Genomic DNA, 72,089 nt, shown 5'->3' with positions numbered 1-72,089 from the left:
ATTGTATATCATCGTTGTTTGCGTCTACAACCAATATTTATTTGGATTCCCTTTGCATATTTATTCTTTAAGCACATTGATCACTTTATACAACTGTTGCACTTTATTCACTGTACTAGTTCTTATGATCATCTTGTTTTATATTTATCATACATAGCAATTTGCATTTTATGAATTTCCACATGAGATTTTTATATACAATTTTATCCTTATGAGGTAGTTCTACACTATTACACCTATCTCTATACTACTTATTTGCTCAGGATAAGCAATTCAGTGGTAGCAGCAACCCTATATATATATATATATATATATATATATATATATATTTACCATTCTTATTTATTGTGATAGCGCGAGAGTTTTAACACATTCTATGATTTCTTCCTCATGTTACTAGTCATGTATCATAAGGGAATCACTTTTATCCAGATAAATACTCTAAGTACAATTGTTTGCATTTGAAGAAAGTGCTAAGTTACACTTTGTTAGTTTAACTAACAATTTTTTGTTAACCACTTGACCTCCAGAAAGGTTCAACCCCTTCAGGACCAGGCTATTTTTTTTGCGATACGGCACTGCGTTATTTTAACTGACAATTGCACTGTGGTGCGACGCTGTACCCAAATAAAATTTGTGTCCTTTTTTTCCCCACAAATAGAACTTTCATTTAGTGGTATTTGATCACCGACAAAAAAGAAAAAAAATTACAATTTTGACAACAACAATATTTTTTACTTTCTGCTATAAAGCATATTATTATTGTTATATAACAAAAGTTATAGCATCTAGAAACTATGGGATATTCTAATTTTATTTTTATTTAGTTATTTATTTTTTTACTATTAATGGTGGTGATCAGCGACTTATAGCAGGACTGCAATATTTTAGCAGACAAATCGGACCCCTAACTGACCGTTTTGACACTTTTGGGCACCAGTGACACTAAGACAGTGATCAGTGCTAAAAAAAAATGTACTGTCACAGTGCTAATCACACTGGCTGGGAAGGAGTTAACATCAGGGGCAATCCAAGGGTTAACTGTGTGCCTAGTATGTGCTTACTCACTGTGGGGGAGGTGCTTTGACAAGGGGAAGGCAAAGATCTATGTTCCTGCTTTGAAGAAACACAGGATCAATGCCTTCCCTTCTGACAGAAGGAAAATCTGCCTTGTTTACATAGGCAGATTGTCATTCTGTCTGTGTCCTGTGTAATCTGCGGGTGCTGGCGGACATTGAGTCCGCAGTACCTGCTGTGTGTGCAAGCGCACGCCCCAGACCAGGAAGTGTTAGGTCAGTGCTGTATCTTGGCCTAGGCCAACAAGGCCCAGGCCTAGGGCAGCACTTTGCAGGGGGAAGCAAAAAAAGCTGATGGGGCTGCACTGGTATACTGCTCTGATGGGCACTGATATGTTGCACTGATGGGCACTAATAGACTGCACTGATGGCCACTGATGAGGCAGGACTGATAAGCTGCACTGAAAAGGCAGCACTGATATGATGCACTGATAGGCTGCACTAATGGGCACTGAGAGGCTGCACTGGTGGCCACTGATGGGGCTGTACTGATGGCCACTGATAAGGCCGCACTGATATGCTGCACTGATGAGGCTGCACTGATGAGCACCGATAAGGCTGATGAAGCTGAGCTTATGGGAACTGATGAGGCTGCACTGATGGGCACTGATAGACTGTGGTTTTGGTCTGTGTTTTACAGATGACAGGGAGGGTCATAAACAGGAAAGGGTGTGGCCTTTACAGGAAGGGGTGGGTCATATTTAAATTAGGGGTGCCCAAGTTTAGTCAGCCTAGGGCAGCACAAAACCTAAATACACCACTGTGTTAGGTCACGTACTAGGTATGTGATCTGGCACAGATTGGCCGCCACAGTAAATGTACGGTGGGCGGTCCGCAAGTGGTTAAAGAGTGTTAAGGATGATGTGGAACGATTGCACATTTACAGTGGATTAAAGGCAAACTGTGGGGTTGATTTACTAAAACTGGAGAGTGCAAAATGTGGTGCAGCTGTACATGGTAGCCAATCATCTTTTAACTTCATCTTGTTCAATTAAGCTTTGACAAAAAAAAAAAAAAAGGAAGCTGGTTTTTGTGCAGAGCTGCACCAGATTTTGCACTCACCAGTTTTAGTAAATGAACACCTATAACTAGAAATAAATTTTATTTTAAAGATTTATTCTCAAGTTTATAATTTTAGTTTCTACATATACATGATACTACTGTTTTTATCTTAAAAAAATAAAAATAAATATATATATATATATATATATATATATATATATATATATATATATATATATATATATATATATATAGCACACTCCTCGGTAGGTGCTAAGAAAAGTATATGTGTGGCCCTGTCTGCTTATCAGGGGGGCCTGATCAGTTAGTTAGGCTGTCACATGTTTCCAGGTGTGGTCTGGGGAGTCTCCCCACTGTATCCAATGAGGGCTCTTGTTGGACAGTGGAGGAGACCTGGCCAATAGCGCACCAGGGTTTATAGCTGTCCCAGTGTGTGGAGTTCGCCACAATTCACCCTGGGATTGGGTATAAACCTGGAGGGAGCATGTGACAGAGCATCTTTGGTGGGAAGCAGAGTCCCAGGAAGAGGCTGACGGCTGTCTCTCCTCCTGTCAGAGCGAGTGAAGGTGTTCTGGGCAGTCGGCCTGAAGGACCGGAGGTTGAGCTGGGCTGCAGAAAGGGATCCAGAGTGTTGCGGACCAAGTGGAGCTGCTGGGCAGGAGTTTCCAGGAAAAACAGTGTTTTGAGTACTCAAAATCTGCCCGGGGGTCTGCCTAGGAGAGGGGGCCACTCCAGAAGGTCAAAGGGATCCAGGATCCAGCTAACCGGTAGCTGTGGCATAGAAAGGGGGTGCAAATTGTTAAGCCCTGAAGATAAGGGAGCGAAAGGGGGGTGCCAGTGTGCCCTGAAGCGTTCAGCAGTGCAGCAAAAGTGTACAAGTAGCTACCTCAGGAAAGAGTGCCTAAGCCAGCTAAGAGAGGATTTCTTTAGTTGAAGCTCAGTTACAAGAATAGTTCAGCATTAACCGGCAGCCGGCCAGCGTTAACCAGCGACAAGTCAGCGTTGGCAGGCATTCAGCCAACGTCAAGCCATCGTTAAACAGTACTTCTTAAGTGTCTCTGCCAAATTGTGCATAGTTGAGTTAAAGGAGTATCCCACTCATCCCTTCTCCCATCTAAGTTCCTAAATAAATCAAAAACCCAAAGATACTGGACTGGTCATTGTCTCAGTGCTCACACTTGGAGAACATGCTTAAATGTGCTGTTGTTGTGAGCGGTAACCCAAGGGGACCCCATATCCAGCAAAACGGCTGGGAATTGTGTTACATATATATATCTATATACAAACCCAATTCCAAAAAAGTTGGGAAACTGTACAAATTGTGAATAAAAACAGAATGCAATGATGTGGACGTTTTAAATTTCAATATTTTATTCAGAATAAATCATAGATGACATATCAAATGTTAAACTGAGAAAATGTTTCATTTTAACCGCTTGCCGACCGCCGCAAATAGATTTACTGCGGCGGTCAGCCCCTGCCAGGCAGAGTGACGTTAATTAACGTCACTAGCCTGGGAGGGTCTGGGGAGCGAGCGTGCGCCCGCAGAGGCGCGCTCCCTCTCCCGCGCGGTCACGGACCCCCCCGCGCTTGTGACTGGCGGACCCGATGTCCGCCGGTCACTCGGCGATCGGCGGGGATGAGGGAGAAAGTCAGGCGGCTTGTGTAAACAAGCCACCTGTCATTCTCCTCGGTGTAAAGACACTGATCACACGGATCTACTATGTAGATCCGTTGATCAGTGTCCTTACAGCTCAAGCCACAGCCAATCACAGTAGAAAGCACGCCCCTAGGGACACACACAGCCCCTCCCTCCCAAATAAAGTTAACCCCTTCACTACCAGTGTATTTTTACAGTAACAGTGCATATATATAGCACTGATTACTGTAGAAATGTCACTGGTAACCCCAAAAGTGTCAAAAATGTCAGTCAAGAGTCCGATCTGTCCGCCGCAATGACGCAGTACCGCAAAAAAATCGCAGATCGCCGCCATTACGCGTTAAAAAAAAAACATCAAAAATGACAAAAATCTTTCCCTTTGTTAGTAAACGCGATAACTTCTGCGCAAACCAATAAAAATACGCTTTTTGCAATTTTTTTTACCAAACATAGGTAGGATAAAACAAATTGGCCGAAAATGTTAAAAAATTTAGATTTTTACATTTTTTTTTGGGGAATTTCATATAAAAAAATGTGAAAAATATTGCTATTTTTGCAAAATTTACGCTCTTTTTTTGTTTATAGCGCAAAAAAGTAAAAATCGCACAGGTGATCAAATACCACCAAAAGAAAGCTCTGTTTGTGGGAAAAAAAGGACGTCAAATCCGTTTAGGTACAGCGTCGCACGACCGCGCAATTGTCCGTTAAATTCACGCAGTGCCAAATCGCAAAATACCCCCTGGTCTTTTAGCAGGAAAATCCTCCGCGGGCTTAAGTGGTTAAGGGAAAAATAAGTTGATTTTAAATTTCATGGCATCAACACATCTCAAAAAAGTTGGGACGAGGCCATGTTTACCAATGTGTGGCATCCCCTCTTCTTTTTATAACAGTCTGCAAATGTCTGGGGACTGAGGAGACAAGTTGCTCAAGTTTAGGAATAGGAATGTTGTCCCATTCTTGTCTAATACAGGCTTCTAGTTGATCAACTGTCTTAGGTCTTCTTTGTCACATCTTCCTCTTTATGATGCGCTAAATGTTTTCTATGGGTGAAAGATCTGGACTACAGGCTGGCCATTTCAGTACCTGGATCCTCCTTCTACGCAGCTATGATTTTTTATTTGATGCAGTATGTGGTCTGGCATTGTCATGTTGGAAAATGCAAGGTCTTCCTTGAAAGAGATGACGTCTGGATGGGAGCATATGTTGTTCTAGAACTTGGATATACCTTTCAGCATTGATGGTGCCTTTCCAGATGTGTAAGCTGCCCGTGCCACACACACCCATGTAACCCCTCACCATCAGATATGCAGGCTTCTGAACTGAGCGCTGATAACAACTTGGGTTGTCCTTGTCCTCTTTAGTCCGGGTGACATGGCATCCCAGTTTTCCAAAAAGAACTTCAAATTTTGATTTGTCTGACCACAGAACAGTTTTCCACTTTGCCACAGTCCATTTTAAATGAGCCTTGGCCCAGAGAAAACGCCTGCGCCTCTGGATCATGTTTAGATATGGCTTCTTTTTTGGCCAATAGAGTTTTAGCTGGCAACGGCGAATGGCACGGTGGATTGTGTTCACCGACAATGTTTTCTGGAAGTATTCCTGAGCCCACGTTGTGATTTCTATTACAGTAGCATTCCTTTATCTGATGCAGTGCCGTCTAAGGGCCCGAAGATCACGGACATCCAGTATGGTTTTCCGGCCTTGACCCTTACGCACAGAGATTGTTCCAGATTCTCTGAATCTTTGGATGATATTATGCACTGTAGATGATGATAACTTCAAACTCTTTGCAATTTTGCTCTGAGAAACTCCTTTCTGATATTGCTCCACTATTTTTCGCCACATCATTGGGGGAATTGATGATCCTCTGCCCATTTTGACTTCTGAGGATCACTGCCACTCTGAGGGGCTCTTTTTATACCCAATCATGTTGCCAATTGACCTAATAAGTTGCAAATTGGTCCTCCTATTGCTACCGCTCCCAAATTTTTTGGAATGTGTAGCTCTCACGAAATCCAAAATGAGCCAATATTTGACATGACATTTAAAAATGTCTCACTTTCAACATTTGATATGTTATCTATATTATATTGTGAATAAAATATAAGTTTATGAGATTTGTAAATTAGTCCATTCTTTTTTTACTCACAATTTGTACAGTGTCCCAACTGTTTTGGAATTGGGTTTGTATATATATATATATATATATATATATATATATATATATATATATATATATATATATATATTCTATATATATATATGGAACTGAAAGTGAAGCACCACTGATTAGAATTGAGAGCCACTCTCCCAGTGTAATCTTCGGGCTGAGGTATTATATTTTGACAGTCAGGCCCCTCCGCTGGCTTCTTTCAGACAGACTCTGTCACATAGTACATGTATACTATTTGTATACTATTATAACATTTGTCTTTATGCATGTTTATCTAAATATATGACAACCAAAATACAAAAGTAAAATTAAAAAGAACACTGTTAGGGGCTACAATACTCACCTTCATTCTAGCACTGACATCTCCCCAGTACTTTTTTGCCACAAAAGGCCCTCAGTCTTCCTAGTTGAATGACAGCATCACTCAACAGGGAGGATACAGGGATCACGGACATGCCTCCTGAAAAAGGGTCCCCACAGCATTCTGTACTCTTTGTAGTGATACAGAGAGCAGCACTACCATCATGGCTTCAATGCTGCTTTTTACATCACAGTGGACTGCCTAATAAAACAATGGATGGCTGAACACTGGTGTATTGCAAATTACTCCTTTTTTAAATCTTAAAATATGGTATACAGAAGTTGAAATGAGGTCTGAATTATCTCCTGTGTCCCATGTTTTAATATTTAATCCTGGAATATGCCAGACAGTATCTTGAACTGGGCCTAGTTGCAGCAGGCAAATGTGGACCAACCTGGTGCAAAACACACACACTCTTTATTATTATTATTATACAGGATTTATATAGCACCAGCAGCTTGGAAAGCACTTTGTAACAATAGAGCTAGCAGTACAGTTAAAATACAATTACTTACAAGAGGGATCAGAGGGCCCTGCTCATTAGAGCTTACAATCTAAGAGGGAGGGTCAAGTGATACAAAAGGTAATAACTGTGGGATGAGCTGATGAAGAAAATGAAAGTACGATTGTTAGGTGGAGGCAGGATAGGCTTCTTTGAAGAGAAAGGTTTTTAGGGTTCACCTAAAAGTGGATAGAGATGGAGATAGTCGGACAGATTGGGGTAAGGAAATCCAAAGGGTGAAGTTGCTCTGGAGACGTCCTGGAGGTGAGTATAGTAGGAGGTGACCAGAGAGCTAGAGAGCAGGAGGCCTTTGGAGGAATAAAGAGAACGATTAGGTTGGTATTTTGAGACTAGGCTAGTAATGTAGCTGGGGGCTGAGTTGTGATTGGCTTTGTAAGTTATTGTTAATATTTTAAATGTAATTCATTGGGTGGCAGCCAATGAGGGGGGAGTGGCAGAGAGGGGTAGCAGAAGCTGCGTAATTTGTACGGTGGATGAGTCTGGCAGCAGCATTCATGATGGACTGAAGGGGAAATAACCTATTTAAAGGTAAGCCAATGAGGAGGGAGTTGCAGTAATCAAGGTGACAGATAACCAGGGAGTGAATCAAGAGCTTTGTGGTTTCATTGGTTAGGAAGGGACGTATTTTGACAATGTTGCGGAGGTTGAGGTGGCAAGCTTTGGAAAGTGATTTAATGTAAAGGAGAGTTCAGAGTTCAGGATATCACCTAGCACCCTGGCATGTGGGGATGGGTTGATGGTTGTGCCATTGCTCTTGACAGAGAAGTCAGGGGAATGGGCACGTGGCGGAGGAAATATTATGAGCTTGGTCTTGGACAGGTTGAGTTTGAGGAAGTGGTGTGACATCCAGACTGATATGTCGAATAGTAAATTTGTGATGCGTGAGGAGACTGACGGAGAGATATACTGTGTGTATATATATATATATATATTTTTTTTTTAAAAAAAACTTATAAAATACATACAGGGGAATTGTGGGGGAGCCCAGAATTTAGCTTTAAAATAATAATTACACATTCGGCTTGGCACAAGGATGGACAGCTCCACATTCTTGAATTTCAGTAATGGCTTCTGTACTTCAATAGAACACAGACCACTTCTACAGAGATATTACACCATTGGGTTCAATACCAGAATAACACCTTTCATAATATCACTTATGAATTAAATGTTATCACTTTCAGTATACCATGGTCATTTTTTCTGCAAAATCATTCTTTGGTTTTCATCCTCATTATATACTTTCAGAAAATGTGACCCATGTCACACAAATGCCTTCTTGTATTATTTAAGCGTGTTGTCATATTATCATAGCATAATGTGAAATAAATATAGAAATATAGAAATAGGGATTAATCTGCCTGGATAGCTTTGGCCTATGCATTTATTATTGTTTGGTAATTAAAGATTCATTATACAACGATTCCTGGATAAATGCTTTGTAATCCCAGCTCAGTAGCTCTCCTTTCATAGTGTTTAGTGTGCTGAGACCTTTGTTTTATCTTCAGTAATGCCTACTGAATCCATGTTTATCTCTTTATCTCTCAGAATACTTCTTTTGTCAGTTGTAGGGAACATGGCTGTGATTTTAATGACAACTACTGTTTAACCTTTTGAGGATTCCAGAAACCTTCTGTCACCAAGCCCAGAGGCTTCTGAACCATGCAGGAAGAGGGTTGTCACATTTCACATTTCAGAGGTCTTATTAGTAACATTAAGTTTGAGTTTTCTACCTTGATAATAAGAAGCATATTTATATGGAAGATAAGGAAAATTTCACATTTTATCTGTAAAATTACTCTCTTTCACTGGAGTGTTTCTACTGATGCATTTGGGGCATGTTTATTCTCAGATTATAAATGGTTAATTAACAGGAGTTAAAATCCTATCAATAAAATACCAGTATGTTTTTGGGTTGCGCTGCAAAAAAAAAAAAAAAAAAAAAGAAAGAAAAAAAACATGAAATTGTCATGCACAGTAAATGGTAATTAACATGTGCAGTATTTTAGTAGATTTTTATTTAGTTGACTTCCATTAATACTATTTACACTATCACCAGTATTCTGCTATTCAATCTTAGGCCTCCTATGAGTGTAATTTCCTTTCATTTTGACATTCTATCGTGTAAATTATTACTGTACATCAATGTACAGATCAACTGTACATTATTAGGAACAGTTAAAGTGTAAAAGAAAAAATATTAAAAATAGCAAAATATTAGCTTGTCTACTTGTTCCAGCAGTGTTATTCTTTTTCAAATTTTTTATTAAAATGTCCTGTTTTTTTCTCGAGTGTTGGACCTAGGGTGGCAACATTCCCTGAACAGCTCCCAAAACTGGAGCAGCATTGTTAACCTAAGATGTGCTCTCTGTGTGGATGCTAAGCTGACACAAGGGCACACATGGGATCATGGGACATCAAAATTGTTGGTGCAGAAACCCTAAAGTAGTACACTGGACAGGCATGTCACTGGACTTCTAAAGATAAAAAATCGCATTGAGCAATTAAAAACAAAAAATGTCCACACACCAGCTTGGAAAAGTTTGTAGAAGAATAGGAAAATGCTTTGAAAAATGTAATTTTTCTAAAAAGTGGAACTGAACTCAAAAAGTGAAGATTTGCTACATTATAAGGAACATTTATAAATCTTAGCTGTATCCTTAAAAATGTATTTTTTTCTTGGGATCCTCCTATAAATACTCCCTGGTATGAAAGTGTGCCTAGGCACTCCTCTGCCTATAGGAGTTCTGCAGTGTGTTATCCAACTCTGACAGCTAGTCACAGGGGATTTGGATTGAGATTTGGTAATGTCAATACTGTGCTGCTCACTTTTCTTCTTGCTGCAGGTATTTACATGGGGAAGAAAAGCCCTACTTCCACCAAGATGACTGATTCCATACAGAGACACAATGCAGAGCAAGACACAGTAAGCCAGTAATGGGAAAAGATCACCTGCAGGAAGACCAAAGGTAATAGTGGTAACTAGCTCTATGTCCTCATCATGCATTTTTTGGAGCAAAGCTTCCAGAGTTCAGTTCCATAATAATGAAGAAAAGAATGTGCCAAGTACAGTAAGTGAAGAGCACAGCAATACTAGTGATTGGCCGATATCGGTTTTTCGTTGCCGATACTGATATTTTGGCGATTGCATATCTGTATCGGCCGATATTGGCCGATATTTTCACACATTTAAAATTTTGCAAAATAAACACAAATTTCAACATAAATCTGTTACTGAACAGGTAAATCTTTATTTATTAACATTTTTAACATTACGAGCTCATTCTTCACTCCTTAACTGCATAAAACTGATAGGAAAACTTCAATTGCAGGGACATTTACATTTCACATCACCTGATTGTGCATTATAAAGTGCTGCAGTAGTGAACTCACTCATTGCAATAATTTTTATTCACTACTGCAGTGCAGTCAGGGCAAAACTGCTAGAAAAAAACCTAGGCAACAGCTACACAGTGGATTGGACTGGAGTCAGTGGAGGACTACCTCTGCAGTATGGCACTCACTGGAACTTCTAGTGCAGTCAGTGCAGTGCAAAACTGCTAGAAAAAAAGCAAGGCAACAGCTACACATGTCAAAGTGGATTGGACTGGAGTCAGTGGAGGACTACCTCTGCAGTATTGTACTCACTGTAACTACTGCAGTCAGTGCAAAACTGCTAGAAAAAAAGCAAGGCAACAGCTACACATGTCATTGGACTGGAATCAGTGGACTACCGCTGCAGTTGTGCACTCACTCACTGCAATAATTTAAAATCACTACTGCACTACTGCAGTAGTGATTTAATTTTTTTGCAGCAGTGAGTGGCACTTTACTGCAACAGTAGTCCACTGGCACTGACTCCAATCCACTGTCTAGTTTTTTTTCTAGCAGTTTTGCACTGACTGCAGCGCAGCGCAGTCAGTGCAAAACTGCTAGAAAAAATAGCTAGACAAAAGCTAGATAGTGGATTGGAGTTAAGTTAAGTAGAACAATATTATGTGCATAAAGCATAACATTTCAGCATGTTCACTAGTTAAACATGTTCTTTTCTTTTCATAAATTGCTGCCACTTCACTAAAAAAAAGCTCACTTGGTACTGAGGAAGGAGGAGCAGAAAGGCATGAGAAGCAAGTCTTTTGTAGTGTGCCTCATTTTCTTTCCACCACTGAAGAGAATCACTTCTTCTGTCATTTACTGGTTCCTTCAAATAGAGATGAAATTCATCATCCAGGCTCATTATTGCCGATTCTGATGAATCCTCCACATGAGGCCCCAATAAAATGCTGAACATTGCATCTATTTGACCACAAATAATTTTCTCTTCTGTCCATTGTCTTTTGGGACATTTTTCTCCTGCATCCTGCTCTTCCACATCAGAAACCTTCTCTTTTTGACTTTTCTTTTCATCAGGAGGAACCTCCTGCACCTTCTGTTGAATATCTTCTGTCAGCCATTGTTTTGCCTTGGCCAATACATCATCAGAAGAGAAAGCATGGTTCTTGTATTGAGGATCCAAAAGACATGCAAGCACAACATTTTTATTCTCCTCATGCTTCTCAAACCTTTTGGCGAGGGTTGCCCCTCATGGCCTGCCTACATCCTTTGATGCCACGTGTGTTGGGTCCTTCATTCTGTTGAAGAAGCATCTTCAGGACACTCACACATGGAATCACAGAGGAAACAGAGGAGTCGTAATGACTCACCTTCAGTGTCACTTCCTCAATGGGTAAGAGCATCTCCATAATGTTGGCTACTATGTCCCACTGATCTGCAGTAGGACAAGAATGTCCTCCAAGTCTATATTCACCAGAATATATAATGAGAGCTCGCTTCTGCTCCAGCATCCTTTGTAACATGTGTAGCACTGAGTTCCATCGTGTTGGAACAGCCTGTATCAGGTTGTTTTTGGGTAGGCCAAGGTCTTCCTGAATGCACCTTAGTCGCTGCTTGGCAAGAACAGAATGGTGGAAATGGCCTGCGCACTTCTGCAGCAAGCTAATAATGTCCAGCAAAGCTTTCTGGTTTGACAGACCATCATTTACCGCCAGTTGGAGGGTGTGTGCCATGCAACTGAGGTCTGACACTTTAACCATGTTCGCTCCACTGTCTCGCAGCACAAGCATCACTCGGTCTTTGGTGATTCCCCATTCTTCTAGCATGCATAGAAACATTTCTCTACTGTAATCCCCAGTGTGGGATCCTTGAATCACTTTTGTATTCAACACCAAATGCATTCTTGTCCATCCGCTGTCAATGAAGTGGCATGTAAGACTCATTAGTGATTCTGTTTGTCCTGACCAGCAATCATTCGTGAATGAGAGTGAGTTGCCAGCATTCTCTGGTTGCAGCATAGTCTTTACTTTGTCAACAACCTTTTGGTGAATCTTTTGCAGCATTTCAGTTCGATAAAAGTTGTCACCCTTCAGTGTGTACCTTGGCTCAAGCATGGACAGCAACCACTTAAATCCAGAGTCAGACACTATTGTAAATGGCTGGGCATCATCTCTGTGATTACTCACATTTGGGAACTTTCATCAGATTTTTGCCACCTGATTTCTTTCCTGAAACATATCTGTTATTGTTGCCTGGGATAGTGATGTTTCACCTTGTGATTAATTTTGTTTTTTTCTGTCCTGCATTTTACAATTCAACATGATGAACTCTTAGATGGGCCCAAAGATTAGACATATTTTTGGTTTTTGCAGTTGTTGATTCCATGCTTATATTGTTTTTGCAAGTGTTGCGCAGTGCTGCTGATTTTCCTAGAGATGGGGAAGAGAAATAGTCCCAGACCACACTTTTGATTTTTCTATCTCCATCCATCTCCATTGAAATAAGAAAGATACTAATATAGGCTTAACCAAAATGGCTGGCTGGCACTCTGTGGTTGCTGGCTGGCACCCTGTGGTGGGTGGCTGTCTGGCTGGCACCCTGTGGTGGGTGGCTGGATGGCATTCTGTGGTGGGTGGCTGGCTGGCACCCTGTGGTGGGTGGCTGGATGGCATTCTGTGGTGGGTGGCTGCCTGGCTGGCACCCTGTGGTGGGTGGCTGGCTGGCACCCTATGGTGGGTGTCTGGCTGGCACCCTTTGGTGGCTGTCTGGCAGTAGCGCCCTGTGGTGGCTGGCTGGGTACCTTTGATGGCTGGCTGGCTGGCACCGGGTGGGTGTCTGGCTGTCACCCGTTGGTGGCTGGCTGGCTCCCTTTGGCTGCTGGCTGGCTGGCAGTGGCACCCTGTGGTGGCTGGCTGGCAACCTTTGATGGCTGGCTGGCACCCTTTGGTGGCTGGCTGGCTGGCACTGGGTGGGTGGGTGTTTGGCTGTCAACCTTTGGTGGCTGGCTGGCACCCTTTGGTGGCTGGCTGGCTGTCTGGCACCCTGTGTGGTGGCTGGCTGGCACATACAGGCCCAGGGCCTGTGGCTGGCTAGCTGGTACAGTCAGGAGTCAGGACTCAGGCAGGGACTGTGGCTGGCTGGCTGGTTCACAGCAGGGGTGTGGGACTGGATGGCTGCACTGGGCACTGGTGGCACTGGGCAGCTGTGGGTGTTGGGTGGCTGTGTTACAGAATGTGTGTCAGACTGTGACTGGTCACTGTGCTTTTGAAGAACTACTAGATCACTCACTGTAGATCGCTCACTGTCCCCCAACCGACCGACATGCAGCATGCAAACTCCAGTGTGGCCGCGGCGGGTAAAACACTGTAACGAGGCTTAGGGAGGAGGCCTAAGAGCTGCCCAGTGCGCGGAGGGGCGTGGTGTAACATACGCGATGACGTCACAAAAATATTGGCAATATTGGTAATCCAAAGGCCGATTCCAATATATCGGGGGAAAGTGCATATCGGTGTTGCCAATAATCGGTCGATCTCTACAATATATACCTGCACAGATTAAAAAGTGCAACTTACAATACAATACTTACAATATTTAGCATTTCATAAATACAACTCAGGAAATGGATGAAGCCATCCATATATACTGGAGATTGTAGTACATAAACTTAATATGCTTAAAGGGTACCTCCACTTTTGTGGGGAAACAAATAGCAAATAAAAATATATAAAATATATATATATATATATATATATATATATATTGCAATGCAATATGGCTACCTGGAGGCGTTCACTTTACAGAATGTATACAGAACGCCTCCCAGAAACATAATTTCCTGCTTGTGTGATTGGCTCACTGATTTTCCCTCATTTCCCTCAATAGTTTTATAAATAAATATTTATTTTATTTTTTTTCACAAAAAAAGTGTTTTAAAGTAATAAAAAGTAATAAAAACAGGCAACATTTGAACATACAGTGTTTGTAGATATACATAACTAATAACAGCATAATATTGGTTGGACAAAAGATACAGTATTACTGTAACAGAAGAAGAAACATATCAGTATCTAATGTCAAAAATCAAGTAATTGAGCATTTCTTATTGTGATACCACTGGGCGGTAAATTTGTTTTAAACATTAAGAAATGTGTGTTGAGTCGTTGGGAAACTTAATGTTTCAAAAGCTATAATCAATAAATGGATGAACATCTTAAACTACCAACTCAAGAGGTGAGTGAGTAGTGACAAACCCAGAAAGGAAAGGAAAGAGAATATATAGGAAGAAAGATATAGAGAAAGGACTTATAGGTAGGGGTGGGGGAAGGTGGGAGGATGGGGGGGTATGGAGAGGAGGAGGGATACGGGGCTTCATGTCCCCGGTGTGGGGCCCCGTTTCAAGGGACTCAGTAATGTTTCTTACAACATAGAATAAAATAAGTTTTGATATGTCGTGTTTAATTGGAATTAGTTGTTAAATTTTAAGGAGTGGTATTCCTGTGAAACCGAGAAGAACAGCCAGTTGGACCATAGCTTACGGAATGACTCATTCCTTTCCAATTTAATAGCAGCTGTTTTTTCCATTTCGTATATTTGGTCCATTTTTGTAATCCAGTCCTTGATAAGCGGTGTATTTATGGAATTCCATTGCAATGGAATTAGGCTTTTAGCCGTGTTTAACAAATGACGTACTAGAGAGAGCTTATATCGTTTATAAGAAAATGGGTTTATATGTAGCAGGAAAGTAGGAGCGTCAAACTCAAGATTGATCCCTGTTATGTGTTTAATCCAGTAAGCAAGGGCATGACCACCAGATGTCTCATCTCCAACAAGAGTCTGAAAGCCTCGGGAACCAGGATTTAAGTTTGACTGGGGTTCTCTACCACTGTGTTCTGATCTTAAATGCAGTCTCTTGTAGTTTAGTGCTAAGTGAACATTTATGCGAGAAGACACAGGACCTCCGCCATTGTGCTTTAGAAAATTTTTTGCCTAAGTCCTTCTCCCAAATATTTTTAAATGGACCTGGTGAATCCATAGAGATGACGCTTAACCACTTATAGGCTAAAGAGGTAACTTTCCTCATCGGAGCCTGGAGTATGCAGCATTTTTCGAAGTTTGTGAGTTCTCTTAAAAGGAGGGACTTGTTTTTGCAATTTTGGAGGAAGTCGTGTAGCTGCACATAGTTCCAATGTGTCAGGGGGTGACTAGTAGAGCATCTATCCTTCAGCTGGTTAAAATGCAGGAATTTGGAGTTATGGAAGCAGTTTGACGCTAATGTGGGTGTTGGTGTTCCTTTCACTAATCTGATAAATGTCCTATTTTGCAATCCTGGTGGAAAATCATATGGTGAGAGTAGTGTTTATCAGGGGGTGAGTTTTGATTTCTGCTGGATACGTGGAGTGGTTGGACCAGAGTAGGAAATGCGAGTCATATCTAGACTAGGGATGATCGAACGGTTCGGGTCGACCATCGGTTCGACATCGAACATTGGGTGTTCGAAATTCGGCCGAATTCCGAACTTTTTGCAGTAAAAGTTCAGAATTCAGGTCACCAGAACCGCCCAAAATGCAATGGAACAGGAAGTGGGCTTTAAAAGCCCGTGATTGGCCCAGAGATGTCAGTAAAAGCCAATGAGGGGGCAGGAGTCTGCTAGGAACGTGATTGGAGTGACTACGGGGACCAGAGGCCAATCAGGAGTGAATACGCCCCCCAGTATATAACATAGCCCCGCCTAACCTCTAGCACTGTAATACAGAGGCTTTGGAAGAGCATTTGTGTTTCTCCTGCTGTGTTAAACAACATTTGCTGCATAGCCGATTGCTTGTAACGCTCCGAATCAGCAGAAGAGCATTCAGCTTACAGAAAGATTGTCAGTGTAGTTAGAAATACAGCGATTGTGCTGTCTGAGTTAGAAAAAAAATAATAATTTAAAGGGACAGTGTCAGTTAGAAATTATCTTCTGCAGTATGGAGCTGTTCTTTTAGTGTGAGGAAAGGGATATGCAGTGTAGTTAGGGTACTATATACCACTATAGTTAGATTCAATAATCTAGTTTTTGTAGGGATAGTTTTAAGTGTCAGGGTTACGTCTAGTGAGCACGTTGCACTGCTGATATATCTACAGCAGGAATACATGCTTGCTAGTCAGCTATTGTGCAAAATACATTTCAGCGATACACACATCTGCTGTATTTAGCGACAACTTTGAGTCGCATAGCAGTGTGCGTCTTGCAGGTGATTTTCACATCGTACAGTTGATAAAGCCTCAGTGACAACTTAACGGCTGTTCTTGTTGTAAGCGTTAAGTCCACTGCAAAAGGCTTTGCTACTCTGCGTCACGCACATCTGCTGTATTTAGCGACAACTTTGGGTCGCATAGCAGTGTGCGTCTTGCAGGTGATTTTCACATCGCACAGTTGATAAAGCCTCAGTGACAAGTTAACCCCTGTTCTTGTTGTAAGCATTAAGTCCACTGCTAATCTTGTTCCCAGTGCACTGCATTATGTCCCCATCATACACATTGGCTGTGCAGTTGATTAGGAGCAAAAGAAAGGCGCGTTTAAGCAAAAAAGTCATTTTTGAAGGTTTGGCATGCTATAATTCTGGTTCTGGACATGCTACAGAGCTGAAACTTCACAGGTACACTTTGTAGACCCTCCAGACACTAAATCCAAAGAATTCTCATTTTTTTTTTTTTTTTTTTTTTTTTTATAATCTTTTCAATCATTGGTTCTCTATCAAAAACAACAATTTTTAAGAACTTTTTTCTTTGCCTGATTCATAGTCCCTGGGGCATGACCCAGAACCCTAGGCACTTTTTAGGGGCATTTATTAGGTTTTAGGGCTTCAAAATGGTGTTTTTGATTCCAGAAGTTCGGGTCCCATTGATTTCAATGGAGTCCGGGAATCCGAACCGAACTTTCGGGAAATTCGGGTGTTCTGGTCGAACCGAACTTTTCAAAAGTTCGATCATCCCTAATCTAGACCAATGTCTTTCAATATTGACCCAGTCTTTGGAAGAACTATGACAATGCCAGTCAATTATCCTCGTGAGATGCGTGGCAAAATAATATTTTTGGAAATTCGGAATCCCCATGCCCCCATCTTCTTTGTTTCGTTGGAGGTATTGAAAATTAATTCTTGGGTGTTTATTTGCCCAAATGAATTATCTTTGCATAGTGGTGAGTTTGTGAAAAAAGGAAGCAGGGATGTGTATTGGAAGGGCATGGAAAAGATACAGTAGTCTGGGTAGCACCGCCATCTTAACTATAGCTGCCCTTCCAAACCACGAAAATTTGCCTCTGTCCCATCTTTTTAGATCACCGGCTAGTGTTTTTAATAGTGGAAGAAAGTTGGTTTTGAACAGTGTATCAAGGTTCGAGGTAAGTCTGATGCCTAAATATTTTAAGGAGGTTCATTCCCATCTGTAGGGGCAGTTAGATTTAGTCAGATTTATAATGTGGGATGGGAGGGTCAAATTTATGGCTTCAGATTTAAAATTATTTATTTTAAAGTTGGAGAGGTATCTGAAATATTTGAATTGTTTATTTAAGTTGGGGATTGAAATGTGTGGTTGTGCAATGTAGAAAAGTAAATTGTCAGCATACACTGAAACTTTTAACTCTTTATGGTGGATTTTAATACCTTGGATAGAGGGATCTAGGTTGATGGATCTAATGAGCGGCTCTAAGGTAAGGATAAATAAAAGGGGGGAAAGGGGACAGCCTTGTCTTGTACCGTTATGTAATTCTAGCGGATCAGAAAAGACCCCGTTTACCCTCACTTTGGCTTGGGGCTTTGAGTACAGTGCCTGAATCCAGGACATCATGTTCAGGCCGAAGCCAATGTGGTCGCAAAAAGGAAGTCCCAGGCCACACGGTCGAAGACAACAGAAGGTCCTCAAAACCAGTCGACTTTGCTCCATGAATTAGATTTAAAGATTTGATGACGTTGTCCCTGGCTTCTCTCCTGGGCATGAACCCGACTTGGTCAGGGCCAATAATTTTATCCTAGAAGGGTGTAATTCTGTCTGCCAGATTTTTCGCCAGAATTTTAAGGTCTGTGTTCAGCAATGAAATTGACCTGTAGCTGGAACAAACACCAGTATCTTTATCTGGTTTGGGTATCACTGTTATGTGAGCCATTAAAAAATATTTAAATATAATTATTTATGACACTTTATTTATGACACATGATTTTTTTAATTTTTTTATTAAGCATGTTTATATTACGTTTATGCATTACATCATTTATTTATTTGATAGGCGCTGCATATATTTTGTGGTTTGTCTGGAATTGACATATATTGGTTCCTTGCTAGCTGCCCTAGCTGCCCTATATATATTTTTATCAATAGCGTAGACTGTTTTTTACTTGATTTTGCATATAGAGGTTGATACTGCTAAACTTTCACCTTATCATTACATATCAACCAACATTAAAGGATATCTGAACCTCAAAACAAGGATTTTAATTATTGTATATATATAAATATGTAAATATTTTAAATATTGCAGTATTTAATTGCAATATTTATATATTACATGTAAATATTTTAAATATTGCAGCATACCACTTAGATGTATTGGCTGCATTAGTTGTCTTCTTTCCAGGATATGGTAATTTTTCCGCAGGTACAGAAAATATATGTTTATCTTGCCAGAATTCCGATGTCCTTGTAACTTCCTGTGCATTGAATTGTTATATCAAAGAATTTTTTTTCTGTGAATTACCAAAGAATGCCTCTTTACGTGATGTAGATGAGGAGCAGAGTAGAGGCTGTTAGTCCAAATCAAGAGAAAGAGAGCAGCTTAGTGGCAACCAGAGGCGGCTGGTGCTCCATGGGCCGCACACCACCCCCCCCCTCATTGCCGGCTCACTTACATTAGAGTGCTAAAGATGCCCTAGAACACTCCTGCCTGGCCCCATTAGAAGCCTCCCATCATCTTCATCTCCGGCGGCGGCTTCCCCTGGCAGTGACGGTGGCGGCTTCCCTGGCGTCTCCTCCCTCCTCCTCCTCATTGGCCAATAGCATGGCCTCACCTTTTGGCCAATCGTGAAACGGGTCTCCTGACTCACTTCCTGATTGGCCAGGAGGAGGATCTGTGTGACAATAGCGAATTTTCATTTGCTATTGTGACACAACTGGGTGGGCTCGGGCGCAGTGCTCTGCGCCCCCAGCCCACCTTTTTTTTAGCCTGTGATAACCTCTGGCTCTAATCACATGGTTAAAAAAAAATCCCCATTGAACTCCATGCGTCCGGCGCCCCGCATGTAGATAAGGGTGCCAGATGCATGTATAGGGGGGCGGCGCCCCTGCGCCCCATATACACCAGCCGCCACTGGTGGCAACCATGGCTCCATCCATAGATACAGGGCAGAGAGTAAGTGTAGTCACTGAAAGATAGGAAGTGTTTTTTGCAGGAATATAAAAAAAAAGCCTGAAAGAAGGCACCTCATCTAATGCCGTGTCAGGCTTCATTAAATGAATTGAAAAATAAATAAAGTGAACTTAAACATTGTAAAAGGAAAATGCCTGATTTACCCATTTAGCTAGTAGAGAAAGTAATCTTTAGGACCCATTCACACCTGACACAGCTCACTACAGCGCTCATTCTTTCTAGGCATATTGTATATTGCATATTGTGGCATATACAGAAAATTGTAACATTTGTGGTGAGTTTAAGAAACGGAATGGAATAGTTTTTCATATTGTAGACAATAGGCAATTCGGGATAAATTGGGTTTTTACGGTGCCAGTACACAAAAAGGAGAATTCAATCTATCATTAAAAATTATTTTATTAGTACAAAATATAAAAAAATATAAAAAATTTACTTTTGATTCATTTTCTTGATGCATAAGATGTTATTTTTTCTACTAATGTTTTTTGCTACTTCTTATGAAATAATTGTTGACCGTTTGATTGTTTAGTTTGCCACTTATGTCTTTCCCTCAACCGACTTTCAATGGTGCTTGCCCTGTTTGTAAAGGTTCTCTGTTGGGATGAATGGTAAGAATTCTCTGTGTGTTATCCTAACACGTAAGTTTACTTAAATGACCACTAGATGGCTTTTTTTTTGTAATTTCATAGTTGTAAAAGGTATGGATGGGATACTAGACAGATGCTCGGGACATCGGCGGTCAGTTTGTCAGCAGAGTCATATCACTGTCTGCCTCCCTGTCCGGCCGATGTCCTGTTATCTGTCCACGTTGTTATGCTGGCAGAACCAATTGCCCTATACCTCAGATGGCTATGGGGATCTTTTTCCCACTCTGCTTGTCTTCTGGGATTTTTTAAGCTAGGCAGATGGTCATATTCAGCGTCCTCGCCTCCACAGGCAGCATTGGAGGCCTGGGAGGTGGGGGGAGATACAAATAGAGCCAGGCAGTGACGATATTCAGCGTTGTGGTGTTCTGGGGTGAGGATTCCTACTGATGCTGTTGTTTACTTAGACACTAGGTAAGACCTATATATACCCTAATTTGCCATAGTCTGTTATTTGTTTTACCACTTCCAATTAAAAATCAGATTTTTGGCCGATCTTTGCCCCTTTTCTTATAGACTCTTGAAGGTTTATTTGGTTATTTAAAGGACCTTACCACTCCATGAGGTTATAGACCTACTACTGGGACTGCTATAAGCTTTAATAATCGTCTCACCATTCCAGTCCAAAACTAAAATCTTGTTCCTTATTGATGGGTATGTACTGTCATCCTCTATTTTGACATGCATTTATTAAATAATAAAATCCTTTGTCTTCTATAACATCATTTCGATTTGCATCCTCTCTCGGGTGTTACCATTCCTGGCTTATCTCTCCCTATGGTATGCTGATATCTTTCCCAATTCACCTTGAGTCAATTTCCTTGTGTCTCAAATATCTTTGCTAATTAACCCATTCCACGCTCCTTATCTGTTTCTATGTTCGTAGGACCTATATTCCTGCCAGAGGACCTATCAGTGAAAGCATTGTTTGATATGTATGGCCTGAGAACTTAGATTCAGATGTGAGGGTTTCTTTTGTATTTATTTGTGATTAATGATAAATATCTTTTTCTTGTAGTGTTTTCATGTGCAGTCCATAATTTAACTCCTGAAGAAGCTAAATGATAGCGAAACATGTGGAGCGAAATGGATTAACTGTATAGCACATGTAGAACAACTCCTTTTTTATTAATGTTTTTATATTTTGTACTGATAAATGTATTTGTAATGATACATTGAATTCTCCTTTTTGTGTACTGGCACCCTAAAAACCCCATTTATCCTGAAGTGCCTATTGTCTACAATTTATAAGGGGTGTAGTACCTATAGCTATTTGGTACTCAGCAATGTATTCTAATATATAGTATTTCATATTCTCTCTTGTATTCTGTGAAGATGAGTTACTTCACAGTACATTCAGCTAGAGAGGTTAGTAAACGTTTGAGCTAAAGCTCCAAAGTCCTGAGGCAGAAGAATCTGGACTTACTTATGACGGAATTACAAAAGCATACACACAAACTTACTTTATTTGGTAATGTCATAACATTTTCAGACCTCAAAAGTCTACGTTGTTTTCATTTGCCTATTTAAAATTTCTTTGAGCATTATGTATAGAATATAATGATCTCTTGCCAATTAAATCAATTCACTGGGGTTAATTTATTAAAGGAGTAACATCAAGGCCAGATTTCCGTCAGTGGAGCCTGTAGGCACACAACATATGGCCCCCTAAGCCCTCTACTACATAGTTACATGGTTAGGATGAAAAAAGACAATGCTATGAAATTCAACCAAGCATAAAATGATTAAAAATAAATCAAAAAACCTGCATGTTCAGAACACAAAACCCATGGGTGTTCAATAGAAAGGTAAAAAACCCTTATAAAGCATATTCCATGCTCCAACATGCTGATCTTCTCAAGCAATTGGATATTCCCTGGATCAACAATTGACATTGTTAATCCTTATAAATAATAATAGCCCATTATATTCTGTGCATTTAGAAACACATCCAGCTTTTTTTTTTAAACAATCTACTGAGATGGCTAGAACTAATTTCTGAGGATGTCTATTCCACATTTCACAGCTTTCACAATACATTCTGCATTTTCACAGTAAATCAGAGGGGTTAATTTCCTAAAGGCAAACAAATGGTGCACCTTGTAAAGTGCAGTTGCACTCTGCAAGAGCAGTTGCTCCAGAGCTTAGTAAATGAGGGGAAGCTCTGCTAACTTCCATCATCCTATCATGTGCAAGCAAAAGTGCTGTTTTTATTTTTCCTTGCATGTGATGTGCATGTGGGTATTCTTTACAATATGATACCTTACCTTATTCACTAAGCTCTGCGCTTTGCAAAGTGCACAGTCTATTTACCTTTAGTAAATCAACCCCAAAGAGTCCCAGGGACACTTTATGAACGCAAGTTACTCACTAGGGGGAGAACCTCTGGGGAAATCTAGGATGGAAAAGGACCTGGGGGTTATAGTAGATAACAAGCTCAGCAATGGCACGTAATGCCAATCTGCTGCAAACAGAGCCAACAAAATAAGGGGATTCATTCCAGAGATAAAACAATAATTCTCCCACTCTACAAGACTCTGGCCGCATCTGGAGTATGCCGTCCAGTTCTGGGTACCGGTCCTCAGGAAGGATGTGCTGGAACTGGAGAGAGTCCAGAGAAGGGCAACAAAGCTGAAAAAGGTACTGGAGGACTTCAGCTATGAGGAAAGACTAGAAGCATTGAACTTATTCTTTGGAGAAGAGATATCAATGTACAAATACCGTACTGGCGACCCTAGCATAGGGAACAAACTTTTCAGCAAAAGGAAATTTAAAAAGACACACGGCCATTCACTAAAATTAGAAGAGAAGCTGGTAAACCCTAAACTGCATAAAGGGTTCCTTACTGTCAGAGCGGTAAGGAATGTGGAATTCTCTTCCACAAGCAGTGGTATCAGTAGGGAGCATCAATAGTTCAAAAACCTATTGGATGGTCACCTTAATGACCACAACATACAGGGGTATACAATGTACTATTGACATAAACACTACACACATCACACACATCATAGGTTGAACTGGATGGACTGGTGTCTTTTTTCAGCCTCACAAATTATGTAACTATGTAGCTATGTAACTTTCTTTTCAATTTGATTGGTCCTATCCTGGTTTTAAATATTGTGACAACTTGTAAATAAACTTATATGTGGTAATTTTTTTTCATCCAATAATGGGGGGGGGGATGTGCAGATGGTGACTATACAGGCATACACTTTTCTTAGTTTCTGCCACCTTTAGGCACATGCCTACTGTACCTAACACTAAACAGAATTTTAACTTAATCCAATGAAACTGTGTTCACTTCAATCATTCAACTAAAATCCCTATGTTTTTACATTTTTCCTGCACATGATTGGGTAGTCAAAGTGATACAGCTTCACCAGTGAACGTGTTCTACTGCCAGGAAAATGTATGAATCCTATCCTTGCTGTGCTTGAAAAACATTTCATTAAGTTAAGTAGTTCTCTGTATAACCTGACTCTTGTTGAGTGCATCATTTAGTCTACCAAGATGATGTGATTGTCAAAACATAAATTTTTATTGAGTTCCATTCTCCCAATAACAGCAAATATATCCAGAGCTGCATGCTCAGAACGTGTCAGCTAGATGCAAAGAATTCATATGGTACACTCGAAAAAATAAATATGCTTTTTATGAAGAATAATCCACCATGACATATTTCCTAAATTGGATTTTTAATATTCACCTTAAATGAACAGAAAAAAAGCTGCTTTAATATGAGGGCACTAGGGACAGACCATTTTTTCTTTTTTTTTTACCAAATAATGGAAGTTTCCAAATAATTTTATGGAAATGAAGCACACATGGCAGCTGTGTATGTGAAATACTGCTTACTCTTTTCTAGCAGTATATATATATATATATATATATATATATATATATATATATATATATATCAAAGGTAACTTTCACTACACATTTACTGCAGATAAATACTGGTAATTTAGCACACATCCACCAGGTAGAAACATCTGCAGTGACTGTCTGTTGAATGTCACATTCACTGCTTTATAAATATGTCTACTGTCTATAAAATGTTTATATCTGAATTCAAGGCTCTCACTTTGGACATACTGTGCTGTTCAAACACCAACCACTCAAATGTACAGAATATGAGTGCATATACTGCATATTATTCTTCTATTTTTATTTTTAGCTTTTAACATCATGTTATGGCAGTAACCCATTTTAACTATGCTGTCTTCATTACTGAAGTCAGAAAAAAAAACAAAAAACAGCTTTTTAAAGTATTCTTCTGTTTTTCTTAATATTATTGGTTTATAAAAATGTGCTGTAAGATTTGTGAAGTTGTTGCTTTCAGCAACCAATCAGAATACTTGTTTCACTCCTGTACTAGATATCCCTTTTAAACCTATACTGCAGAAATTACATTTGGAAGCTGATTAGTTGCTTTCAGCAACACTAACATTTACTTACAGCCATGTTTTATACATCATTTACATTTTATATTAAAAATGTTAATTCCTTAAAAGGAACAATTGTGCATGGATTTGTAAAGCTAATTTATTAGGACTATTCCTAGTCTAGCCCCAAGGTAAGGTTGCTGCAGCAGGTTGTGATCTGTGTACAAAAGTCCGAGACTGAATGAGACGAGGAATAGAGGTGGGTGATGGTGCCCGGAGTCCCAGGTAAAGGAATTGTAGTTTGTTTCACCTGATGCCCTGGAGTCTTCCTCTACTTATGAACATTGGAAGGGCGTAGGACAGTGATGGCGAACCTTAGCACCCCAGATGTTTTGGAACTACATTTCCCATGATGCTCATGCACTCTGCAGTGTAGTTAAGTAGTTAAATGTAGTTTCAAAAAATCTGGGGTGCCAAGGTTCGCCATCACTGGCATAATATAAGAGCATCTCCACCAACATTCATCAAGTCTCCCATGGAGATTCGCCATGTACATTTTTGGTGTTGGTCCTCCTATTCTTGGCAAAGATTGGCATATTGAAGGATATGATTTTGAAGCATTTTACTAGCTGTGTGGGTTATTATGTTTCAAAACATCTGGGGTGCCAAGCTTCGCCATCACTGGCATAATATAAGAGCATCTCCACCAACATTCATCAAGTCTCCCATGGAGATTCGCCATGTACATTTTTGGTGTTGGCCCTCCTATTCTTGGCATATTGAAGGATATGATTTTGAAGCATTTTACTAGCTGTGTAGGTTACTATATCAGATTTGCTTATCTAGAAGACCAATTTATAGAATCATAATAACCACTTAAAGGTCTAATTTCACTTTTGAACTCAAATTTGAAAAAAAACCCACTACATGTTTGTTACGTGTTCCCATTCACACAACATACCATTTTTTGTAATACTTCTTTCCTTTTTACGTTTCTTAGGAGAAAGTGTGATGGCTGACTGCAAGAATTTCTCAAGAGAACCAGTTCTTATTGTCATACATCGCTTCAAAAATGTTTTAATTCTTTGTTATGACATGTAGTGTTCAAATCTAGTTTTCAACTGATAATATGATATCGGTTAGCACAGTACAGACAGGGTTTATTATGGCAAACACAGCTCCTCCGCCTCTTTATGAACAAAGATTTTAAATTGCTGGAATTCAGAATTTTTTAATCTAAAAAGGTAAGCTGCAATTTTAAAATTTTCTTTAATGTTATGGGGAAATGTAACAAATATAAAGTAGGTATTGTCCCAATTTGGGTGCAAAATTGGAAATATACCTAAAAGTGATAATAAAGTCTCTTTTTTTTTTTGTTTAAAAATAACAAACCTGTTCTACTTATCTGCTCTGTGAAGTGGTTTTGTACAGAGCAGCCCAGAGCCTCCTCTTCTCGGGTCCTTCTTCGGTGCTCCTGGCCCCTCCCTCCTCCCAAGTGCCCCCACAGCCAGCAGCTTTCTATGGGGGCACCCGAGCCACTGCTCTGTGTGTTCATGCAGACACAGAGCCACAGCTCAGCCCCCACCTCCCCTCTCCTCATTGGTTCACTGACTTTGGTTGACAGCAGCGGGTGCCAATTGGAGGAGAGTCCCAGACAGCTGAGTCTTTCATGCACATCGAGATGGGGCACAGGTAAGTCTGCACACAGAAGATTTGTTTTCCTAATGCATATAATGCATTGGGATAAAAAAAACCTTCTGCCTTTAGAACCACTTTAAGCACCTCTTGTTGGAGAGGGGTTGTGATTTGAAAGATGTAGATAGTTAAATGGGCATGGTTTGACAAAACCCTTTTACTTCAAGATAATGGAGTTTTTTATATGTATTTGTTTCCTGTATTTTGGTACCTCGCAGGAGGACTATGTTGTACAAGTATTAAAAAGAACATTGTTCTTGCCCATAGTAACCAGAAATATTTTTTATTCCTAGGCTAAAGAAAATGTGTCTGAAAGCTGATTGATTGCTAGGGGTAACAAAGAAATTTTCCTATAGATCATCTTTCATATAATATTCTGGTTGGTTGCTACGGGCAACAATAGTACTAGAAGTATAGTTCTGTATAGCACTATACATTATTCTTAGCTGGATCACACTTTACATGGTTTTAAGAAATGACACAAATATATCCATTATCTCTTCCATTCACATTGGTAATGCTTTGTTTTAATAAATTCACAAATAAATTAAAGGGAAAAGAGCACATTGTGTTCCCACAGCAATAGCTGATTATTAACAGTAAAGGATGATATTCTGCGATAACTGTTTTTTGTTGGTACTTTTTGTTTCTTAGGAACATATGAAGTGTAATCAGCTGATGATATTGCAGCAAAATAAAAGACTCCATAGGAGGAGGATGTACTTGTAATCTGTGTGATGATCTATTTGTCCCAGAGAGTACATTTTAAAGTTACAATGAACAGGAAACACAAGTTTCTTAAGTCATAAAATTAAAACACTAGCATGGCAGATAGTACTCTGAAGTCCTCTAGTTTTCATAGCTGCCATCAGACTCTAATTACGCCAGCTCAAATATGCCATTCAATTAGCAGAAAATGAACTATAACTCAAAGGAATTTGTGTATAGTTGTACAGAGGCCCTTGACTGCTGTTATCTTTCTAAAAGAGTACATGTCACCCAGCCATACATTATAACAATTGCCTGCAAGCAGCAGGTAGTGAACAAAAGAAAACGAACGCTAGGTATTGTTTCCTGAATAACGAGGATAAATCACCCTGAGTTCTCTACCTAATGCCTTTCAACTAAGTACATGCAAACTTTACTCTATTATATGTATAGTGTGCCAACATTTCTGGCTATATTAGGGTGTTTATTTGTACAGTTTTGTTAAATTATTATACACTGCTCAAAAAAATTAAAGAAACCTTTTTTAATTAGAGTATAGCATAAAGTCAATTAAACTCCTGGGATATTGATCTGGTCAGTTACGTAGCAGAGGGGGTTATTAATCAGTTTCAGCTGCTTTGGTGTTAATGAAATTAACAACAGGTGCACTAGCTGGGTAACAATGAGACGACCTCCAAAACAGGAATGGTTTTACAGGTTTTTCCCTACTCATCTTTTCTGACTGTTTTTCACTAGTTTTGCATTTGGCTAGGGTCAGTGTCACACTGGTAGCATGAGGTGATACTTGGACCCTTAAGAGGTTGCAGAGGCCATCCAACTACTCCAGGATGGCACATCAATATGTGCCATTGCCAAAAGGTTTGCTGTGTCTCCAAGCACAGCCTCAAGAGCATTTAGGAGATTCCAGAAGACAGGCAGTTACTCTAGGAGAGTTGAACAGACCAATAGAAGGTCATTAACCCTTTGGCAGGACCAGTATCTGCTCCTTTGTGCAAGGAGGAACAGGTTACTGATGTGAATGCCCTTGACCAAACTATCAGAAGCAGACTTAATGAGGGTGGCCTGAGGGCCCGACCTCCTCTAGTGGGCCCTGTGCTCACTGCCCAGCACTGTGGAGCTCGATTGGCATTTGCCACTGAATACCAGAATTGGCTGGTCGGCCACTAGCACTCCGTGCTTTTCACAGATGAGAGTAGGTTCACCCTGAGCACATGTAACAGACGTGAAAGGGTCTAGAGAAGCCTTGGAAAATGTTATGCTGCCTGTAACATCATTCAGCATGACCGGTTTGTTGGTTGGTCAGTGATGGTCTGGGGAGGCATATCCATGGAGTGACGCACAGACCTCTACAGGCTAGACAATGGCACTCTGACTGCCATAAGGTATCGGGATGAAATCCTTGGACCCATTGTCTGACCCTACGCTTTTGCAGTGGGTCTTGGGTTTCTTCTGGTGCACAACAATGCCTCATGTAGCGAGAGTATGCAGCCAGTTCCTTGAAGATGATAGAATTGATACCATTGAATGGCCCCCATGCTCGCCTGACCTTAATCCAATAGGACATTTATTATGTTTCGATCCATCTGACACCCCCAGGTTGCACCTCAGTCTGTTCAGGGGCTCAGTGATGCCCTGGTCCAGGTCTGGGAGGAAATACCCCAGGACACCATCCGTCGGCTCATTAGGAGCATGCACGTTGTCAGGCATGCATACAAGCATGTGGGGGCCATACAAACTACTGACTACCATTTTTAGTTGCTGCAATGAAATTTCAGCAACATTGACTAGCCTGCTGCATCAATTTTTCACTTTGATTTTTGGGTTGTCTTTAAATTCAGCCCTCTGTAGGTTGATAATTTTCATTTTCATCAAACAATATGGCATCATTTCCTCCTAACACATTACCCGTCTATATCAGTATAGATATCCAGCGTGATATTTTTCGCCATTGAGATCTGATGTGTTTTCAAAGTGTTCCTTTAATTTTTTGAGCAGTGTATGTAACTGCAAGACAAGTCATTTTCTGATTTGCAATTTCAAATTGCCAGTATTTAATCTGCAATAAAGATTTAAATAATTGCCAAAAAAACAGCTTTTTCTTTCTTCCAATCATGGCAACAGTCTATAAAAGGTTCTAAGTCCATGTTATTTAATTTATATTTTGATAAAAATTATATAAAATATCAATAAATGCGCCCTCTATAAATGATATAGTATATCCCCTGCGCACAAGTAAAAATAACTAGATGCGTCTTTGGACAGACACTAATGCAGCTACTTGAAAAAAAGAGAATGTGTATAAGTATACTCAGGTCACTTAGTCACTCAGGACCATGAACTTGGCATAAGTAGCGCAAATAGTACATAAAATGTGCATCACAAAAGCAAACAAAGTCCTTAAAATGTTCATATAAATGAATAAAGAATGCTTTCACATAAAAACGTCCATCCTTGGATACATAAAAGGGTTCAAAAGGATTTCAAAATCCAGCAACAGTCCACTCAACCAAGAAGGAATCCTGTGAGTCGGGGTCACCCTCTAACTACACCTCCACCGTTGTGATAGACATAGGGGGGGGATGGCAACTCACCGGAACAAATGGCCTACCTACTCTCATAGGATAGGCACACAAGCTTGTGTATAAATCTCCTTCCTGGGGTAGGCTTCCGCTGCAGATATTTAAGCTTATATCCTTGATGTTTTCTCCTATATTAGCATGCGTCTCTTTTCCTCACAAAGAACCATCTCCTCTGCCCGGCTCCCGCCTGTCCCGCTCACCTCATGTTAAAAAAAGAGAGCAATGCAGCTTTTGTTTTTAGATTCCTCGCTCCTATTAAAACTCCAACTAAAAACTTTATACAGCCAATGAACAGACAGGTAGGGAAGAAGGGAAAGAGGGTAAATCTATGTCATTTATTTGTAAAAAAAATGATTCAGCTTGAGCTACTGAGCATTTTAAACACTTGTCTTTTCCTGTAAAGCAATTAAAGTTAGCCTGGCAAACATGCAAAAAGTTTCCTAAAGTTTTTCCCACTGGTGGAAAAAGTTCATTAAGCAATATTCAAACTTACCCAAAAAAAAGGACCCAGCAGCTCAAAAGCCATCAGAGAGCAGGTAGCAAAGAAGTGAGAGGGGGGGGGAGTCGTTCCTCTGTTTCAGCTTGAGCTATTGAGGAACATACACACTTCTTTTTCAGTAAAGCAGTTTAAGGCATTGTACTGTTTCAAATGTTTTTTGTTGTTATAACTTGGTATTAGTGTAGTTATATTCCCTGTGCTGTTTGTTTGCCTTGCCTTGTGATAATGGGCTCACATGTTGTGGTTGAATTCTGTAGTGTAATGGCAGTTTAGTCCCCCTCTGTCCAGGGTTTGTTACAGCAAGCCTGTTCCTAATAGCTAAAGGGCCAAGTATCTGTTCCAGATCACAGTGTCCAGTTGATGCATTGGAATCCACTCTGCGTTGCATCACAAATGTGCTAATTTAAAAAAAAAACTGTATTCCAACTGCATGGTAAGCTCTCTCTGTGTCCATGAATGCTCTGTCTGCGTGTTTCTTTCAGATCTAATTATCTCTCACCTGCACCAGCACTAGACTGATAGCTTCAAAGATCGTAGGATATGTAATGTCTTCACAGGAAGTGTTAGTTCTCAGACTACAGACAGAAGTAATGCATTTACCTGTAGAGTGCCATGCCACATACCTCATGTTTCTATCACACAGAAATTGCTCACAAAGGATTGTGATGATTTATTGTACTATTAGAGTGACCCTTGGCATGTCTATTTTTATAGGACTGATATATTCTGTGAGTGAGCAGAAAACAGCTTTCTACAAATCGAGGACATGCCATTTTAAGATCGTGAGAGGGGTTTAATCGAGATTGTGATTTTGTAACAATTAATCATGCAGCTCTACTGCGTAGCCCTAGCCTAGAGTCCTGAAAAGTCTTGATTGCACACAAGGCTCTTTGATCCATGGATGGCCTTCGGTGAAGGGGAATCGATTACCTGTTGGCAGAGCCGGTACAAGGGCGGGGCAGAAGGGACGGGTGCCCTGGGCGCTAACATTTATTGGAGAGAGGGGGGGCGCCACTGCTGGACAACTTCTTTCACACACTGCTGACTGTGTGAGTGTAAATTATTGCTGGCCGCCAGCCGCTATCTGCCTGCAATGTGTGAGTGCGCTCCTCCTGTACTCAGCACAGCCTGAAGCCTTCTGTTCTACTTCTTCTTCTGTCAGGGGAGCGGAGAAAACACCCCCCCCCCCCCCCGACAGGCGCTCTGTAGTCTGTCCCGGCCGTGACGTCATTGAGCATAGAGCGCTCTCCTCCTGCTTCAGCCACTACCTCGAGGAGCCGTGGAAGAGAGGAGAAAGTGAAAGCAGAAAAGCACATTCAGAGCCTGGCACTGTGTCTCTGCCTGTCTGCAGCAGCGTGAGTGAAGCCTGCCTGCCTTGGTGAAGAAGTGAACTCTTCAGATGGAGGGAGGGGGGTCTGTCTGTCTGGCTGAGAGCAGGTAAGTGTGTGTGTGTGTGTGGGGGGGGGGGTGTCTCTCTGTCTCAGAGCAGGTAAACTCCTTAGATTAGTGGGGGAAGGGGGGGGGGTTCTGGCTGAGGGGGGGGGGGGGTCTGTCTGGCTGAGAGCAGGTAAGTGTGTGTGTGTGTGTGGGGGGGGGGTGTCTCTCTGTCTCAGAGCAGGTAAACTCCTTAGATTAGTGGGGGAAGGGGGGGGGGTTCTGGCTGAGGGGGGGGGGGGTCTGTCTGGCTGAGAACAGGTAAACTATTTAGATTAGTGGGGAGGGGGGGTTCTGGCTGGGGGGGGGGGGTCTGTCTGGCTGAGAGGAGGAGGTGAATAGGTGAATAATTTAGATTAGTGGGGGGGGGAGGGTTTTTTTGGCTGAGGGGGGGGGGAGGGGTCTGTCTGGCTGAGAGCAGGTCAACTATTTTGATTAGTTGGGGGGGGGGGGGGGTTCTGTCTGAGATGAGTTATCTAGTGGTGATGAGTCTCTGTTGTAATATGTAAAATCAACCTATATGGAGCAGGTGGTGGTAAATTTTAAGATAAAGGGATATAAAGATAAAAAGAGTAAATGTAAAATCTTATATGTGGCATATATACTACCAATATAAATGTAATGTACCTATGTACATATGCCGCTGTGAAGCAGATGTGACCTAAGTGCAAAAAGTGCTAAGTGCAGCAGATGTAGTCACCCAAAATAAATCTATAAAGTAAAAAATGTATATATGTGTCAGTAGTTGTATATAAATTTAGTGCCAGCCTCAAAAATAGTCTAAAATTATAAAATACATATATTAATGTAATAATTAGTGCCTAGTGCGATATTGTGCAATGCGTAGTAATAAATGGTTTATAAAGTGTACGGATGCACATATGAGTCCAGAATGTCAGTACCACCTATAGAGTGTCAAATTGTGTACGGGGTTATAAAAATATATATGCCCCGCATATAAGTGAGAATAAATAAATATATGAAAATCCAGCAATATGAAATAAATATAACTAAATATATGTAGATCCCACCATAAATATATGCCAATCTAACAATTGGTGAAACGTGCAATCATAAATTAGTGCAGAAAGTGTCCAAAAACTCTTAGACTTCTTTCACACGGTCCGCCTCCGCAGGCGGATCTGTGTTGCTCAGCGGGGATCGATCCGCGATCCCCGCTGAGCCGGGCGGAGGACAGCTCCGTCTCCGCTTGCAGAGCGGAGAGGGAGGTGTCTCAGCACCCGCTGCCCTCTATGGGGGATCGGAGGAGAGCGGACCGCTTGTCCGCTCTCATCAGATCCGCTCCGCACCGATTACTGAACGGATGGAAAAATAGGGTTTCCATCCGTCCAGATTTCAGCACAGGATCGGATGCGGATGGCAGCGGGTGTCAGCGGAGGTGTCTCCGCTGACACCCGCTGCCCCATAGAGCTGCATGGAGGATCCGATCAGATCCGCCTAAAAAACTGACAGGCGGATCTGATCGGACCGCCCGTGTGAAAGAGCCCTTAGAGTGGTGCAAAGTCCATAAGGAAATATTAAGATGCTCTTTTTTGCAAAAAATATTTTGGGTGACTACATCTGCTGCACTTAGCACTTTTTGCACTTAGGTCACATCTGCTTCACAGCAGCATATGTACATAGGTACATTACATTTATATTGGTAGTATATATGCCACATATAAGATTTTACATTTACTCTTTTTATCTTTATATCCCTTTATCTTAAAATTTACCACCACCTGCTCCATATAGGTTGATTTTACATATTACAACAGAGACTCATCACCACTAGATAACTCATCTTATTTATTTGCTCCACCTTCTATATCTGGCAGCGCCAATCACTTCCCCTTATTAACATATATATCTGATACATCCTCTTTTAGGGCTGTATTTTTTGAAGTGGGCTGCAGCCAAGTCTGTCTCTTAGTTTTATCCTAAGCGATTATTTTTTTGGGGTTTTATTCTGTCTGAGATGAGGTCAGCTATTTAGATTAGGGTGGGAAGGGGGGAGGGGGCTCTGTCGGGCTAAGAGCAGGTCAACTATTATTTAGATTGGGGGGGAGGTCTAGCTGAGAGGAGGAGGTTAACCAATTGTATTTAATTTGTATTGTTTTAAGTATTTTCTTGTTTTGAAACTACATTGATTCTTATATTACACCCACGACAGGGACGGGATTGGGGACGGGGGGACGGGGGGGGGGCGCAGTTTGCCATCTTCGCCCTGGGCACCAAATGACCTTGTCCCAGCCCTGCCTGTTGGAGCCAATCTAAACCTTAGTGTAGGATAACTACAGGCTTTCTGATAATCTCTTTCTGGTAAGCAGCCACCCATTTTTTGGTTTGGTCACATGGGGTCACATGCAGCACTGGATATCACAGATTATGTGAATTCACTTAATAAGAAAGAATTGCTTGTTGAACTTCACATTGAGGACTTATTTACATCACACTGTTCACTAGTGATTTTTCTGAAATGTTTTTTGCACGTCACTGTTTTTTATGGCACTATTTACTGTTCACCGCTTTACATGTTTGTGATATATGGATAGCCATTTTTAAGAACATTTTTATATGTTTTTATATGTTTTTTTTCTGTCACAATTTATTATATTTGTTCATGTATATTTATTTTGAGCGTATTAGTTTATTTTTACCATATCATTTTTCTCCCAATGTTCAGAGAGTTCTAGATGCTGCCTACTTGTTGCCGGGCTGGCGCATCCTTTTCACCACTTTAAAGATTTATTGTACTATATGCTGCGTGCACAGGCCAACAAATGACACTGTGAAACTACATGATCAATGTACATCTTATGCAGGTGAAAAATATACAGTGCAGGAAGGAAAGTTTACAATTCCCATAAGGTTAGCCTGACAATCATGTAAAGAAATCCTTAAGCTTTACCTGCTAGCTAAAAAGTTTATTAAAAAATCTTTTTACCCAAGAAAAAATGACCCAATAGCCACCTGAGACAGAGAAAAAAAAATGCACCTCTAAAATGTGTTCTGCTGTTATTAGTGGTGATTAGCTGAGCCCTGGTTCACATTAATGCTACTTTGAAATCGTGCTACTTCACTTCAAGTAACACAATTTCAAAGTAGCAGGTCAACGCGATTTCAGATGCTACTTGAAAGACATCTTTGCGGCTTCATGCACAGATGTCTATTGAAGTTGCACCCTGTAATTGGCAAAAGTACTTTTGCAAACCGATGAGGCACCCCAAAGTTGGTGTCGCACCGATTGGATCTGTGCCATTGCCGGCAATAGCTGGATAAGAAAGAGGATGTGCTTCTGATAGGGACGTTCCAGTCCACGGAGTGCAAACTTCTCAATAGTTCCACCGGGGACCTCAGCATATGATCTATCTAGAGGTAAGAAAGCAGTACATAGTGTGTACCGTAATAAAAAGCTTTATTGTAGATACAAATGTAAAGGCTTACTAGAACTGGCACTGCAAGGTAAGACAGCACGATACAAAAATCCTTCCGTGATGGATGGCTGCGGGTGACGTCACAAACTCCTCCTTTCCTCCATACGCGTTACGTCCCCAGGGCGGGACTTCTTCAGCGGAGGATGTAACGAGTACAGAGGAAAGGAGGAGTTTGTGACATCACCTGTGGCTATCCATCGTGGAAGGATTTTTGTATCATGCTGTCTTACCTTGCACTGGGTTGCAGTGCCAGTTCTAGCAAGCCTTTACATTTTTATCTACAATAAAGCTTTTTATTACGGTACACACTATGTGATGCTTTCTTACCTCTATATACATCATATGCTGAGGCCCCCGTTTGAACTATTGAGAGGTTTGCACTCCGTGGACTGGAACGTCCATATCAGAAGCACATCCTCTTTCTTATCCAGGAAATGCTTTATCTGACCCCACTGTTAACCCAGGGGTCTTAGCTGGAGGTGAGGAGTTAGTGTGGCTGGTGGAGGATTTGCGCACTGGAGCACATCTTGAACTGTTAATAGTGTCTGCATAAACACCTCTCACCACTTTGGGACTTTATCTTATTTTTCCTTAAGAAATTGACTGTTTGCATAGCAATGTTTATTTATTTAGTGTAGCCCTGCACTGTTTTAAATGTATTCTATTCTCTGGGATTTGATATTTTGGCGTGTTCAGCCGCTTATTTTAATTTTATTTTCTGTGTTGCGTTGATTTATTTTTAGTCATTATTGCCGGCAATAGGCTGCGGCTTGTAATGCGATTTGACCTGTCAAATCACATGACAAATCGCTCCAATGTGAACGAGGGCTAATAAGGAACTCTGATGGGAGCATTCACAACTACTATTGAAGGTCAAATATTTCATTGACAGTACATTGAATTAAGCTGTTTTTTCTCTGCACCATGCAGCACCTCTAAATTCTAGTTCTACATATTTACATTACATTCTACATATTTACATTATTTTTGTTCAATCTACTTCTGCAATAATCCCATTATGGTAAACTCCTGATAATACTATTCACAATACACAATACTACCCCTCTCCCCCATGAACCCACAAACTGAAAATGAAATGTAGGGGGAGTGGATTATAATATTAGGAACATCTTCCATTTGGCAGCCACTCTGAAAATTGTCTGTAGGATTATTGGGATAGTCTATGACTATACAGGTCTATCTCAATATTTAGATAATTATATCAGGTAAGCCTTTATAAATACATTTAGCTAAAGTACTAGCAGGATATATCAAAGACCCAAAAGCAAACATTTATTATACACGTTGCACAGCAGCTTACTAATTCTTAAATGTGGTGACTACATTTCTCTTTTAGGCTTTCTTTCTTTTATTTTCACCTGGTGATCTGGCCGGTAAGTCTGTTGTTTTTCAACAGTACAAGCAGCCCTGCAGAAGTAGCAGTTAGAGAGATGAGACGAACCATTTACCACTGACTGGGATGCTTACAATGATCAGCTTGTATTTGTGTAAAACCTTTACCCCAAAAGGAAAAAAACTGTTAATGTAATTGTTTTTATAACTGAAAGCGGTTATATATCCCGCTTGGTGAATTTTACCTACAGGTAAGCCTATAATAAAGCTTACCTGTAGGTAAAATGAATATCTCCTAAACCTGCATGGTTTAGGAGATATTCACCCTGCATGCAGCCGCTGACATCAGCGGCGCATGTGCTCTGAATGTCCGGCGTATCATGTTGTTACTTCAGAACTTCTTGCCGGAACGGAGGGCTCCTGCGCGCATGCGTGGAAGTGACGTCATCGCGGCTCTGGGCACTCACAGCACCGGAGCCTGCAATCCTGGAAGAAATGAAGAGGGAACATGTCAGCTCACTCAGCAGTGACCGAGCGCGGCTGCGGGGGCTTTGTTCTAAGGTATGTATTTCATAATATGATAGTATGCGATGCATACTAGCCCATTAGGCTATTGTCTTGCAGGTTTATTTTTTTTTGTTTTTTTCTGCAGTTTACTACCACTTGAAGTGTGAGCTGGAGTTTGGCTTCAGTTTGCCAGTGTATCTTCATCTGCTAGCACTGCTAACGCCCTTCTCCTCTCTAACTAAAGCCCCGTACACACGAGTAGAAATTCGGCCGGGAAATTTCGTCCGACGACCGATCTGCCGATTTTCGGCTTGTTAGTATGGTGCTTCCGACAACCGACTCCGACTTTTCGGCCGAAAAAATCCTGGTGTGCAGGCTATATAATTTTTGTGGACCATCAAAACACGTCCGATTTTCATCTCATTAGTACAGATTTCGATGGGGAAAAAAGCAAGACTAGGCATGCTCAGAGATGAAAGAACACAAAGAAAGCAATCCAACACATGACATCACTTCTGAAGTAGAATTCTGTCGTGCGGGAAAATTTGTGTGCAGTCTAGGCACATTCCAACCAACAAACACCACTCTGGACAAAAGACGGACGACCGGTCGGTGGAAATTCGTTGCGTGTGTACGAGGCTTAACAACGCTGCTGTTCAAAGGTGTCTCTGTTGCTCCTTCATCCATGAATGTAGGCTCTCTAATACCGGAGGTGTGTTAATGGCCACATCCCCAGGTGACAACAGAGGGAAAAAAAATAAAAAAACATGAATGCAGCCACCATGTCTAATGATTGGTAAGATACAATATATTCCATTTTTTGGTTTTGTACCACTTTTGTGACCTGTTTTTGTTGGAAATTCACAGATTAGTAAAGCTACGGCTATATATAGGTGGGTGCTGGATACAGAAATATCCAGAAGCCATGTAAAAACTCATATACTGTATGCCCCGGGAAGCAGTAGGAACAAACTGGAGCGTATTGTAAACATGGCCAGACACTACAGTCCAAATTTGTTTTAGTTTGAAACAGAACAAATTGAAGCTGATGCGTCTCTGGCTGTTTGCGTGTGTTGTACAATTCAGAAGAAAGCATCAAGGCCCGTACACACGTACCGATCGTCGGCATACAAACGTCGGTGGACGAAGGATCTGCCGATTGTACGCGTGTTAGTATGGTGCCTCCGACAGATGTCTGCGCACAATCCGCGGACAAAAGTCTTTCGTGCAAACATGAAAATATTTGTATGCCGACACCAGAACGGACGATTGTTCGCCTGTCAGTACACAATTCGGCCGACAGACCGCAGATTTGCAAGACTGGGCATGCTCAGAAAATAGAAAACACAGGGAAAGTTAACCATTACATGACATCACTTCTGCAGTCGGCGGACAAAATTCTTGTGCTGTCCTTGTGCTGTCTTTGCACTTTTCAGCAGACACCGACATCCCGGGGAGAAAAGAGGAACATTTGTAAGCCGACCATCGGTACGTGTGTACGGGGCTTCAGGAACATTGAGCAACAGGCAGCAGAGTTTACAATTTGTAATGAATGGTCCTTCTTATTTAAAAATGTCATTAAAGGGCAATTTCATACAGTGAGTGAAAACAATCAGTCAGCCACTAATGCTATCCAGCAAACACTGCAGCTGTGATAGAAGAGTGATTCCTGGCAACAAATGAAATCAATCAGTAAGATACTAATACTATCCAGCTAATAATGCAGCTGTGCTCAAGTAAGAAAATTAATCCAATTAATCTCACTGTGAATCCTTGAAAATTCATAGTATTAATGAGCATTCAGCTCCATAAAAGGGTCAGTGAGAAATGAATAGAAGTAGCAAGATAGTACACTGTTGGCTGTGTCACCAATCACATTTAAACTTCCAAGGCAGGTTCAAATTAAAATTAATATAAGATGTAAGTTAAACAAATTGCAAGCAGGCGGGTTATTTATTGCTGAAGAGACATGCAGATAGGGGGGTTTTAATAGTTACCCACTCTAACTAAAAAAAAAAAGTTTTAATTTTTAGGCACATCTGCTTAAAGTGATTGTAAAGTTTTTGTTTTTTTGTTTTTTTATAACATGTTATACTTACCTGCTCTGTGCATTTGGTTTTGCACAGAGTGGGCATGATTCTCCTCTTCTCGGGTTCCGCTTCAGCTCTCCTGGCCCTTTCCTCCTGTTAAGTGCTCCTACAGCAAGCAGCTAGCTATGGGGGCACCTGAGCCAAGTCACAGCTCCTTGTGTCCATTCAGAAACGGAGCTGTGACCTGGCCCTACCCCTAGCCCCGCTCCCCCTGTCTCCTGATTGACTGAATGATTTTAATTGACAGCAAATGGAGCCGATCGTGTCGCACTGCTGTCTCAGCCAATGAGGAAGGGAGTCCCAGGCAGCTTAGACACTCCTGCAACATCGATGGATAGAGATGGGCTCAGGTAAGTATTAGGGAGGCTGAGAGGGGCTGCTGCACACAGAAGGTTTTTTATCATAATGTATAGAATGCTTTAAGATAAAAAACCTTCTGCCTTTACAATCTCTTTAACATGAAAGTTCAAGTTGTTTTTAAAGATTTTTAATAAAGTAGAACTAAAGGCAAAATTATTATTTTGGGTAGAGTAAGGGAGGGGTTATAACCCTTGTCAGTTTTTTGTATGCCGTTATATCCCTGTGGGGAGATATCCCTTCACTTCCTGTGCCATAGCCAAAACAGGTCACCAGGATCACAAGAACGAATCTCCCCATTGAGTACAGGAAGCACTGAAAATCTGACAGGTGTTCTAATCCCGCTCCACTCTATCCAAAACTAGAAAACGTTTTAGCTATACTCTAAAGACTATGTTCACCTTTTGGAGCATGTTACACCTGTATTTAGTGAGAGGGGGTTCCTCTCCCCACACCCCACCCACACAATCGCATTGTTCATTCTCAGAAATCTGTGAAGGAGAAAACTACAAGTCCTGTCCCGCCAGTCCCGTAAGCGTGTTGATCCTTTTAGTGCCATCAATGGGGCACCTTGAGTGGTATCACTATATAAAGATAGATATAAAAAAAACGCAGTTGTCCCGGTTTCTTCACTCATGTCCCCCACCTGGTAACTCACTCACCAGATTTCCTATCCCTTACAACAGGGGTGTCTCGCTGTGTATGTGTATATTGGTTGGTGTTACTCTCCTCAATCTCCTTATGCTCCCCCTCTTGTGTTCTGGTATAGTGACATCCTCCAAGTGGTCAATAAAATGAGAAAGATACAGCCCCCATGGTGTAAAACTAGGCAAGGTTTATTTTTTAAAAGTATTGCACTTACATAGAATATTTTTGATATCCGATTTCATAGCGTGTTGTCATGTGCAATTAAGATACATCGGGTAACTAGCCACCCATCTTACTACTAGTTGATTGATTTCTATTTTCTAGTATAGTCCCCAATAAAACTTCAAATATGTGTCAGAACCAGAGTGCACTATTCTTCTACTATTCTCCTTTTTGGATGACCGTGTTGCCCTGTATTATTCGGCTGTGCATTTAGGGATTGATATCATAATGGGAAAGACAAAAGGAAAGTCCTAGCCAGCCTCCATTATAAATTCATAATTTAATGGAACCATCTGGATTATGACTTTTTCTTACCTGATACTGCTAGTTATTCACATCACAAATAACACTTTTAATAAAAGGCAATACATGGGTGAATCAAATTGTGAATTAGTTTTCCTTGCAATGTAAAGATATTTCCCAACGAAGGCAATATTGAAGAGAACGCTGAACTGGCACTAAGAAAGGTCAAAGAAATGAATACAAATCAGCTATGGAAATATATCATACTGAAGTTTAAACACATTGCATATTATTCATAATAACTACTTAGGATGACAAATCAAAGCCAGCGAGGCATGCAATCCATAATCATTTACTTGTGCAGATAGCAGTGGCACACTATAGTATCAGGCTATCGTCTTTGACAAAGGCTGGGAAAAGATGGCAAAGCAATCTGAATTTAACTCAGATTAATGTCATTTTACCTTAGAACTGACTTCCAGTTCCTGCCAAGTGACTGGCTCGAGCTTAGCAAAATACAACTAGCTAGAAGATACCTGAGCCATTATCACTCTAATTTTACTAATTAGAGACAAAACTCTACACTGCTATCTACAATTAGCAATAATAACATTAGCCCTTCATTTTGGAACTGTTGGTTGGTGTGAAAAAATGAATTATTTTCTCAAATTTCAAGTGATGTGCCATATTTCTTTCACACATTTTAACCTGTAAATTGAAAATTCTGTACAAAACAACTTAATTTCACTGTATTAGTTACCAAAGTCAAAACAAATCTGTACCTGTGAAAAGTCTTCGGAGGGAAGTTTCATACGTGATAAAGTCCTACTCCATATATAGTGAATAAAGTCCCAAAAGTCTTTCCGAATGATTGGTGAAAAACAACAATCCAGTACATAGTGATGCTGATGAAACCAAAGACAGATATGAATCCCTCTTCAACACACCATGTGCCACAAAGACAAGCATATGTGCTCACCCCTCTGTAGACCTCCACATCATAAGAGGTCTAAAAGGCTCTTGATGTAAAAACACTCTCTGTAGCTCTGAGGAACTCTGCATGTCCAGCAGGTCACTAGATGTTTCCCCACTTGGGCATTAAACACTTCTTCCTTCCTCTCCTCCTTCAGTACAGATAAAAGCAAAATAAACTTCTAGTGCTCTCAGTTTTTAATATTTATAAATTACAGAATTACATGAATACAGTGGTATACAGCTTTAAAAAGAAAGGCAGCTGGCAAACATCCAAGCCTCCGCACCAAGTGGCTTAGGAGCGGCTATCCCAAAAACTTGATAATGTCTCCACTTTACGCGTTACGCCCTGGGCGGGACTTCATCAGAGGTCGGAGAGCTTACAACGCCATCACTCTTTAACTAAACTGCCTCCTAGTTTCCTAGGTGATGCAATGTGTAAGCATTTCTTCCAGGCTCGGCTACCGCTACTTTACAATACTGCTCCGCTGCTTAAATTCACATACATCATATTTCTTTTATTTAAAAATGTCAAAAAGTTAATTTGTTTATTTAATAAACTACTTATTCTATCCTGGTTAAAAGCAATAAAAAATAATGAGTAAAAAGCGCTTAAAGTGGTTGTTAAGCCACTACTATAAAATAATCGAATGCCCTTTGTACTATAGCACTAAGTGCTCCTGTGCCTTATATGTGATCTGTACCTATATGAGAGCGTCTCCTGGTGATAAGATGATCCCTTGGCTCTCTTCTCTGCCTGATTGATAACTCCAGTGGGTGGGCCCGAGCACTGCAGCTGACATCAGCCGGGGTGGAGGGGAAAAGAGGAGAGAGAGCTGAGGGACCAGCTGATCGCTGGGAGACGCTCTGATGTAGGTACAGATCGGCAGATTTTTTTCTATAAGACAGGTTCCGGAGCACTTAGTGTGATATTACAGAGGGGATTCGATTATTTTATATTAATTATGAGAACAGCAGGAGTGGAAGGGTGGGTGCTGACACAGCAGACAGGCAGGAAGGGGAGGAGGACAGAAGAGGATACAGAAGACAGAGAGCAGGGATGTGGATGACAGAGGTACATACACTGACCACGGTATCAGGGCTCAGCAGCCATGATACACTGTGGTCAGTGTACAGGGAGGAGGGTAGAAACTGGCAGGATCAGCCAGGTTTTTTAGGTGTTGAGGAAACATTATCTTTTTTTTTTTTTTTTTTTTTAGGGTAACACATGCTTTAATTAAACCCCAATTTATAAGCAGAAAAAATAAAAATACATATAAAATTAAAATAAATGATAAAACCCAATCCATTGATAACATTTATGAAATGTAAATGAAATCATATATTTAAAGTAAGAATAAAGGGGGGTAAATAAATCCATATAAAAAGAGAAAACTATACACATTTTTAGGGATATATATATATATATATATATATATATATATATATATATGTGTGTGTGTGTGTGTATATATATATATATATATATATATATATATATATATATATATATATATATATACAGTGCCTTGCGAAAGTATTCGGCCCCCTTTAACTTTGTGACCTTTTGCCACATTTCAGGCTTCAAACATAAAGATATAAAACTGTAATTTTTTGTGAAGAATCAACAACAAGTGGGACACAATCATGAAGTGGAACAAAATTTATTGGATATTTCAAACTTTTTTAACAAATAAAAAACGGAAAAATTGGGCGTGCAAAATTATTCAGCCCCTTTACTTTCAGTGCAGCAAACTTTCTCCAGAAGTTCAGTGAGGATCTCTGAATGATCCAATGTTGACCTAAATGACTAATGATGATAAATAGAATCCACCTGTGTGTAATCAAGTCTGCCTATAAATGCACCTGCACTGTGATAGTCTCAGAGGTCCGTTTAAAGCGCAGTGAGCATCATGAAGAACAAGGAACACACCAGGCAGGTCCGAGATACTGTTGTGGAGAAGTTTAAAGCCGGATTTGGATTCAAAAAGATTTCCCAAGCTTTAAACATCCCAAGGAGCACTGTGCAAGTGATAATATTGAAATGGAAGGAGTATCAGACCACTGCAAATCTACGAAAACCTGGCTGTCCCTCTAAACTTTCAGCTCATACAAGGAGAAGAATGATCAGAGATGCAGCCAAGAGGCCCATGATCACTCTGGATGAACTGCAGAGATCTACAGCTGAGGTGGGAGACTCTGTCCATAGGACAACAATACTGCACAAATCTGGCCTTTATGGAAGAGTGGCAAGAAGAAAGCCATTTCAAGTGTAGTTTAAAGTTTGCCACAAGCCACCTGGGAGACACACCAAACATGTGGAAGAAGGGGCTCTGGTCAGATGAAACCAAAAATCAAACTTTTTGGCAACAATGCAAAACGTTATGTTTGGCGTAAAAGCAACACAGCTCATCACCCTGAACACACCATCCCCACTGTCAAACATGGTGGTCGCAGCATCATGGTTTTGGCCTGCTTTTCTTCAGCAGGGACAGGGAAGATGGTTAAAATTGATGGGAAGATGGATGGAGCCAAATACAGGACCATTCTGGAAGAAAAACCTGATGGAGTCTGCAAAAGACCTGAGACTGGGATGGAGATTTGTCTTCCAACAAGACAATGATCCAAAACATAAAGCAAAATCTATAATGGAATGGTTCACAAATAAACATATACAGGGGTTAGAATGGCCAACTCAAAGTCCAGACCTGAATCCAATCGAGAATCTGTGGAAAGAACTGAAAACTGCTGTTCACAAACGCTCTCCATCCAACCTCACTGAGCTCGAGCTGTTATGCAAGGAGGAATGGGCAAAAATGTCAGTCTCTCAATGCGCAAAACTGATAGAGACATACCCCAAGCGACTTACAGCTGTAATCGCAGCAAAAGGTGGCGCTACAAAGTATTAACTTAAGGGGGCTGAATAATTTTGTACGCCCAATTTTTCAGTTTTTTATTTGTTAAAGTTTGAAATATCCAATAAATTTCGTTCCACTTCATGATTGTGTCCCACTTGTTGTTGATTCTTCACAAAAAATTACAGTTTTATATCTTTGTTTGAAGCCTGAAATGTGGCAAAAGGTCGCAAAGTTCAAGGGGGCCGAATACTTTCGCAAGGCACTATATATACTGTATATATATATATATATACACACACACACACACTGTAGTGTATATTTATTGTACTGTATATAGTGTTTATTCTTTAAAAAGTGACTTACCTAAATTCAAATGTCAAATAAATCTTGGTCTTGGGAGGGAAGTTGCTGTTCCCTGACTGCCAGCCCACATCTTAGTTCCAGTGATGGACTTGCTATGCAGCCCAAAGGTCAGGGAATTGTAGCTTTCATCTGAGGCTCTGCATACAGTATATTTGGCTTTGTGACAGATTCCCTTTAAGTGTCGGTTCACATATGTGCGGCTGCGGCTATCGCATGTAATGTCGGAGCGCACTGCTCCTTCATTACATGCGATCGACTGTGCGTTGCGAGTTCAGCCATACACTTTGAATGGCTAAATTCGCACCGCACCCGCAGCAAAGAGGCACATGACCCTTTTTTGCAGCCGCATCAGGATCGGATCGCACAGTGGTTCACACTTGTGCGATCCGATCCTGTGCGAATTGTAAAGATCGCACTGCGATATGCTATCAAACTGGGGGTGTCGTTAACATTTCATTGACACCCCCAGCGTATCGCATATGGCAGTGTGAACTGCCAGGGGTGCGTTTGCGATGCGGGAACAGGCTGCGAATTCGCAGCCTTCCCGCATTGCATAAGTGTGAACTGGCACTTAGAGGAAACCTTTCATGAAAGGAACAGGGAGGGTGCCTTTCCTGACTTTTTCTTCTGAAAATGTTAGTTTCCTGACTTTTATCCAGACCCCTTGTCTTTAATGCTTTGATTCCGCAAACGAAGATAAGGACTTCTCTCTGTCTTTCCTGATCCCTCTGTCTTTCAGGGACTTATCAATCACTGAAGCTAGAAACAGTCAGGCAACTAGTATTTTCCAAAAAAGATCAGCAATGACAGTCCACATGTTTCTCCTGATAAGTATATCCACTTAGCGACCGCCTGCCTACAATGTACTCTAAATGGATGGCCACTGTAGGCAATGCAATGTACCCGTACATCGCTGCCTACTTCTGGGTATTGGGCGTGCACATCAGTGTTAATTTAGTCGAATAAATTGTTTTCGTCGACTAAACTAACACAACTTTAGTCGACTAAAACTAAAACAATTCAGATGACTAAAATACAACTAAAACGGCATTTTAGTCATTAAACTATAATTAAAATCAAATTGACAATTGACATCAAAATTAACAGTCCTCTGCTGGCTATTTTTAAATGGGCAACACAATTCCACCCAGAGCCTGTAATAAGCACATTAAAGTTTAAATATGTATTACACCACTGCATAAGCATAAGTAAGGGGCATCTACTAAGCTGCTGAAAGAGAAATCAGTAAGAAAAAGGCTTTTCTTATGTTTTTTCTTAATATTCAATGTTGGTAATATATTCAGGTAATATGTGCACTGACATTACAGCCAACAGAGTTTACAGTTCTTTGGGGTTTTTTTTGTATTTTAAAGTTGCATTTCTGTTTGTCAAAAAGCAATTTTTTTGTTTGTTTATCAAGCTTGTTTTTTTATAAGGATGTTTAATATCACAATGGCCAAGTCCCGGTTCACACATATGCAATGCGGAAACCCTGCAAATCCACTGTGGGTTCCCGTATCGCACTCCACTCGCAGACAATTCACATTGCCATATGCGAATCGCTGGGGCTGGCAATACAAAGCTAATGACACCCCCAGCTCAGTTTGCATATCGCAGTGCGAACTGTCAGTTTGGACACGAATCAAATCGCATAGGTGTGAACATCCATGCCATCCGATTCTGGAGTGGACCCAAAAAAGGGTCATGTGCGAGTTTAGTCCGAATGCGATGCGAATTCAGCCATACAATCAGTCAGGCTGAATTTGCATCGCACAGACATCACATGCAGAGCTGTCATTGCATATGTGTGAACCAGCTCCTAATCTGTGTCTGTAGTGCGTGTTCAAACCTTAATACCTTAAAAAAGACATAGTATTAGATTTTTACTCCAGGAGTATATAATTAGTTTGGAAATTCTAGAGAAATAATTAAATAATGCATTATAATTAACCTAAACCTGTTCTATTAGTAGTTGACTGTATGAGATTTTAGTCGACTAAAATTTACTGGAGATTTTAGTCGACTAAAATATGACTTAAACATTTCAGATGACTAAAATACGACTCAAACTAAAATGGTATTATAGTCAAAAGTCTATAACTAAATCTAAATTGAAATTTGCTGCCAAAATTAACACTGATGCATGCGTGAGCCCCACCTTGTACCCGCTGGGATTGTGCACAGCCAGAGCCTGTCAGTAATGCCACAGCCGGGACCTGCAAATCACAGCCCAGAGCCCAGAACTCTGTATTGACATTCAACGTGATGTTAACCCCTTCCTAACCAGTGTCATTAGTACATTGACAGTGTATAGTATTATCACTGATCACTGAAATTAATGTCACTGGTGATGTCAGTGGCAGTTAGTCAGTTCCCCCCCCCCCCTCAGCGCCAGTTAGTGTCAGATTCCCCACCACATTATTGCAGTCCCATTGTCGCTGATCACCACCATTAGTAGTATACAAAAAAATAAAATAAATAAAAATTCCAGTATATATGTACCATAGTTTGTAGGTGCTAAACCATTCATACAAACTGAGGAGGGACCAGGAAAGTCATGAGTATAGAGTACAGGCTCCAGTGATAAAAATCCAGCCCTGAAAAAATGAAGCTGGAGTAGGTGACAACAGCAGTGGTGTTGCCGAAGATCTGTAAAATTTTCCATGTAAATGGAACTATGAGTTGCAATTTATATCAACTGTCACGCACGCCTTTCCTAAAAAATCATAGGTACAAATGTCTCCCTTTCTGAAAGCATTTATGAGAAGCTTTAGTATGTAAATTGGCTTTAACTATAGTGATACAAGGTTTTCGCTAGTACAATGAGTAAACAATATTAATGAATACTGAATTCTTCCTACATGATGGCAACTTCCTCCACCTATGTACAAAAAGTTGTAGCACAGTTAGTTTAAAGCTGTCCATACACTAGTAGAATTTCATTCAACATTTGTTCAATTTTCACAATTTTAGTGGGCTCAAGCTGATGTTGGTTTTTGACCACAGAGACTAGAAATAAAAGTGTATATGTATGTGAGTGTATGTAGATGTGGATTGTGTGGTATGTGTATTTTCATTTGGGAAATTCCAATATCGAATCTTAAAGGCAAACACGTTTTTGTGTTACATTCACATGTCATTCACCCAGTCATCAAATGTACAGAGACTTTTTGTGAAAATGTTCCACTTATTTATGGTCAGCTTAACATATGTTTATTTATATGCTGCCTAGTCATGGTCACCAAAGGATCTTCTGGTAGGTTCAACAGATAGTTTGATATTGCTCTAAAATATGAAACTATCGCTTGTTAATCTGTTATCGAATACCGAGTAGCGCTCACTCCTAAAGGTGCCACTTAATCAGTCGGGTTCTCTGTTCTTTTACCTATCTACTAACAATTCTGTCCTTTCTGGCACCCCTGGTTGGGTGGAGGATATAGATGCAGACACCTGTGCGTATTGATACTAGGGATAGACCGATATGTTTTTTTCAGGGCCGATACCGATATTTTGGCCATCACATATTGGTATCTGCCGATATGGGCCGATATTTTGTGCATTTAAAGTTTTGAAAAATAAAGACAATTTTTGACGAAGATCTGGTACTGAACATGTTAAATTTTCTTTATTGCTTAATGGCTGGATTGCTGGCACCCTGGGGTGGGTGGCTGGCTTGCTGGCACCCTGTGGTGGGTGGCTGGCTGGCACCCTGTGGTGGGTGGATGGCTGGCACCCTGTGGTGGGTGGGTGGCTGGCTTGCTGGCACCCTGTGGTGGATGGCTGGCTGCCTGGCACCCTGTGGTAGGTGGGTGGCTGGCATAGGGGCTGTGGGTAGCTGGCTGATACAGGACCTTTGGGCAGCTGGCTTGTACAGTGCCTGTGGCTGACTGGTACAGGGCCTGTGGGTGGCTGGCTGTCTGGCACCCTGTCTGTGGGTGGCTGGCTGTCTGGCCCCCTGTGGTGGGTGGGTGGCTGGCTGGCACCCTGTGGTGGGTGGGTGGCTGACACCCTGTGGTGGGTGGGTGGCACAGGGGCTGTGGGTGGCTGGCTGGAACAGGGCCTGTGGGTGGCTGGCTGGTACAGTGCCTGTGGCTGGCTGGTACAGGGCCTATGGGTGGCTGGCTGGCTGGTACAGTGCCTGTGGCTGGCTGGCTGGTACAGGGCCTGTGGCTGGCTGGTACAGGGCCTATGGGTGGCTGGCTGGTACAGTGCCGGTGGCTGGCTGGCTGGTACAGGGCCTGTGGATGTGGGTGGCTGTCTGGCACCGGGCTGCTGTGGGTGAGTGTATGGTAGATTGATACACTCCCGCAAGACTAGTCCCGACTCCAGATAAGGCGTCCAAGGCGAGGGAGGCGGCCTAAGAAGGCAGAATGACTTCACAAAAATATCGGCAATATCGGCCATTTCTGGGGTTGATACCGATATATCGGGAAAAGTAGATAATAGCGGCTCCCCGGTATATCGGCCTTGCCGATATTTGGTCTATTCCTAATTAATACCCTCAAACAAAGGAACACATATACACCAGAAATTGACACAGACCTGCTTAAATATCGGTGCCAATGGTTTTGTATAAAACAGCCCCGATCATCTCCTTCTGGGGTACCCTGACAGCACTTCTGGCTCCTCCTATTCTCAGTGTGCCACCATAGGAAGCTGTTTCCTACATTGGCACATCTGTGGGTTCTCTCCCAAGCTGCCCATAGACACAGACAGCACTGATTGGCCTTGCCCCCTGCTCCCTTCTCACAGGATTTGATTGACAGTAACAGAAGTCAATTGCCCACTATCAATCTGCACAGTGCTGGACTGAGATTGGCTCAGGCAAATAGGGGGGTTAAGGGCAAACCAAAGGTTTTTTTTTTTTACCTTAATACAGAGAGTGCATTAAGTTTAAAAAAAAACCTTCTGCCTTAACCACTTAAGCCCCGGAAGATTTTACCCCCATTCCGACCAGGGGGTATTTTGCGATTCGGCACTGCGTGACTTTAACGGACAATTGCGCGGTCGTGCGACACTGTACCTAAACGAATTTGGCGTCCTTTTTTTCCCACAAACAGAGCTTTCTTTTGGTGGTATTTGATCACCTGTGCGATTTTTTGATCACACGCTATAAACAAAAAAAGAGCGTCAATTTTGCAAAAATAGCAATATTTTTCACATTTTTTTATATGAAATTCCCCAAAAAAAAAAATTTAAAAATCAAAATTTTTTTACTTTTTCGGCCAATTTGTTTTATGCTACCTATGTTTGGTAAAAAAAATCGCAAAAAGCGTATTTTGATTGGTTTGCGCAAAAGTTATCGCGTTTACTAACAAAGGGAAAGATTTCTGTCATTTTTGTTGTTTTTTTTTTAACGTGTAATGGCGGCGATCTGCGATTTTTTTTGCGGTACTGCGACATTGGGGCGGACAGATCGGACCCTTGACTGACATTTTTGACACTTTTGGGGTTACCAGTGACATTTCTACAGTAATCAGTGCTATATATATGCACTGTTACTGTAAAAATACACTGGTAGTGAAGGGGTTAACTTTATTTGGGAGGGAGGGGCTGTGTGTATCCCTAGGGGCGTGCTTTCTACTGTGATTGGCTGGGGCTTGAGCTGTATGGACACTGATCAACGGATCTACATACTAGATCCGAGTGATCAGTATCCTAACAGCAAGGAGAATGACAGGCAGCTTGTTTACACAAGCTGCCTGACATTCTCCCTCTCCCCCGCCGATCGCCGAGTGACCGGCGGACATCGGGTCCGCCGGTCACACGCGCGGGGGGGTCCGTGACCACGCGGGAGCGGGAGCGCGCCTCCGGGGGCGCGCGCTCGCTCCCTAGACCCTCACAAGCTAGTGACGTAGCCCTACGTCACTTTGCCTGTGAGGGGCTGACTGCCGACGTAGATCGGCGTTAGGCAGTCGGCAAGTGGTTAAGAACCTCTTCAACTAAGCAGATACTGTATATCTGTTTTAGGTTTATTTGTGCCACCTGCACTAGTTTTTTTTTTTATTTTATTTATTAAAAGAAACTAGTGCAGGTCTGCATCTAATGCAGCAGTCTTCCATATAGAAAACTGCAACAGATTCCCACCAGGTGTGACCTGTCGCATGGACTGTGAGCTATGAGCAGACAGCTTACACCCCTCTGTCTGCCTGTCTAATTACACTACACGAGCAGAGCCTGCAGGGTTAACAATCCTCCTCCCTCCCACTCTGAGCTGAGCTGGGGGGGGGGGGGGGTAGAGAGATGGGAGCATGCTGATCCAGCACCCCGTTTTGTACTTTATGTGCTGTATCTGTCAGAGCAGAGACGTGATCGCTTCTTGAGCCTTCTATGGTATTCCCATAAACATCAATTTGACGGAATTATGTTTTTTACTTTTTTGGGTAATTTTTCCTTTGATCAGGAGATATCCGTTACCATTTACTGCTAAATGAAGGCCCAAAAAAAGGTATAAGTTACATGAATACACTGAGTAGTTGCAATGACATGTACAGTTTTACTAACGAACAAAGAACGAGTTTAAGACCGCATTCACACTGAAGCGGCACGACCTCGGGGGAGACCTGTGAAGTCGCGTGCAGCGCGACTTCGGCGCGACTTGCACGGACTTCATAAAATGAATGTCTATGCAAGTCGCTCCAGGTCGCCCCGAAGTAGTACAGGACCCTTTTTCTAAGTCGGAGCGACTTGTGTCGCTCCTATTAGAACCGTTCCTGTACTACACTATGGACCGCGACGGTGCATGACTTGTCAGGCTGACCAAGTCGCCTGACAAGTCGTACTAGTTAGCGCTCACCAACACAGAAAAATACACCAAGGCTAAACATGTTGGAATACAATGTCACAGTTTAATGTGATAAAATGATTAAAAACTTGTCCACAGAAGCTCCGATGGGAAGATGGCAAAAAGATCCTTCACCTACACCACAGACAGCCCCTTACCATCGGCTTTCCTGGATACATCAGCAACAGCGCCAGCCACCCCTGCAGGTATTGTTCCATTGTCCATGTTTCTTATGGTGACCTACGGATGGGGTTATTTCTTTTTGCCATCTTCCCATTGGAGCTTCTGTGGACAAGTTTTTAATCATTTTATCACATTAAACTGTGACATTGTATTCCAACATGTTTAGCCTTGGTGTATTTCTCTGTGTTGGTGAGCGCTACAACTCCTTCTTTGTTCAGTGCTTCTATCATTTGGAATTGATTATGAGATAGCTGCACCCCCGACTCAGGACCCAAGGCTATTTCTTCCATACAGATTTTTCTCCATGCTGTTTTTTCCCCATGCTATTTTTTCACTATGTTTTATCACATTTTTGGCCATATGCTAACTTTTTGGGTTTCTTCTTTGGTAATTAGTTCTCAGCGCCAGGTTTTTCTTTTGTATGTTTACAGTTTTACTAACACATGTCAAAGTTTCAAAATTGTGTTCAGGTGTTAAAGTGTTACTAAACCCACAACAGTAAAATCAGTGTGTATATGCAGTAAAGCATGCTTGTTATACTCACTGTGGAACCTAAGTGGTTAATCCTCTGGATTGTGTAAAAAGGCTGTTTGATCCTGTCTTCTCAGATTCTCCCCTTCCACAGTCCCCAATCCATCTGCTGATAGAACAAAGCCTTGGGGATACTCTGCACATGCTCAGTTTGGTGTGTATTGCTAGAGAGTTTTTTTTTCCCTGGGAAGGTTCATGTGATCAGCACAGGGCCAATCAGCACTGTCCAGACAGAGGGTCTGGGTCCTGCAGCCTCATAGGGCAGTCAGAGTAGAATGAAGACTCCTCCTACAAGCTTTTACTAGACACTGATAGAAGTCCCAATACTATATAACGTATTTAGCAGTTTATATTTCCTAAAATAATTGCATTTCCATGTTATGTGTACTGTGGGAGACCAGATATAATGAATGCAGCGTAACACTTTAACCGGATCCAGGCCGCCCACCGCATATTTACTGTGGCAGGATGGCCCTCCTGCACCTGCAGCTAGGGGGCAAGTGCGCTGCCGGTGGCGCGCTCCTGCTCCCATTTGGCAACAGGGATTCTGATGCACATGGCAGGTGGCTCCGATTGCCGCCTGACACATGCCACCACTCCCTGCTGAGAGAGAAGAACAGTCAGCTGTTGTAAACACAGCTGACCGTTCTTCTCTCTGGAATGATCACAGAGCTCCTGTGATCCTTCTACGTAGGATCACAGGTCTCTGTGATCATTTCACAAGCCCCACCCCTCTCACAGTTAGAATAACTCCCCTAGGCTTACATTTAACCCCTTGATCACCCACAGTGTTAACCCCTTCCCTGCCAGTGTCATTATTACAGTAACAGTGCATATTTTTAGCACTGATTACTGTAGTAATGTCACTGGTCTCCCCAAAAGTGTAAAAAAATGTCAGTTAGGGGGTCCGATCTGTATATTAAAAAAGAATAGCGCGCAAATGCAAAAGAAATTACTACCAAATCTGAAGAGAGTCCATAAATAAAAATGGGGGTTTGGTCCCACCATATGGCCATATCGTGCTCAAGCCCACTACTGCGTCAAAGTACCCCATTATCAGTGGGTCCTACACTATCCATGAAAAAGAGATGAATCCAGCCCTTCTAACCCTTGGAGAGGTAACCCCCATTTTTATTTATGGACTCTCTTCAGATTTGGTAGTAATTTCTTTTGCATTTGCGCGCTATTCTTTTTTAATATACATGTCTTTTGGTTCATAGCTGCAGCAGCTTTGGAAATACATGGGTATGCTCCCCCAAATTTTTTGCCTGTTTATTATGTATTCGGTCTGACCAGACTATCGAGGTTGAGCAGCCCTCCCCACCCCCCACATACACCTGTACTCAATCAGTGTCCACCATCAAATGGATATAGGAGGAGTCCCCTGTAGTGCATTTGCACATTTTTCCCAGCAAGGAGTGTTGTCTCCAAGGGTTAGAAGGGCTGGATTCATCTCTTTTTCATGGATAGTGTAGGACCCACTGATAATGGGGTACTTTGACGCAGTAGTGGGCTTGAGCACGATATGGCCATATGGTGGGACCAAACCCCCATTTTTATTTATGGACTCTCTTCAGATTTGGTAGTAATTTCTTTTGCATTTGCGCGCTATTCTTTTTTAATATACATGTCTTTTGGTTCATAGCTGCAGCAGCTTTGGAAATACATGGGTATGCTCCCCCAAATTTTTTGCCTGTTTATTAGTGGGTCCGATCTGTCCCCTGCAACGTCGCAGTCCCGCTAAAATCGCAGATCGCCGCCATTTCTAGTAAAAAAAAAAACATTAAAAATGACATGAATCTTTCCCGTAGTTAGTATACGTGATAACTTTTGCGCAAACCAATCATTGTGATTTTTTTTACCAAAAATATGTAGCAGAAAACAAATTGACCTAAAATGTTAAAAAATTTTGATTTCTAAATTTTTTTTTTGAGAATGTTATATAGCAGAATGTGAAAAATATTGTTTTTTTTTCAGAATTGTCGCTCTTTTTTCTTTATAGCGCAAAGAATAAAAATTGCAGAGGTGATCAAATACCACCAAAAGAAAGCTCTATTTATGGGGAAAAAAGCTCATCAATTTTATTTGGGTACAGCGTTGCACGACCGCGCAATTGTCTGTTAAACGAACACAGTGCGAATCACAAAATATGGCCTGGTCATTAAGGGGGAGAATCTTCCAGAAGTGGTTAAGATTTGTTTTATCTTTGGACATTAAGGGAATAAAATAGTTTACAAGCCATAGCTTTTGGGTTCGTTTTAAAACCTAAAGCTCCATAGAAGAATTTCTGTGCTCTGCTGTCATGGTTTTTGTTTTGACAAGCTGGTGAAGATCAAAGTACAAACAAAGAGTTTTATTAAAACTGACATTTTAGGTAAAATTACCCTTTGATTAATCTCTCAGGCTATGGGGAAGTCCAGAAAACATTCAGGGTGAGCATGAAAAAGCTATTTGGGGTTATTTGCGGTTTGTTAAAACAATGCACAGTTGGACCAGTAGTCGAATAAATGGTCAGAACGGGGCCAGATTTTAATTATCAAACATAGTAAAAGAGTGAACAGTAATAAAAATTCTGTCTAATTCTAGATACAATGTTCTCAAACTTCTAATTAAAATTTAGCAGTAGAGATGTAGGGGTGCTATACTTTCAGCTTGAAAGAGAAGAAAGATAATTACTTACACGGAATCACACAGTTTGCAAGGACAAATAGATCTGGTTAACTCAGTCTGTTGCACTTAACTCTTCTTCATCAAAATTGATATACGGAACTCTCACAGTGGGCTCAGCACACACAAGACGCAATCAAAATCTATAAGAGGCAAGACTATGTTTTAATTTAAAATCATGCTGCCTAAAGTACAAGTGAATATTGATGCCCTTGCATACAAGGTCCACATAATAATTATTGCAAAAGCCAAATCCGGAATGAGAATTGGAGCAGCATGGATCCTCTTTTATATGCAGAAATTCACTGATGTTCAGTAAAGTCCATCATTGAATAGCATGTAGTGAAATAGCAGATAAATGTATATTATTAGAGCCACATTACTCTTTAGTAGATGCTGTATCCTATACTTGATTCAATAAGAAAAAAAAATTAAATATGTCTGTGTTGTTGTTCCCTATTACCCTACTGCAATAGACACTGACCACAAATACATTGGGTAACATTCAGCTCAATTCTTGAAGCTTTTAAACAAGGATATTTTATTTTAAGCCATGTTATCTGAAAACGATTACATTTTTGAAAATATCCTTATTCAGGTGTTTTAGCTTGTGGGTTGATTTCCTAAAAACAAAGGGGTTGATTTACTAAAATTGTAAAGTGCAAAATCTGGTGCAGCTGTGCATAGAAACCAATCAGCTTCCAGGTTTTTTTTTTTTTTTTGTCAAAGCTTAAAGCAGCAGTAAACCACAGTTTAAAAAAAAAAAACTTAACCTGCAAGGCAATGTCATAATCTGCTAGTATGCATCGCATACTAGCACATTATGAGAGACTTACCTTAAAACAAAGCCTTCCAGCGGTGCACTGTCACCGCTGACAGGGCTTTCATCTTCACCTGGTTGTCCTTCCGGGTTTGCACCCTTTGGCTGTATGATTGGCCTGGAGGCGCAATGAAATGCACAGGCTCTAAAGATCCAACACGGTATACTGGACCTTCAGAGTACCTTCAGAGTACATGCGCCGTTGGTGCCACCGGCGCATGCAATGCAAATATCTCCTCAACAGTGAAAATTTAGGAGATATTCACAGTACCTACAGGTAAGCCTTGTTATAGTTAGGTATATTATAGTTATAGTATACTTGTACCACTTTAACCACTTAAGCCCCGGAAGAGTCTACCTCCTTCCTGACCAGGGCCTATTTTGCGATTTGGCACTGCATGACGTTTAACGGACAATTGCGCTGTCATGCGACGTTGTACCTAAACGAATTTGGCATCCTTTTTTTCCCACAAACAGAGCTTTCTTTTGGTGGTATTTGATCACCTGTGAGATTTTTGGATCATGCGCTATAAACAAAAAAAGAGCGTCAATTTTGCAAAAATAACAATATTTTTCACATTTTTTTATATGAAATTCCCCCCCAAAAAAATGTAAAAATCAAAATTTTTTAGCATTTTAGGCCAATATTTTTTTTTACCATATGTTTGGTAAAAAAAATCGCAAAAAAAAAACGTATTTTGATTGGTTTGCGCAAAAGTTATTGCGTTTACTAACAAAGGGAAAGATTTTTGTCATTTTTGTTGTTTTTTTTTTTAACGCGTAATGGCGGCGATCTGCAATTTTTTTTGCGGGACTGCGACATTGGGGCGGACAGATCGGACCCTTGACTGACATTTTTTACACTTTTGGGGTTACCAGTGACATTACTACAGTAATCAGTGCTATATATATGCACTGTTATTGTAAAAATAACACCGGCAGTGAACGAGTTAACTGTATTGGAGAGGGAGGGGTTAAGTGTGTCCTAGGGGCGTGCTTCTAACTGTGATTGGCTGTGGCTGTGTGTGTAAGAACAGTGATCAACGGTCCTACATAGTAGAACCGTTTGATCCACATTCTTACACAGGGAGAACTGACAGACGGTTTTGTTTACACTAGCCGCCTGCCTTTCTCCCGATGTCACGGATGATCGCGAGTGCCCGGCGGACATCGGGTCCGCCGGGCACACACGTGGGGGGGTCCATGACCGAGCGAGAGAGGGAGCGTGCCTCCGGCGGCGCGCACTCGCTCCCCACACCCTTACAGGCTAGCGACGTAGCCCTACGTCGCTCTGCCTGTGAGGGGCTGACTGCCAACGTAAATAGTCGTGCGGCAGTCGGCAAGTGGTTAAGTGAACTAGCTGAAGTTAGAAGCTGATTGGCTACCATGCACAGCTGCACCAGATTTAGTAATTCAATTCTAAATAGACTGTTCATTTTTCAAGGAAATTTTTATTTTGCAAGGGAGTTTTTCCTTAGCATATTAAATGAGTTGAAGCTCTGTTTATTTTCCCCATCCAATCACGTGCAAACAAAAATAGTTTTGTTTGAAATTTTACTTCATGAGATAGGGTATCCTTTTCACCGCATTTACTAAGCTAAGAGAAATTTCCTTGCAAAGTGGAAATTTGCTTGCTAGGTGACTTTAGTAAATCAACCTAAATATGTTCAGCCCTGGCCATCGGGGATGCCTATCCTCAGTCCCAGTTTATAGGAGACATGACAATTCTCTAAGCCAGTGTTTCTCAACCTTTTTCTAGTCGGGGCGCCCTTGAAAAGTGTTTGAAGTCTTGAGGCACCCATGTCCAAGGCTTGGTTCACGTTACTGTATGTCGCGGAACACGCGCAGAATTGCGTTTGTTCCTGACACAAAGACAAATGCTCTGATGGTTAGGGGTGCCATTAACTCTTAATGGTAGCCCACACATTGGCAAATGTGGGGTGCTTTTGGTGTGGCGCAATTTAAAAAAAAATAGTCAGGGACTTCTTTCCCTGCATTTCTGCGGGTAGGGTCAGGATTAAAAGTAACATACATATACACACATAAAGACACAAACAGATACATGCACACACACATATAGACACATACATACACGTGTACAAACAAACACATCACATACACACGCACACATACAGACACATATGTACATATATGTATGAGGCCGACAGCTCCCTCACAGTGCCGATGTAAAGTTCAGCAGGGGAACAGGGGATCAGGTTCATTTGACAGCCCTTCTCTCCCATGATCCGGCGGCACACCTGAGGACCTCTGGCGGCACACCAGTGTGCCGCGGCACACTGGTTGAGAAAGGCTGCTCTAAGCTGTGTAAGCAAAATAGTTTAAAATTATTCACCTAGCTCACAAAGGAAAATAATTATTTGGTTTAATGGTGTTTTTCCATGAAATTGGAAACTGGAAGTAAACTTGTCATGAAAGATACAGAACTGTAATGTGTCCCAGAAGGTTGCAGGCAGGGTTGTTTTTAAATACAGTATGTAAGTTCTGGGACTGCCATTCTCATCCTTGCTTTATGATCCATTAAAATGCTCATCAGGAGCAAATACGCAGGCTGGGGTCTCTACCTTAAAGCCTCGTACACACAATCAGATTATCAGACAAATTTTCTTTAGTTTTTTGTTGCATGCTAGTCTCATATGGAAAGTGAGAGGTTACTTTCATATGAAAATTCTTATATGACAGAATTCAACTTCAGAAGTGATGTCATGTGTTGAATTGTTTTGTATGCGTTCTTTCATTTCCGAGCATGCCTAGTCTTTTTTTCAGACGAAAGCTGTACTAATTAAATGAAAATTGGACATTGTGTTGACGTACGATAAAAATTTTATAGCCGGCACATCCAGTTTTTGTCGTATGAAAATTTGTAATCGGCTGTAGAAAGCACCATACTAACGATCAGAAAATTGGCAGATCGTTTGTCGGACTAAATTTTACTTCTGATTTTCTTCTCGTGTGTATGGGCCTTTAGTGGCTGCTCTCTTCAACCTAGTCAGTGTATCATAAAGGTCTGAAGCAATGGTGAAAAGATGGTCATAAAATGTGTACAAGTGAATAGCGGCCGCTATGCTGCATCCCGAACTTGGAACTTCACCCTAAAACGGAAGGCCCACTTTAACACCTCTTTCACTCTACTCTCCCACTTTTGGAGTTTTCTTTTTTATTGAGAGGAGTGTGCACCTAGTTTTAGCAGGTACTCCCTCCCACTCCCACTCCCACTCTAACTACCCAGGTGATTGGAGTGGAAGTTCTCACCCCCCCCCCCCCTGCCCTGCCTGCAACCTTCTGGGACACATTACAGGTCCCAGGAGATTGCAAGACCATGCACAAAACGCAGTGTGGCTCCCACATGAGCAATGTAATGCTACCAGTGAAGTCACAAGGGGTCACAGCCATCTTTCCATAGTAAGCATGCAGGTGCTGGGGAACTAAAGACCGGTCTGGGTGAGGACAGCGCTGGATCCCTGGACAGGTAAGTATCCGTTTTTAACCGCTTCCGGACCACCCGCCACAGTTATACTGCGGCAAGGTGGCCCTCCTGCGCGAACCGACGTAGGCATACATTGGTCGCGCGCCTGCAGCTAGGGGGGCAAGCACACGCCACTGGCAGGGCGCTCCCACCCCCACTCATCAGCGGGCTCCAATTTCCGCCTGACACCCACGATCGCTCCCCGCTGAGAGAGAAGAACTGTCAGCTGTTGTAAACACAGCCGACTGTTCTTCTCTCTGCAATAATCACAGAGCCCCTGTGATCTTGCTATATAGGAACACAGGTCTCTGTGATCATTTCACAAGCCACGCTCCCTCCACAGTTAGAAACACGCCCCTAGGTACACATTTAACCCCTTGATCACTTACTGTGTTAACCTCTTCCCTGCCAGTGTCATTATTACAATAACAGTGCATATTTTTAGCACTGATTACTGTAGTAATGTTACTGGTCCCCCCAAAAGTGTCAAAAATGTCAGTCAGGGGTCCGATCTGTCCGCCGCAATTTCGTAGTCCCGCTAAAAATCGCAGATCGCCGACATTACTAGTAAAAAAAAAAAAAATAAGAAAAATTACATAAATCTTTCCCATAGTTAGTATACGCGATAACTTTTGCGCAAACCAATCAAAATACGCCAATTGCAATTTTTTTACCAAAAATATGTAGCAGAAAACAAATTGGCCTAAAATGTTAAAAATTTTGATCTTTAAATTTTTTTTCTGTGGGAATGTTATATAGCAGAATGTGAAAAATATTGTTATTTTTTTTTTTTTCAGAATTGTCGCTTTTTTTTTGTTTATAGTGCAAAAAATAACAATCGCACAGGTGATCAAATACCACCAAAAGAAATCTCTATTCGTGGGGAAAAAAGGACATCAATTTTATTTAAATACAATGTTGCACTACCGCACAATTGTCCGTTAAATTAACGCAGTGCCGAATTGCAAAATATGGCCTGGTCATCAAGGGGGCAAATCCTTCCGGTCCAGAAGTGGTTAAAAAGTCAGCAGCTAGAGTATTTGTAGCTGCTAACTTTTTTTCTTTTTTTTGTTAAGACTGAAGATCCTCTTTAAGAACAGCATACATCATTCATTTTATTTCTTATATCAGATTTAATAAATCACTTTTTGTTACAATTAAATCAGCATGAAAAATGTAATCCGTCACGTTTACAATATGATTATAAATAAAAAGTATTATTTTCCTTTTGTAAAAAAAATCCCATTTTGCTCCATTAGCAGTTAATTTAATTATACATCTGTCAACCATATGTATAGAGCTTCTGTTTTATTTATTTCCATTTTTTAAAAGCACTTGAAAAACAATTTAAAAAAAGTGCCTCGTGAAATTAAGAGTTGGAATCAGCCACTCAGCTTTAGAAAAACTTTAAAAGATTCAAATGTACACGCCTGCAGGTTCCAAGGGCAGTTAGAAAAGGCACAATTATTTTCTGAATATGCTATTTTTTTTAAATCAGTAAGCAGTCTGTACTACATATTGCGCCCAAGGAAATCCACATTATGCACAGGCACGACATACAAACTCATAGCAAGTAGTGTATGCTAAATAATTTAACGTGTTTTTGTTTAATTTCTTTTAAAAAACAATTTATTCGTTGGAACCTTGGTTCCTGTGTCCTTTGTGTGAACTGACCAACCATTTTCTGTGCCTCTGGCTTGTTGTATATTGATTAAGCAGCTTGCCTTTACTCTTTTTTGTGATTTACTCCAAGATCGATATTTAAACATTGTAACTGGAATCTCTGTGAAAATGTTATTTACTCAAGGATTAACATTTGGACAAGGAGCAGCTCACACTTCTCAAGGCCAGGATTTTGTTTTTAAAGTAGCTTTTTAAAGTAGTTCAAGCTGCAAGCCCACCCAGAATTAGGAAATGACCCCACCTAATCCAGTCTTCAGGGGTCATTGAAGCCTTCCTCAGAATACACGTTGAGCATTGTGGTCTTGTTACTCAAACTCCGATCTTCATTCATTTACAGAGCACATGACAATATTGCTTTTCATCGGAAACACAATGGCTGTATGCTGTGCACTGGTAAAGTCAAGGTATCCATGAGAAACAAGTAGATCAATTGGAGGATGATGAATAAACGAATAAAACCTGCTGCCATACAAACTATGAAGTAACATTTTTATTATGTGACTATTTATAAAGTCATGTGTGAATGACACAATCTAATTGAAAAGGCAAAACCCCCAGTCTTATCTAGCCTCAGACATTAAGTGTCGGTTCACACTGATCCGACACGAAGTCGCCCCGACTTCGGGCGACTAATGAAGTCGCCCGTGCAGCGCAACTTCAGCGCGGCTTGCAACGACTTCTCAATATGGAAGTCAATGCAAGTCGCTCCGACTTTGCAAAAAAATAGAGCAGGAACCTTGAGTCGCTCTGATTAGAACGGTTCCATTGCACAGCATTGGAAGCTACTTATCAGGCGACCAAGTCGCCTGACAAGTCGGATCAGTGTGAACCGGCACTAATAGAAGGGCCCAGCACTTGTGATGGAAGCAGGCTCAAGGTGCACATATCAGCCGGAAGGCTCGCTGGGATCAGCTGTTGGTGTCCCCCAGGGATGGCACACTTCAGTGTGATGTGTAGTAAAGCTGGAGCCCACCAAAAGAATTCAGGGGTCTTCAAACTATGGCCCTCCAGTCGTTCAGGAACTACAATTCCCATCATGCCTAGTCATGTCTGTGAATGTCAGAGTTTTACAATGCCTCATGGGATGTGTAGTTCCGCAACAGCTGGAGGGCCGTAGTTTGAGGATCACTGAAGAAGATGGTTGCTCACAGGATGGAGACAATGATGCAGCAGGCCAAGGGAAATGACGTGGCCACTCTAGTGGCCTGTGTCAGAGGGACCAGATTTACCAATGAAGCCAAGAGCTTTGAATTTCATTATCTGATTGGAGAGAGAGCTCCCCTGGTTTCCATCACAAGTTCCGAGCCCTTCATTTAGTGTTTGAGGCTGGATAAGACTGGGGCTTTCACCTTTTAAGGCCCCTTTCACACATACGGTCCATTCAGTTCATCAGTTCAGTCACGTTAAAATGTATCAGTTTTCCATCCATTTTTCATCCGTTTTTCATCCGTTTTTCGTCAGTTGTCATCCGTTTTTCGTCAGTTGTCATCCGTTTTTCGTCAGTTGTTATCTGTTTTTCATCCGTTGTCATCCGTTGTCATCCGTTTTTCATCCGATGTCATCCGTTTTTCGTCCGATCCGTTTTTTTTGACGGATGAAAAATAGGGCATTCATCCATTCAAAAAAACGGACATTGATGGAAGTGGATGAAAACGAATGTTAATGAATGATCATCCGTTGTCATCTGTTTTTACATAGAGATACATTGATGTCTGTTTTTCATCCGTCAACGGATGGATGAAAAACGGACAAACGGACAGCATGTGTGAAAGGGTCCTAAATTAGACTGTGTCGATCACACATGACTGTGTTTTTATCTGGACTGTGTGCTTTATCTATGGCCACGTAATAAATGTGACTTCTTGGTTTATATGGAAGCAAGTTTTATATTTTTTTTTCATTATCCTTCAATTGATTTACTTTCTCATGAATACCTTGACTTTACCAGTGCTCAGCATATAGCCTTTGTGTTTCTGGATTGGATATCTCCATTTCTCCACTGGATTGCATGCAGGGCAGGACTGGGTCACTGCAATGCATGTTACAACCACACATAACTGCTAGCCCATTCTATGGTTGAGTGCCTTGGGTCTGTTTGTAACATTTTTATATTGCTCTTCATGTGGACTAAACAAGATTAAGGGATCATCACATATATCAAAAAGAAGCCTGCAGGCTACTTGATTGTCTGAGTTATTGCTTGAAGCTATCCTTACACTTCGAACATATTTTGCATTGAAATAAGCTCTGGAAGGTGGCTACCATAAACAGAGGACCCTTGTTTACCTCGTCACGTTCCTTCCCTCTCTTTGATGAACCGTCACCAAAGTGGTATGCTTGAGGGCTATTTAAAACGATATAAATATATTTCAGCTTAGCAGTCTTTTAGCTATGGGATTGCTGTTTTAGATTTAGAATACGCTTTGAGGCATGATTGGTCACAGAAGCCTGGTGTAAGGAATATTCAGTACGTACATTTAAAGAAAAAATGTCGCTGTTTTTCACTTTTCGAAGACTGGCGATATATTTCCCTCCTCATTGATGACTGTCATGAATCTCTTTACTTATGTACTGTTTATCTACAGAATAGCCTTTTCCCTGCATCACTTCAAATGCTGCAGCAGCACATTCAACATTTTGTCATTCACTCTTTGCTGTGCGCTGTGTTGAACTCTAGATTTGTTACTTTTCTCCTTTGCGGTGCTGCCCTGAGCCTTTCTTCATGTTCTTTTCCACTGATGCATGTAAATAACTGACACCAATAAATGACGGGCTTGCAGCCAGAAGCCTGACACAAGAATATGGCTTAATAACCAATGACAGAAAAGACAGGAAATTGGTAAAGCTCTGTCAGGTTGAAGGCTCCCTTAGGCAGTGTTTTGCAAAGTGCACTGGTTGGTTCCCCAGCACAGTTGCATGCAGAGGAAAAAAAAATCCAACTAGTATTAACCTATTAAATCATAGCACACTGAAAAAGACAGAGGAAAGAAATCTCCCTCTGCAAATCCTTATAGTTAGATAAATCTCACACTGCCGTTCACAAATTGATTGAAAGTATTCTCCTAAGACAACCATTGTGCAATTCTTCAGATATGACATGTTCTTCATCCTGAATCTTAGCAACTGGAAATCATTATAATACCTGTATCTAGAGCTCCGCTTCAATAAAGGCTATCATTACTCTCCAGAATGTAAGCTGTCACCAGCTAGAATGTTATGATCTTCAGTTTAGGCGCTGGTCCTCACTGAACACTGCTAAAGGAGAAAAAAAAAAACTGATACCAAATAATTACTGCTAAGGCGAATGTAAGAACGACTTCAATTACAAGGAAAGATTTATCTCCACTGAACGCACAAGACCCTTATTTGCAACTTAACCCAATTAGATATGGAAGGGCAGCTCTAGGGTATGGTGCTCCCCCCACTAATTATCAATGTGTAATATATTTCTAATGAAGCAGATAAAAGGACAGCAATCAATAGTATTGCTTGTAGAGCTCATTTTAAAAATAGGTTGCTTTGAAACAGCCTGAAGATATCGAATGGCCTTTTAACAGACAGTTACATTAACAAATCAAACGGGAGATGTGTTACATGTATTTTCTTAATCCTTTGGCTCCTCTGAGGAAAATTACCAGCTTAGTTTATTATCTATGATTTTAAGGGCATACTGCTTCACTTTCCAAAGGTATCTAATATAGAGGGGTTACAAATACATAGAAGGTACGCTGTGCTTATTGGTTTTCAAGCCAAAAAAAAGCAATGCATTACTTTAACTGACAATTACGCGGTCGTGCGACGCTGTACCTAAACGAATTTGACGTCCTTTTTTCCCACAAACAGAGCTTTCTTTTGGTGGTATTTGATCACCTGTGCGATTTTTTGATCACGCGCTATAAACAAAAAAAGAGCGTCAATTTTGCAAAAATAACAATATTTTTCAAATTTTTTATATGAATTTCCCCCCAAAAAAATGTAAAAATCTAAATTTTTTAACATTTTAGGCCAATTTGTTTTATGCTACATATGTTTGGCAAAAAAAAATCACAAAAAGCGTATTTTGATTGGTTTGCGCAAAAGTTATTGCGTTTACTAACTAAGGGAAAGATTTTTGTCATTTTTGTTGTTTTTTCTTTAACGAGTAATGGCGGCGATCTGCGATTTTTTTTGCGGGACTGCGACATTGCGGCAGACAGAACGGACCCTTTACTGACATTTTTGACACTTTTGGGGTTACCAGTGACATTACTACAGTAATCAGTGCTATACATATGCACTGTTACTGTAAAAATTACACTGGCAGTGAAGGGGTTAACTTTTTTGAGAGGGAGGGATTAAGTGTGTCCCTAGGGGCGTGCTTCTAACTGTGATTGGATGTGGCTTGAGGTGTAAGAACAGAGATTAACGGTCCTACATAGCAGAACCGTATGATCTCCATTCTTACACAGGGGAGAACGACAGGCGGCTTTGTTTACATTAGCCGCCTGCCTTTCTCCCGCTGTAACGGACAATCGCGAGTGCCCGGCGGACATCGGGTCCGCTGGGCACACGTGCAGGGGGGTCCGTGAGTGAGCGGGAGCAGGAGGGCGCCTCCGGCGGCGCGCGCTCACTCCTTAGAGCCTCACAGGCTAGCGACGTAGGGGCTGACTGCTGACGTAAATCGGCGTTAGGCAGTCAGCAAGTGGTTAACAGAATAGTTCTCATTTTGCATCCTGCTATACATTGTTATTAAACGAAAGCCTTGTACACACGATCAGTATATCATAAAACTTTCAAAACAATTGTACGATAATCTGATCGTTAGTACACAGCGTTCATCTGAAATTTTCCGATGGGACAAACATGAAAATTTTTCTGGTACAATACCAGATCGTATGATTTTCATTTAATCAGTACAGTTTTCCTTCGAAAATACTAAACCAATAATAATAATAATAATTACATAATTTCCAAATTTTTATTCTGTTGTACAAGAATTTTTGTACTATAGTATCCTAATCGTTTTTGATATGGAGACTAGCAGGCAAAAAAAAAAAAAGGGATTCTCATTCGTCAGGTAATCTCATCGTGTTTACTAGGCTTTACAATCAGTCAGCTTTTTAAAGCTCCTGACTGACAATAAACCACTTCCAGTCCGGTGTTCCGTGAGAATTACCTACCCGTGAGAAAAACCTACCCCTCGTCACTTCCGGTTCACGGCACTGTATGGAATGCAGCCGTTACATTAAAACAGCGGGGCTGCAATACGAATCATCTCCGCTCCTGTGGCTGTCACTTCCCTGCTCTCGGCAAGTAAATATAAAAGCGGCGGCGGGTGTATGTAAACATAAATCACGGAGACGCCAGCCGCTTTTATATTTACTTGCCGAGAGCAGGGAAGTGACAGCCACAGGAGCGGAGATGATTCGTATTGCAACCCCGCTGTTTTATTTAACCGCCGCGTGGGTAGGTTTTTCCCACGGTACACCGTCCTATTTCCATACTAGTGCGCATGCGCACTAGTTAGCTCCTCTGTCGTCCCTTTAGGTATCCGGCCCTGTGAGCATGCGCACTGCTGCGCTGCTCAGCTGTTCCTGGCCGGAAGTGACGAGGGGTAGGTAATTCTCACGGGGTAGGTAATTCTCACGCTACACCGGGCCAATTCTGACATTCTACTCCTACATAAAAGAACTATAATTTTTTGGCAGTTTTTCAAATACAAAATTTTTGAAAAAAAACTTTAATGCATTTTAATGCATAAAAAAACACAATATACCATATAATTGTTTGGTAAAAATATAAGAAGTGAAGTTACATTGAGTGAATACATACCAAACATGTCACTCTTTAAAATTGCATCTGCCCGCTGAATGGCGCCAAACTACGGTACCTAAAAATCTCCATAAGCTTTAAAAAGCCTTTAAAAGCCTTTACAGTAACTCTAATCAGAGTTACAGAGGAGGTCTGGTACTAATTTTTTTTTTATCCTCACTTTGATGTTCTCAGCCAAACCTCACACGTGTGGTGCAATTGCCATTTACATATGCATGTGTGACCTACATGCACGTTCACATTTGCACATGAGTACGGGGGAACTGGGGCACTTTAAATGTTTTTATTTTTTATTTTATTACTTACTTTATAAAAAAACATTTTTTACATGGTATCGTTAATTTTTTTTTTTTTTTATCTCTTCTATTGCTATCAGAAAGGAACAGCTTCCCTTGTGATAGCATGGGCTGTAACAGGTCCACTTTATGGAGCGATCCGTGGTCTATTAGACCCCATATCTCTCCTCTGCCCTCCAAAGCATCTGATTAGTTTAATCAGATGCTTGTTCAAGTCAGCAATGGCTTGTTTACAAGAGATTGAAACTGGAAGTGGCTAAATCTTAGTGGCTTCTGGTTTCTAACATCACACAGTGGGAGGAACCACATCAGTTCCTCTCACTGTGTCCATGGAACTGGATGACACCGGGTGCGTACTTACCAGGCTCTCCAATCACACAATATAGCCCAGTAAAGGCAGTGACGGTGGTGGGAGGAAGAAGGAACCTTTGGATATAAATGATGGGACCTTTAATGTACAAATAATTCAGCAGCTCCATAGCCACTAGGATTACTTTTATATTGAAGAGACTTGTTGGCACTAAAAAATTATATATTGATCATTGCTGCAGCTGCAATGATGACAAAGATATCACCTTCCTATCCAGCAATGTACTGGTACGTTGCTGGACGGGAAGGTGTTAAACAATTGCCCTGGTGTGAAAGCTACATTTGCCACCTGTATGTGATCCTGCACTTTCGGGTCTGGGGTGTGCAAGCGCTCTGCCACTGGAGACCCGCTCCTGCTGGGACTGGACACAGCGGGAGCCAATCAGTAGGTCTGGTGGACTTGATGTCCACCGGGATCCGCCGATCATCAACGCCGTTCTGTCAGTAGAGAAGGTAGTGATCCTGTGTTTCTTCAAAGCAGGGACACAGATCTCTGCCCTCCCATAGTACAAGTACCTCCTTCACAGTAACCAGGCACATTTTAGGCACACATTTAACCCTTTGATCGCCCCTGATGTTAACCTCTTCCCAGCCAGTGTCATTAGTACAGTGACTGTATATTTTTTAGCACTGATCACTGTAGTAATGTCACTGGTCCCCAAAATAAGTGTCAAAAGTGTCAGTCAGTGTCTGATTTTTCCTCTGCAATATCACAACCCCACTATAAGTCACTGATCGCTGCCATTGCTATAAATAATAACTAATAATAAATAAAAATTCCATAAAAATATCCCATAGTTTGTAGACGCAATAACTTGTGCACAAACCAACCAATTATGATACGGTTATTGGGTTTTTGTTTACCAAAAATATGTAGCAGAATACATATTGGCCAAAATTTATGAAGACATTTTATTTTTTTACATTTTTTTTTATTGGATATGTTTTATAGCAGAAAGTAAAAAATATTGTTTTTTTTTTCTTGTCGGTCATTTTTTGTTTATCGCGCAAAAAAAAAAAGAACGCAGAGGTGATCAAATACCCCCATAAGAAAAATCTTCCAGGGCTGAAGTGGTCATCTGTATATTATGGTTTATTGCCCCACACAATCACTTTTATAATTAAAAGCTGACCTGTCCCACTTTGATTAAGATCTGGCTATCTGTCATTGCATGCCAAAGACAAGGCAAACAGTTGAATACACAGACGTAGCACATACTGAACAAGTGAGATGCTTTACCTGCCAAAGGGTTTATATTTCTGTTCATCCACTCCTGAGATTTACGCAGGCCTGCAAGATAGCACAGCCTTTCCTGGCAGAGGAAGAGACCTGTTTTTTACAATAATCCAAAAGACACAAAAAGGGTAGGGTACCAGGACAGCAACATATAATATAATATAATATAATATAATATAATATAATATAATATAATATAATATAATATAATATAATATAGCACTGACCCCTAGGGAGCTGCTGAGAATTACACTTCTTGGGTTCCCCTGGGTTACCATTAGCAACTGATAGCAGATACACGGCATTAACAGTTCTTGGCTCAGACAATAATCAGTCCAGGGGATTTGTTTTTTTGTGTTTTATTTAGAACTTGGATGGGAGAAGGGAATGAGTGGGATAATCCAACTTGAACTATGCACAATCCTGAGGATAACTATCTGCAGTGTGTGCGGCAAGGCCGCTGCTTCACCTTGCTACTGAAGTGAAGATAAGAATATGAACTCTTGTTTAGATTACTCTTCAGGGTCTAACTTGGCACCCCCTTTCTCACTTGCAGTGTGTGCTGACCCCCTATCCGAGGACACTCTACCGGAGTGGTCCCCTTCCTGGGCAGACCCCTGGCAAGCTTCCTGGTACTCATGGACACTGTTTTTCCCTGGGTTGCTCTGCTTCCAACTCCCTTGTCAGCATCCACTGGACCCCCTGGTTCAGCACCACACTTCTGGTCCACAAGGCCTGTGACCACCTTCCTCAGCAACAGGAGGAGAGACAGCCGTCACCCTCCTGCTGGGACCTGACTTCCCACCCAAAGATGCCCTGTTACATGTGCCCTTGGCTTATATAACGTATCCCAGGATGCACTACTGCCTGTGCCAACCCTCTGGGACAGTCACAAAGCCTGTGTGTCACTGGCTGGGTTTCCTCCACTGTCCAACAGGGCTCCCCTGATAAGCAGATGGAGCAAACTATAGTTTACCTACTAGCACCTACCTAGGAGGGTGCTACAATAATAGAATAGAACAGAATATGATAGAATAGAATTGAATATAGTATAATTTTACAATGTGCAGTATATCAGTATAAAAACAAGATGCTAAACACCTTAAAACAGTTTCTTAACCCCTTTATGACAGCAAAATGGATATACTGTATGCAGTGGCAGTGTTTGCCTTAAAGTGGTTGAAAACCCTTACATATACCCGGCAAAGTGACTGGCCTCAGGTTATAGACAGAGATCAAAGAAATCCTCCTACATATGTTGTAACTGTATATCTGCAGTCATCTGTCCTCTACAACATTGGTCTCCAAACTGCGGACCGTGGGCTGAATGTGGCCCTTTGCTTGCTTTTTTCTGGCCCTTGGGGTACTATTTCTCCTTTTGACACCAACAAAGAGGCACCATTCTTTCCACTTACACCAACAGTGGAGAACCATTCCTCTCATTGACATCAACAATGGGGCATTTATTTCTTCCACTGACGCCAATGATGAGACACTATCCCCCCCCCCCCCACACTAATATCAATGATGGGGCACTTTTTCTCCTTCATGTTTCTTATTTTTTTAACTTCCACTGGCCCCTCTGGCCCCCTAAAGTCTGAGGGACAGTAATCTGGCCCTTTGTTTAGAGACCTCTGCTCTACAGCTTTGTAAAACTCAAAATTTACACATAATTTGGGAGCATCTCTCAGCAGCACAATGCAGGGGGCGAGAATCTGAATTCACACACTGCACAGCTAAGGGAGAAGAACTCTGAGCCTGATTGGAGGAAATGGACACACCTCTGTTTTCACACTACATGGAGCACAAGCACAGCTGTGGCTGGTAATCACAGACTATGTGCTGGAGCTCTCCACCCCCCCACCTTTATTCTTTTAGTGTCGGGAAAAGCTGTAAGACTCCTGCAGATAATGGAAGAGCAAGGCAGCAGAGAGAAATCACACACAGAGCTTTGAATAGAAACAAGTGCACAGTACTGTATAGAAGGATGTGCTTTGTTAAGATTTCATGTCTGAGGTTTACAACCACTTTAATGCCCATCTGCTGCAAATACAGGTATGTGTATGTGACAGTCAGCTACTAATCAGGCATGTGTAGCCAATCACAGTGCTACATGGTCAATAGCCCCTCCTACCAGCCTTGATCATCATAACCCATTTAAAGCACCAGCTCCCACAACATAAGGGGGTTAAAATAACCCACAACATCAAAATCAGTCTTATGCATGCTTGTTATACTCACTGTGGAACATAAGGGGTTAGTCCTCTGCATTGTGTAAAAAGGCTGTTTGATCCTGTCTTCTCTGATCCTCAACAAACAAAATGGCCCCTGCCTCCACCTATAACTGGCCTTCATAGGAAAGAGCACATGGAAGGACAAGGCATGCGAGACAAAAACAAAAAAAAATTCCCAGCTCAATTCACTTGCATAATGTTAGACAGGTTAATTCGGTTGATATGCAAACTTGTTGGTGAATTGAGCTGGGAATTTCTGTTTTTGTCTCCTCTGATCCTCACCTTCTTCCAGTGTCCCCAATTCATCTCTGGATAGGACAGAGGGTAGGGGGATAAGCTGCACATGCTCAGATTGGTGTGTATTGCTAGATATTTTTTTTTTCTTGGGAGAGTGCATGTGATTAGCACAGGGCCAATCAGTACTGTCAGAGGGTCAGAGATCCTGCATCCTCATAGGACAGCCAGAGAAGTATTTAAACTCCTCTTACAAGCATTAACCAGACACTAATAGAAGTCACAAGACTGCTATATACTGCTGATGAGAAAAGGTATTTAAGCAGTTTTTATTTACTAAAACTATTGAATTTCCATGTTCTGTGTACTATGGGAGACCAGTTATAGTGAATGCAGGGTCCTGGGCTTACTAACACTTAAATTACCTACATAAGTGCTTTATTCTCAGCACCTTTCAATACCATGTGCAAACAAATTCAAAACTGTACAGTAAGCAGGGGATATTTATAAAAGCGTTAGTTCAAATACTTTGATAGAAGGGGGAAATCTTTAATATTCTCTCTATATTTATTAAACTACCATCCAATAATGAAAAATTTCTCTTATATATGAATATATGATCCTTCCTATGATTATACGGCAAGTCAGAACTGACTGCTAGTAGATGGCTGGATATTTTTCCCAGTTGTATGTTTTAATATCAATAATTTACTGGAAATTGAATAATGATAATATTAATAATAATAGTTATTATTATTATTAATATTAGTAGCAGTAAATTGGTCAAGTCTCTCCCATGGGGGCTCAAACAGTAATAAAGCATTTTTAGTAGAAAGAGCTTTCTAGCACCAACACGGCAGCAAGCATGTTTGCTGCCATGTATTAGTACCTAGAAAGGTAAATTACGAGGTAAGTATAATAGAATTTTCTGTTTTCCTGATGCCAATTAGGCAGCATAGTGACTAAGAGCCGGTCCACACTAGCGCGACTTGTCAGGTGACTTGTCAGCCTGACAAGTCGTGCTCCCTCGTGGTCCATTGACCGCTACAGGACCCGTTCTAATAGGAGTGACACAAGTCGCTCCGACTTAGAAAAAGGGTCCTGTACTACTTCGGGGCGACCTCGGAGCGACATGCATAGACTTCCATTATGTGAAGTCCATGCAAGTCGCTCCGAAGTCGTGGTGCATGGT

Source organism: Pelophylax lessonae, assembly GCF_965119305.1.
Source record: "Pelophylax lessonae genome assembly, chromosome: 2".
In the NCBI taxonomy this organism is placed as follows: domain Eukaryota; kingdom Metazoa; phylum Chordata; class Amphibia; order Anura; family Ranidae; genus Pelophylax; species Pelophylax lessonae.
This window is presented reverse-complemented; position numbering follows the sequence as displayed.